General features: G+C 40.3%; 1 protein-coding gene across 1 annotated transcript; it reads right to left on the bottom strand.

Moving 5' to 3' along the window:
* Window positions 1-42,357: 42,357 nt before the first annotated feature.
* Window positions 42,358-71,619, bottom strand: SUCLG1 (succinate-CoA ligase GDP/ADP-forming subunit alpha; the record flags this gene model as incomplete). Its single annotated transcript, XM_084235458.1, has 9 exons — window positions 42,358-42,563; window positions 44,059-44,247; window positions 50,618-50,769; window positions 52,455-52,538; window positions 53,688-53,745; window positions 53,891-54,103; window positions 60,218-60,334; window positions 61,700-61,803; window positions 71,529-71,619. The coding sequence occupies 9 exons, from the start codon at window positions 71,617-71,619 to the stop codon at window positions 42,537-42,539; spliced, it is 1,035 nt and encodes a 344-aa protein (XP_084091584.1). The 3' UTR covers window positions 42,358-42,536.
* Window positions 71,620-72,089: the final 470 nt, after the last annotated feature.

Raw genomic sequence — 72,089 nt, 5'->3', positions numbered from 1 at the left:
CAGGAAATTGCAAGGCCTGTGGACCCTGAGGGGCACCACAAAAACTGTTCCTGGCCTGCTGAAAAGTCAATTCTTAAGTCATAGACAACTCAGGGGAGTCTTGCCTTAAATGTAAACATTCTTAGAGGTTCTTCATATGAGCTGGAGAAACAAGCAAGATGAAGACTTTTTTCAGGTTTCTAGGTAGGGAAAAGCTGACATAGCTCGTTAGTGTATTGGACAAGAACAGAGTTTCCAAGAAACATTATGTAATCTAAATCACTTTTTAAATTTTTGTATTTAGTTTTGGGAAATTCTGGTCAAGGTGAAATGGAAGCCTTGATAGGGAGTAAACACAAATAATCAAGACCTATCATGAAAAAGTAGAACCAAGAGGCTGCACTGAAATATCTGGACTGTGGGCTAGGTTATGACAGGAAAAGGCAAGCCTACATACCCAACATTTGAAGATCCTATAGCAAAGTTTGTCTTCGACAACTTGTCTTGGACATATTTAGGTTTCAACTGGCAGAATAGGGTAGGAAAAAGATGATTGACTACAGCTGCAAGCAGTTTGAGGCAATTAAGGAGGGGCTGGGTGGACTTCCATTGATTTTTTACTGATAGGCAAAATGAGTGAGTCTGACCTCATTTATGCTTTGAGACAAAAGGATGGGTGGGGAGATGCAGATGCAAATGTTCCCTAGTGAGTCAAAGGTATTAGAAAGGAGTGTCCCAATAGGGAAATTAAGCAAGCACATACAAAGAATTCTTGCCCAGGAAAAATGAGCATCACATTTCACAGATGATCTAAGAGATAAGAGAACAGACTTAAAAGAAAAATTGGTCAGAAATGGACTCAAGAGAGATGTTTACAATATGGGATGATGTGATGGGAGATACTCCATTAAATTTATCAGGACAAAGGCCCTAGGTGGTCCTCTTAGTCCCCATATTCAACAACATCTGATACAGCGTTGCACATACAAGTTGGCAGTATCAGAGCATATTCAAGTCTCTAATCCTTCTCAAAACTGCCAAGATTCTTTCTGGATGTGGATTAATACCACATTTCTGAGTAAATCTCTTAGGGGCTAAGGGGGTCTGCACAGATCCTGTTGAGATAGAAATAGTGGTCACTATATCCAAAGTGGAAGGAAGTGACTTGGCATAAATTGTTGGTGCTGCCTGAGTGTAGAGGCAGGACAGGGCACTGAGCAGGTTTTCTAGGATCCAGCAGATCGGGTAAAGGAGGAGGCAGAGTCCTCAGTGGCTTTTGCAGGTCTTTTATTGGGATTTACCCAGTACACGGGAGGCAGGGGTGCTGGGGGGCCGGGAGGCTGGCAGCCTCCCGGGCCCCCAGCAAATCCGCACTCTCTATCTGGGCTCTCCAGTGTTCTCTGCTTCTCTCTTGGCTTCTGTTCATTCTCGGCTTCTTGGCTTCTCCTCAGCTTCTACTGGCGTCCCCATGACGCCGCCCTTAAAAAAGCACAGTCTTAGCCCAGGTGAATCCCATCTACCTATGCCCTCACCCTATTCCAGGTGCCCGCCATCAGGCATGCACTCAGGACCTCAAGGATCCATCATCTATCCTGATGGCAGGAGGGCAGAAAAGCCTGACATTTTCTTTACCCTACACTGAGATATGGCTGTCTGTTCCCAAAATGAGAGTGGTGATGTTAAAGAGCAATAGGCTTGCTACCAGTAGGGTAAGGTAAAAAATCAGGCTTTTCTGCCCTCCCGCCATCAGGATAGATGAGGGAACCCTGTGATCCTGAATGCATGCCTGATGGCGGGCACCTGAAGTGGGTACACCTGCGCTAAGACTGTGCTTTTAAGGGCGGTGTCACAGGGACGCCAGTAGCAGCAGAAGCTGAAAGAGAAGCCGAGAAAGAAGTAGCAGAAGCCGAGAGAGAAGCAGAGAAGGCCGGAGAGCCCAGATAGAGTGAGGATTTGCTGGGGGCTGGGAGGACTGCCAGCCGCCCGGCCCCCCAGCACCCCTGCCTGCCATATGCCTGGCATAAAAACCTGCAAAACCCCTGATGGCTCCAGAACTCCTCCTTTACCCGGTCTGCATGGGATCAGAAAACCTGCCCTGTGTCCTGTCCTGCCTTTACACTACCCCATGTGCATAGACAGGATTATGACACCAGGCCTTTTGAGAAGAGAAAAAAGTTTTAGCATTAATTTTTGGCAGGGCAGTAGGAAATAAACACTCAAATCAATCTCCCAGATTAAGAAAGTATAAAAAGCTCTGGGGACCAGGGTATAGAAAATGGAGTTAAATATTGACTAAAAGGTAGGTTAGGAGCAGAGAAATGTGATCAAGTTTTATAAATTAGTGAAGTCTGGGGAAGCTTGGAATAAAATACTGAGATAGCAATAGAACCAACACAGAGATGACCAAATAAGGGCTTCTGACTCCCTGTGAGATATTCTAATTCTTGAGCAATTATCTTATTCATCTGTTTTATTATACAACAAAAGCTGCGGCTTAGTCTTTACCCTCAGACAGGAATTAGTGAGTCAGCCTCTGGGTTGCACATTGTAACTAGATAAGATGACCCAGGATGTAGCAGCTCGAGGGCCATAGAAATAATTACTTCTGGGCCTCCGTGGTGGCGCAAGGGGGTGAGCATAGCTCTGTGAAGCTGTCTGCAGCCTCAGAAGCACAAGTTTGATCCCTGGCTTGCCAGGGAACTACCGACATGGTGCAGCAGACCTCTCCTGTCTTGCCTGCTGCTCCCCTCAGCAGTGTATTTCAGTCATTATGCCTGTTCTGCTACCCACTGTCTCTGGTGAATCCTCTCACCCCCTGCACCTCTGGCCTGTACCCCAGTTCTTATATGCATAAATATTTTATAAAAAATTACTTCTACACCAGAAATTGCCCATAATAAATTTCTAATTCATCATCACAGATTCATCCTGAGAAGAAAAATATATGTCAAGACTTAAAGAATGTGGAAGCACTTATGTCTTGCTGTGTATACCCTAATGTGTATGTGTGTCTTTATGTCTATAGATATGCACACATTTACACATTAGGGATCATTTGCTAATATCAACACAGAGGAAATTTTTTAATTATTCTTTTAATAATCTTGACATTCCAATTAAATGTTTAGAGGAAAATGAATTTTATTTTTTATATTTTTTAATTATTGTTTAATTTTTTTACATCATTGTTCATTTTTAAACAATTTTTGCTTCCCCCCACCCCCTCAGGTATAGTCCCCACAGAATTTCCTTCACCAATGCACTGTGCACCATCACCTCAGTTCCCTGTGCTCCTTCCTCCTTCCCTCTGATCCCTCTACCTTCTCCTCCCCTGCAATATGTCTGATTTATAATTGTCTATTTTTGCTTTGTTGCATTTTGTACTGTTATTTTTTTATACTGATTGTCCCGATCCGCGGGATTCGTAGGCACGAAAAGAGAAGGGCTGAGGATGAAATGAGGGGCTTGAGACAACTTGACGCTAGCGCAAGCTTCTTTATTTTTCCTTCTCTTACTTTTCCATGTCTTTCTTTTCCCTGTCTTTCTTACTTCCCTGGCCTTCTCTCTGCTCCTCTCGCAGCACTCTCCTCTCTCGTGGTTCTCCTCTTAAATCTCTTTTCTTCTCTCTCTCTCTCTCCCCCCCCCCCCCCCCCCGCGTTCTCCTCTTATATCCTGGTAGCTCCTCCCCCCCCCCCCTACCTCCCAGTCTCATGTGATTTACAGGAAAAACCTGTGGTTCTCAGAAAGCGAAACGGTAAAGCGAAACTTAACTCACCGCACACATACGCAACACGGTGCATGCTCCGGACGGCTCCGGACAACTGGATGTCTTATTTGATTCACCTATATTCCTGCTATAAGTGAAACCATGCAATATTTTTCTCAGAAAATGAATTTTAAAACAATAAATTTTTATTTTTTTAATTAATAAATTTTATTTTTATATTCCTCATACAATTGCAATCCCCCCATTCTGACCCCCAATCCCTCCCCTCCCGCCCCCCCCACCCCCCAAAAAGTGTCTCTGGTTCATAGTTTTTGTTGATTTTGATTTTCACTTTCTTATAGTTATTCATTTTCCTGGTCCCTTATTTAAGTTTTCTAGATCCCTGCTATGAGTGAGACCATCCGGTATTTTTCTTTTTCTTTTTGGCTTATTTCACTGAGCATGATCCCTTCCAGCGTCATCCATGTTGCTGCAAATTGCATGTGTTTATCTTTTTTGAATGCTGAGTAATATTCCATGGTATATATGTACCACATCTTCTTGATCCAGTCATCTATTTTTGGGCATTTGGGCTGTTTCCAAAGCTTAGCTATTGTAAACAGTGCTGCTATAAACATAGGGGTGCAGGTGCTCTTTGGAATTGATGTTTCTGTGTTCTTTGGGTAAATACCTAGGAGTGGAATTGCTGGATCCTGTGGAAGCTCTATGTTTAGTAGGTCCAGAAATCTCCACACAGCTCTCCATAGTGGTTGGACCAGTTTGCACTCCCACCAACAGTGCAGAAGAGTTCCTTTTTCTCCACATCCTCGCCAACATTTGTTGTTGCTATTTTTTTTAATATGTGCCATTCTCACTGGTGTAAGATGGTATCTCATGGTAGTTTTGATTTGCATTTCCCTGATTGCAAGTGATGTTGAACATTTTTTCATATGCCTGTTGGCCATTCGCATTTCCTCTTCAGAGAAGTTTCTTTTTAGTTCCTCTGTCCATTTTTTGACTGGATTATTTTCTTTGTTGTTGTTGAGTCTCATCAGCTCTTTGCAGATTTTTGTGATCAGTCCTTTATCATTAGTGTTGGGTGCAAAAATTTTCTCCCAGTTGGTGGGGTTTCTCTTTGTTTTTGTTATTGTCTCTTTTGCTGTGCAGAAGCTCTTTAATTTGATGTAGTCCCAGCTGTTGACAATAAATTTTTATTCATTTGAATGTCCTTTGAGTTTTATAATGAACTTAGTGGTGTCTTAATTTTTCTTGGAGACTATGATAGATGGTGCAATGAATATAGTGATGATAATGTTTATGACATATTATCTGACAACACTGATCTTGTACAACACATATATGCATGATAAGTGCCTTGCCTAAGCATAATCCTAGTGACTAAATATATAGCTGAATGTTCAATTTGCTTTGAAACCTTATTCTGTCAAGTATGCTGTCCTAGCATTTCCATTACAAATGACTTTTAAAGCCAACTCAGTCTTTCCACTTGGTTTGGGCACTATTGTTTGATTTTGAGCTTGAGAGTTATGAACATTTTATTTAATATTGGCTCCTTGAATGATTTTATTGCCACCCTAAAATTCTGCTAATAGAAGTAAAAATGAACTTCATTTATCTTCAGTTACATTGACTGTCTAGTTCAATTTTGAAACTTAATAGTTTAAAAGGAGGACCAGGAAAATAAACATGATTGAATTATGGATTACAGAATAGAATTTTATAAAACAGATATATCTTCATGTTGTATGTTGTAAGTCAATGCATTATTATTATTTTCTATGAAAAGGAATTGTAATTCATGGGTCAGGCAGTCAGAAAGTATATGTGAACAAGAAATTATTTCCTAATATTTAAGATACATGGAACAAATTATTTAAATTCATAAATGGTTCAAATTATATAATAGAGATTTGCTTCATGTATTTCTATTGAACCCAAAAACATCATGAAATATCCACAAAATCTTGAACTTGTTGGTTCACCTATGTGTACTCTCATTTAACCCACAGTCTGACACAAGTGCCTAATGAAAGTTAGTCCATTTCAAAAATTAACCATTTTTGAATGCTGGTTTTATTTTTATAGCCATAAGTAAGTTGTTCTTTTTTTTTTTTTTTTTTTGGTTTTTTTAAAAGACCAGGGCCTCCCTGGTGACACAGGGGGTTAAGACACAACCTATGAAGCAAACCGCAGCCACATCAGCATGAGTTCAATCCCCAGCCAGGGAGCTATCCACATGGCGCAGCAGACCTCTCCTGACTCGCCCGCTGCTCCCCCTCATTCTTGTATTTCAGTCAGTCTGCCTGTTCTGTTCCCCACTCTGTCTCTGGTGAATCCTCTCACCCCCCCACAACACATCTGGCCTGTACCCCAGTTCTTGTAAAGACCAAAATAAATTTCATGCACATTCATGAACTTGAACTGAGTTCAAATACAATTAAAAACCAAGTTTTGAACTAATGCAACATGCCACCTGTCAGTTGCAGAATGACATTAATACAGACACTGCTGCATTCTGTAGCTTGAGTCCATAGACCTATAAAAATTTAACCTAAATTTTTCATTACTTTTAAGGACATAGTCTTAATTTGTTCATTTTTCCAGTAATTAATGATTCTTGATGTCTTCTCTCTACAAGTGGGATGCATCAGAAATATTACTTTTCTCCCAAAAGTAAAGCCCAGTTTTACATTGTAAATGAAATTTAAAATATATCAAAATTTATCAGATCATTATTTTACTAGAATCAGTGAAAATGTACCATTAAATATTTGAGAGTAAATCATATTGATTTATTACTTTTCTACCCTCAGCATGTAAAGTTGTTAATGAGAACTATTTTTTTCAGTTTGGCAAACAACATGAAATCATTTGCCATTTTTGACTGTGAAATTAGTACAGGAAAAATTCTATGCATGTGATGGATACTGGATAACCTCTCCAGACAACCCATGCCACCACTCAGTGCACCTGCTTTGCAGACCTTTTTAATACATCAGAAAATTCAAACCAAAAGAAAGCTTTTAAATCTAGAGAATGTAGGAACACTCCAACTACAAAGACAGTTCTTCCACATCCCAGAGCCTATGCGGAAGAGATTTCAAGCATCACCTAGAAAACCCAGCTTTGATTTATCCTCAAATATGTTCCCTCCAGTTTCCTAAAATATACTACCATTCGCCAAGTTGCTCAGTTCCCCAAACTAGGGTTAATCCTGAACTCCTCTCTTTCTCTTAACCTGCACATCCACTCCAGTCACAAATCTCTTTTACTCTCCCTCTAAGTAGGTCAAGAATCATCCACTTCCTACATTAGAGCCAAAGTCTATTCCTCTCTCACCTACTATGGCTGACCTGCCCTGTCACAGTCACCTCTTCGCTCCACTCCACATTGATAGTTAAGGATCTTTTGCCCAGCCTAGAACTTCTTCCTCTACAACTTTGGCCTGACTCAGTTTCAATAAAAAAGAACTTCATTATTAGAGGCTTCATTTGTTCCCACCTGCATGACCATTTCTGCTCCCATACACTCTATTTTCTCTGTCACTCCAGAACCACTAGTGGTAACAGAGAGGACAGGCAAAGAAACTTTTGGAAGACTCTTCAAAGACTGAGAAGATTTGATCTTAGGGATATTCAGTTTCCAGGTAGAAACATGGAAAACAGTTGGTTTGGTTTTCATACTATCCCAGCCATGGGCCTCTTACAGAAATAATGATAATAAAGATAGAGTACTTGAAGACAGACCCATGTCAGATAGAAAAGAGAACGACATAATATAGTTTTAAGGAGTGATTTTTTTTTTCTCAAAATAAAAAAAAATAAGATACAGAGTTATTTGGATAAAGAGGAAGACAATTACATCAATCCCCAAAAAGTACAAGTTAGAGAGAAAAAGTCCAGGATGATGTGATTTCAGTCAGGATTGAGGGGCGCTGTCAAAAATCTGATATAGAAGGAAAAAGGTAAGAGGTGACAATAAAACAGGTCACTAATCCTGTAGAGAAGGAAATTCAAGGAGGTTGTCAAGGAGATGTGCTTCTAGTATATATTTGGATAGGGGAGATTTGGATGACTTCAGTAGTTAAAAAGAAATATTAATAGTCTTGACTATAACCAAGATGAAAATGCATACATTGTGCAAAAATGAAAAATTATGTAAAAAATATATAAAATAAAATGAAAAAAAGTCTAGTTACAGACTATGCTTTTAGCGTGATTTGACAGAAAAAGGAAAGTACACAAATAAGAGGCAGTTAAAAAAAAGAGCAGATGCAACCATTCTCCTGTTTTTAATGGACTCCTATAAATTTCTGAATGAGTAAGAAACTATATCTATAAATAGAGGAATGTGGGGTAATATGGACTATAAGGGAATTCAGGACATTGGAGGATTTATGAGAAGGGGAGGAGTCCAGAGCCCTAGTGAAAATTTAACAATAAATGAAGAGAAAAATTGTTTTTTCTGACATCAGAGGAAGTATAAGAAATTATATTTGGGGAGAATGTTCTATGAAGTGAGAAAATGACTGATGGCTTGAACTTTTCATTGTAATTTTGATTTGTATTTCCCTAATAAATGATGAAGAGCAATTTTTCATATTCCTGTTGACCACTTGTATGACTTCTTTGGAGAAGCGTTTATTCAGATCTTGTGAAATCATTATTGATTTTTGTTGTTGAGTTGTAGGAGTTCTTTGTAGATCTTGGATATTGACCCCTGGTTGGATATATGAGATGCAAATATTTCCTCCCATCATTGCTGGACCTAGCTGGACTCTGTAGTCTGCACTGGAAGTCACTGTGGCTCATTGACTACTTACACTGCTGCCCTCCAACTGTGGGAGGCTTCATTTTCTGCATGGTCTATGACAACACAAGGGAGCCCATGGCCCCTGATGTTGTCCTGTCATACCCTATTGCCAATTCTTTGGGAACCAATTGCTTTACAGAGCTTTTACTAGAAAAGCACTTTCCTGGGCCTCCCAGTGGTGCAGCGGGTTGAGCGAAGTGCTGTGAAGCTGTCTGCAGTCTCTGCAGCACAGGTTCGATTCCCGGCCAGCCAGAGATACCCACATTGTGTGGCAGACCTCTCCTGTCTCGCCCTACCCTCAGCAGTGCTTTCAGTCTGTCTGCCTATTCTGCTCCCCTCTCTTTCTCTGGTGAATCCTCTCATCCAGCCATGCCTCTGACCTGTACCCCAACTCTTGTATAAATAAATCTTAAAAAAAGCACTTTCCTGTTTTGTTCACTGTCCTCTTTCTCCCTAAGACTGAGATTTGTAACCATGACAGTCAGTAGGGGACAGGGTGAAGTATAGCCCAAAGCAAAATTCCCAGCCTTTGTACTGAGGTGTACCTTTCTCCTTTCTTCCTCAGGGTTCCCTTCTAATAGGCCACTCACCCCAGCTCCAGGTAGACTTTGGCTGAAATGTCTGACTCTCCATGGCAGGCCATCTCCAATCTGTGGTTGACACAATGAGCACCAGTGATTCTCAAACTCTGCCCCTTTTTTCACACATTAGAATCACCCTGGCATCTCTGAAAATTCCCATGTCCAGGACATACAAAAATTACAAGAATTTGAATAGATCCCAGGCATCCATAGCAGTTTTAACAATCTCCAAGTCATTACAATGTACAGGCAAGTGTGAGAATCTCTGGTCAGTCAGAAGCTTAAGTCCAAGCTACAAATTCAACAGTTTGCGCATGTCCCAAGCAAATGGAATTGAGAGTTAACTTATTTTGTTTTGGATGACCTTCTCTTCACCCTCAATTTTGTGCCTTTTTAGTAAATTCATAATCTAGAAGGAAGCTGAGGCATATTTAATAGAATGAGAGAAGAAAATTAAAAAGTTAAAGCTAGGGACTGTGAGAAGTCTCAGTACAATCAGAAAAACACATTTTATGCTCAAGTAAAACACATGCCAAGAAGCACCTACTCCCACCTTTGCTTTCTGTTGTTTTGTGCTGAAATGATAAGTTTTATAAAGAAAGCATATTTCAGACTCAGCCTTCACAGGAAGCCTTCTAAATTTTCTGTTTAAATGATGACACTTGGGCCTCCCCAATGGCGCAGTGGTTGAGCGCTGGGTTGCAAAGCTGCCCGCAGCCTCTGCAACACTGGTTCGATCCCCGGCTGCTCCCCGGCCACCAGAGGAGGGTCCCACATGGCGCGCAGACCTCTCCTGCCGCCCGCTGCTCCCCTCAGCAGTGTACTTTGGTCCTTCTGCCTGCTCTGCTCCCCGCTCTGGCTCTGGTGAATTCTCTCACCCTCCCGCGCTTCTGACTGTACCCAGTGCTTGTATGTATGTATGTATGTATGTATGTATGTATAAATAAACAAACAAAAAAAAAGTAAATCTTAAAAAAAAAATAAATAAATGACGACACTTAGAATGATGTATGAATTTCAAAGAGGCAATGTCCAAGCTCACATAAGGTTTAGTTGAACATTATTATTCATGAAGCCCTTTTGGAACTCTAGTCCAGGATATCTATAAGCTGTTTACAAGACCAGGGACCCCTACTGTAATAACCAAGTCTTTTACACGAGGGAAATGAAAAACCTGTCATGTCTGCCAGATGAAGGCAGACGTGCCTGTGCAGAAAAGGACTGATGAAGCAAGATTAGAGAAAGGTGAAAGCTGGGTTAAAACATATCAAATTTTCCAAGTGATGGAGCATCAACCAGCAACCACCAGAATGTATGTTAGTGGAAGGATTTTTTTTTTTTAGAAAGTTCTTCAACCTACAATTGACCAAATTACGGCCCATGGATGTCAGACAACTGCCACACACTGGTAAAGGGTAACAGCATTCCTTATCCCCTTCTCCAGCAATCAGAACACAGGTATCAATCATGCTTAAATAAATGCAGATTCCCTGTAAGTTGCATAACCTGCAGCCAGATTCTCCCCTCAGCATTGGGCAAGGCTGCTCTGGTCTGATATACAGGCAGTGGTCACCAACAGGCAGCAGCAAAGACACTAAGGGTGTGACTTGCTCACCCACCTCTTCTGTGTCACTCTTATAGGGGACGACCATGCTGGATCACAAAATCTTTGATTTCAGATTCACTTATTTAATAATCTATTACTCACTCAGTGCCAGATATCATTCTAAACACTTATCAGTGTGAACTGATTTATTTCTTATAACAACCCTTCTTATAAGGAAGGCACTACTGTGTTCTCAATGTTACAGATAAAGAATCAGAGTCATATTAGTCAGCTTGGACAGCCCTAACTCAATTCCAGAAAGTGTGCAGCTTCAACAGAAAAGATTTTCTCACAGTTTTGGAAGCTGGCAGTTCAAGATCAAGGTGTGGGCAGGGTCCTTCTGAGACTTCTCTTTTCACTTGCAGGTGGTCTCCCCCTGTTACCTCTTCACAATACTCAGAGGCTGAGTATTCAAGGTCATACAAGGAGCAGAGAGAAGCAGAAGACACAAACCAGCTCAGCCGGCTCTTCTAATGACAGTTCAGTGCTGCCTTTCTGGCTACTGTGTGGCCTGATCATGTCTTGTCTAACACTGTTGCATGACTAAAAACAGGCCTGTGCTGTTTAAATGTCTTTAAAATAATAGTGAGAGAAAAAAAATAAAGGATGTTACTTATTCCTTTTTATCAAATTAGCCAAAGGTCTAAAAAACTGATTCTCAATCTTTAGCATATATCAGCATCCCATGGAAAGCAAGATTGCTGCACCCCTAGAGTGTCTCATCAGTAGGTCTGAGTGGGACCCAAGAATGTACCTTTCTAACAAGTTCAGGGAACACAGTGCTCTGGAGACAACATGCAGAGAAACTCTGGTCTAAAACTATTTTGAACTGTTGAGACATATTAGTAATAATTTAGTAATAATTAGTAATAATTTTTGACAACTAAAGGATTTCATCCGAAGTCTTATTTCATCATCTTTATATCGCTGCAACAAAGGGAAATCTCTGCTAAGAAAACCCAGAGTATTTAAAAGACTCTGTGTGGACTGAGAGTGAAGATACATAGTTTTCTTAGCTTCTGATTCTGAGAAGGAAAAAAAAAAGATTAAAATGAGGGAGTAAACCATAAAAAGTTGCAGGACCCCCGAGATTGGCAGGATAGCCCTTTCCAGGAATGTGGCTTATCGCAAAAGGACCAGGACTGGCCAGAGCACCTGGTGGCCATTTGACATTGGCTCCACTGAATAGGAGTGAACTTGCACCCTGGCTTTTGAACCTCCTTACTTCCCTGTCTGTCATCCAGTATATGATCATGATTGTCACACCCTTATTTTAACAAGAAAATACATGTTATAGGTAAAATATAAAATATGAGACTGCATGTTACATTTAGTTTCTCATCAATCAAGCTCTGTGTTATGGGATTTTGTTTTAAACTTTGCACTGCCGAGGAACAAAGTGTTACGAACCAAATATAAAACACGGCCTCTGCTACATAAAACTCACAAGGCAGCTGGGAAGGCAAGTCACTCTCACTGAAACAGAAAAAGCATAAAAATATTAGAAGTGAGAGTGATACTATTCATGATTTACAATAAATCAGTTTTTATTAAATTTAAAATAACATATTACGGTTTTATTTATTTATTCAACCAATATGAATTATTCTAAGTGGGAATAACCCTGGAAACAGAAATAAAGACCTGCTACTTTTGCCATCAAGAAGTTCAGTCTAACACAGACCAATGGAATCGAATAGAAAATCCAGAAATAAACCCACAGATTTATGGTCAACTAATCTTTGACAAAGGAGCAAAGACTGCATTGGAGCAAAGAAAGTTTGTTCAATAAATGGTGCTGGGAAAACTGGGTCGCTACATGCAAAGAATGAAGTTTGACCACTACCTCACACCATACACAAAACTCAACTCAAAATGGATTAAAGGACTAGACATAAGACCTGAAACCATAAAATACATAGAAGGAAATATAGGTGAAACACTACGTGATATTCACATCAAAGACATCTTTACAGACACATCACCCAAAGCAGTGATAGTGAAGGCAAAGATCAACAGCTGGGACTACATCAAATTAAAGAGCTTCTGCACAGCAAAAGAGACAATAACCAAAACAAAGAGAAAACCCACCAACTGGGAGAACATTTTTGCACACAACACTAATGATAAAGGATTGCTCACAAAAATCTGCAAAGAGCTGGTGAGACTCAACAACAACAAAGAAAATAATCCTGTCAAAAAATGGGCAGAAGAGCTAAAAAGAAACTTCTCTGAAGAGGAAATGCAAATGGCCAACAGGCATATGAAAAAATGTTCAACATCACTTTGTCATCAGGGAAATGCAAATCAAAACTACCATGAGATACCATCTTACACCAGTGAGAATGGCACATATTAAAAAATCTAGCAACATCAAATGTTGGCGAGGATGTGGAGAAAAAGGAACTCTTCTGCACTGTTGGTGGGAGTGCAAACTGGCACAACCACTATGGAGAGCTGTGTGGAGATTTCTGGACCTACTAAACATAGAGCTTCCACAGGATCCAGCAATTCCACTCCTAGGTATTTACCCAAAGGACACAGAAACATCAATTCCAAAGAGCACCTGCACCCCTATGTTTATAGCAGCACTATTTACAATAGCTAAGCTTTGGAAACAACCCAAATGCCCAAAAATAGATGACTGGATCAAGAAGATGTGGTACATATACACCATGGAATATTACTCAGCATTCAAAAAAAGATAAACACATACAATTTGCAGCAACATGGATGGCACTGGAAGGGATCATGCTCAGCGAAATAAGCCAGAAAGAAAAAGAAAAATACCGGAGGGTCTAACCCATAGCAGAAATCTAGAAAACTTAAGCAAGGGACCAGGAAAATGAATAACTATAAGAAAGTGAAAATCAAAATCAACAAAAAACTATGAACCAGAGATACTCTATGGGGGGTGGGGGGCGGGAAGGGGAGGGATTGGGGCCAAAATAAGGGGGTTGCAATTGTATGGGGAATATAAAAATAAAATTTATTTAAAAAAAATAAAATTAAATTAACTGGTATGTGGGAAGAAAAAAAGTTCAGTCTAGAAAAGACATTTGATGTGAATTTACCAAACACATGTGATTAGAACCATAATTAACAACAGAGAAAGGCATAGGATACTATTAAAATGGAGAGCAAGATGCATCTAACCTTTGTAGGCTCAGAGGGTCCTTCACAGTGGCACAGAGAAGGTGACCCTGACCTGAGGTGTGAAAGGAGTGGGAGACTGTCAAGTGTACAATCTGTACTAAGGAACTGTACTAAGCTAAGGAGGACTTGGCTTCCATGATGCATGGAGACTTCACCAGGAGGGAATATTCTAGGTCACCACCTATACAGTCAGAGGGAGTGGCCATGTGACAGCAGGAGAAATAGTCACCTGTGAGCATAGTGAGTCTTACAGAGTGGGACAGAGAGTAGACTTTTACTCAAAACGGAAGCCGGACCGTCCTGATAGCGAAAGTTAAGATGCAACCTATGAAGCCGTCCACAGCCTCTGCAGCACGAGTTCGATCCCCAGCCAGGGAGATACCCACATGGTGCAGGAGACCTCTCCTGACTCACCTGCTGCTCTCCTCGGCAGTGTATTTCAGTCAATCTGCCTGTTCTGTTCTCCACCCGGTCTCAGTGAATCCTCTCCCCCACATCTCTCCCCCACCTCTGGCTGTACCCCAGTTCTTGTATGCATAAATAAATAAATCTTTTTAAAAAATGAAATGGAAGCCATTGAAGAGTTGTGAGCAAATGTCATAGGGTAGCGAGCATTCAGGGACAGAATAGAAGGTGGAGTAAGGAGAGAAACTCTAACAGGTGAGGCATAAGATAATGGGGGCCTGAAATCAAAGAGCATGAGGGAAGGCAGATTATAGAGTTAAGACTACAGACTTGCTGGTCCTCAAGGCCTCTTTAAACATAGCTCTTAGGGCAGCGAGATAGAGGGTGTATAACACCACTGAGTGAAAACCATCCATAGAAGTAAAGGGGGAAAAGTCAATAAGGAAAATTTTGACAATCCAAAAGAAAGCAGGGGAAGAAAAATTTCACGAATAAAATACAAAATTTAAGATTAACAAAATGAATATAAATATATCAGTAATTATGATAAATGTAACTGAACTAAATCCTGAAGTTGAAAGACAAAAATTTTCAGAGCAGATTTTAAAATTCTAGCAAAGTGTCATTTATAAAGAAATGTCTGAAAGCAAGAAAATCAAAACCAAAGAAGACAAATATAGCAATGTTGACCTCAGACAAAATAAACATTAAGGCAAATAGCATTGTGAAAGATTGAGAAAGGGTTATTAAAGATTTAACTCACCAGAAAGACAAAATATTCTAAATTCATATGTCAGGTAACAGCTTCAAAAAAACGTAAGGAATATTTACATATAGGAAAGCCCAGCAAAACAGCTACTTAGGTATGAAAAATTAACATGGCTCTCTCAGTTACTTAAAAATAAAAAAAATCAGGAAGAATATAAAAAATGTTGCATTTCCCTAACTTAAAGGCAGCAAAATTAGAGATCTAAGTTAAAGGTAGTAATAGACACTACATCCAATAATTCCTGAAAAATTTTTCCAATAGAAAAATAGGCAAAAAAAAATAAAAATAAAGTACAGGCCAGTTACAGAAAAATAGAGAGCATATGTAGCTAATCAACTTAAGATGTTTAACCTCACTAAAAAGCAAGTGCAAATTAAAAACACACCTTGTCAAGCTTACTCCGGGGTTGGTGAAAATGTGAAGCAAGAAGAGGGCCAGTGGCAGGTGATTAATTCGCCTGAACCATTTTAAAGAGTGGTGTGGCATTATCCCATGAAGTTAAATCTGCAAACATCCCTCCAGTCTTTTCACTCCTAAGAGAGCATATTAGTCAGCTTGGGCGGCCCTAACTCAATTCCAGAGAGTGGGCAACTTCAACAGAAAACCTATTTTCTCACAGTTTTGGAAGCTAGCAGTCCGAGATCCAGGTGTGGGCAGGGTCCTTCTGAGACTTCTCTTTTTGCTTGCAGGTGGTCTCCCCCTGTTATCTCCTCACAAGGCTCCCCTCAGTGCCCAGGCACCCTGGTGTCTGCTTTCCTCATCTAATAAGGATGCCTGTCAGACTGGATTAGGGCTCCATCCTAACAGTCTTGTTTTAACTTAATTGCCTCCTGAAGGACCCTGTCTCTACATGTGGTCACATCCTGAGGTACTAGGCCTTAGGGTTTCAATATATGACTCTTGGATAGACACAGTCCAGTCCATAATAGTTCCTTGGAGAAACTCTTTCCTCTTGGCACAAAGAAATACACAAAAAAGCATCTTTCTTGCATTTGTTGCAAGTTTAAGTAAAAAAACAAAAATATTTAAAATAAACTAAATGCCCTTCAGCAGGAGAATAGCGAAGTATTTTGGAGTAACATAGCACTTAAAATGAACTATAGTTAGATTTGTCAATGGGGATAAAAATCATAAATTCACTTTTTGAATTAAAATATAACAATTCATGCAGATTGATACCATTTGTGTTAAATTTTTAACTATGCAGAACAATATGTATTATTCAAGGAAACTTAAATATTTAAATTAAAGCAAAAAGAAATAAATGGGAATAATAAAGAACAGATTCAGAATGTGAGGTGGGGGCGCAGGGAAGGGTAAACAGGGACTGAAATTGTGTTGACTATATTTTACTTCTTAAGAGTCTGAAATACTTAAATAAAACCTAAAATTAAAATATTTATAAGAATTATGGTTTTCTGTGTTTTCATTTTCTTGTACAAAGTTATTTATGCCTTTTTGAGCTTCCTTTTGCTTAATAAAGGGTATAAATTTTTTAAGAAATTTTTAAAGGGTGCTCAACTGTGTATATGAATCCCAAGGATTCAGAAGAAATATTAATATAGAAAAATATACTACTGCTCCAAAATGAAATGCTACATTACCAAGACAGAGAATGATGAGGAAAGAGAACAGTGGGAAATGAGAAAAGTAAAATGTTTAAGACTAATAAAATTGCAGATGTCAATAATTAGTACATATAAATCAACCTGGAAGAGCACAATTCAGGAAATATAACAGTGAACACAGCAATAAACTTGGATATTGTTCTCATCCTATTCATATCTCCAGCTTCCTTATGATGTAGAGCAAATGTGCCTTTTATATTCAAAAGAAAATCATTTATTTTTCATTTCACTTTTCCTATGATTATCAACAACTCATTGGCACAGCCTTTTAAAAAAGTCTGCTGATACTTGCCTAAAACTGAATTTAGATATAACCTTTCTTAATAACTTTCTTAAGAGTTTGAACATTGGGTTTATTAATTATATCAGAGAAGAGTGAGCTTATGTACACTCAAATATGAATAAATAAAATGCTCTAGCACATTATGAATGCCTTATTAAAGTCTTAGTAAAATGTTAGTATTAAGATCCACTATACTGGTGTACATGATAATGAATACAGCTCATTAAAATATAAACCATGTTTCTCCACAGATTTCTTTTCCAGTGAAATCAAAACAGAGTTACTGAACTCTGGCTAAAAATGTGTAACTGGCTCTGTCCCTCAGTCTTCTATGATGGAAACAGCAAGATCCTAGTTCACTACGATAATCTCCAACTATTGCAGGCAGTCCATCAAGGTGCCTTGCCTTGTGTGAGTAATACAGACCATCTGACACCATGTGGAATCGTTTTCACCAACACTGCCCTCACCTTCAGTCTGCTTCTTTGGGGTCTGAAACCAAGCAATGTGCATAATGCTTCCCCACATCCAGTTGACACCCACGAACACTGTGCTCACTGGCACCCAAATCGCCCTCTTTGTCAAGGTTCCCCAGTAAGGAAAGGCCAGTGACCTGTCTGCACTACATCAGAGCAACCCTGCAGGCCGGTGACTGGACCACATGCAGGTAGGTACCCAAGACAAACCTGTCAAATCAGAGCTTAGTGTTTTTCAAACTGAAGTTAAAAGAACTATAAGCTGTGAGGAATGGAAACTGGCAAGTCATGCCTGTCACTGATTTAGGACTTGGCATAGGGCAGGGCATACACTCTTATTGAATGAGGAAAAATTAATAAACTGAGACGTGGTCATTGGAACACCTTGTAGTGTAATTCGTCTGTTGAACAAACTTTCTAAGATTCTTTCTCTTGACAGGTAACGCTATTAATCAACCTCAACATTCTCACATAGTCAGAATCTAGGTAAGCATGACCACATTTAAATTGGAATTACCCAGTAAGTTATACCCCAAAAATATGTGAGAGATAGTATGTGAGATAGGGAGTTCCAACAATGCTCAGAATAATTGGGTAGATGTTAAGAGATGATGCTAGAAAGGGGGGATACAGTTTTTATTTCCAGAGAAGGAAGTTGGGCTGAATGACTACTAAGGACTTTAATGTTTTATGTTCCTAGTGATGGTAGAACAGTGAGTGTTGTTCCAGCACTTCAAGGCCCCCTCATTGCCGAAAATCGGGGCTTCCTGATGGTAACACCAATTTTAGGTATGATTGCTCTTAGTAAGCCAACCATTTTCATCAATTCTAAGACATAATTTTTGCAGATACTAGTATCTTTGAAATGATATGTGTCTTATAGTCGATATGTAACAGGGTGGTCCCCAGGAAAAGGGGAAGTTTCAGGTTCCCTGCCCCACCCAAAGGAGGATGGAGCTAAAGAGCAGAAGCTGCAGAGGAGACTGAGGAAGGAAGGAAGCAGGATGCAGAGGCATAAGGAGACCTGGAGGAGGCACGTGGAGCAGAAAGACACATGAAGAAACTGCACTTGCCTTTTGGTCCTGAAACAGATGTGGGTGAGAGACCCGTAGGGAGGATAACAATGGCAGCTTTTATCTTGATTTTGATTTTGCTCTTCTCCTCCCAAACTTGTCTGGTTGTTTCTGATCCTTTTCTGTGGGTCCCCAATGGAAGGTACTTTAGACTTGTGGCAGGCTTTCAGGCCTTGCTCTGGGCCAATCCTATTTGGGTGACTTTTACCCAAGAGAGGATGGGTAACTTGATTTGAAAACTATATTCTTTGTCTTTTCTGTATTATTTACTAATTGTATTAAAGTTCCTTCCCATCAAAGTCTTACAGGTTTTGTGTTGCTGCAGTGGATGGCAGAACCTATTTAGAGCAGGCAGGTTTGGGAGTTCTGGGGTGCCCCTCTCCCTGCCCTGTAACAAATGGTGTGTCCTTGTTAGATTGCCAGTCCTTGGCTCTTTATTTTTTAGTGGCACATAAAATAGGAGTGTGCCATACAATTGATGGCATCTTTGGTTCAATTAAGTATGTTAGGTCTTCTGAAAGCTCTGATGCAAGCATAATCAATCTGTTTTTTGTGATTTTCAAATACATAATCTACTGTCTTAGCCATATCGCACACAGGTTTTGCAGGCAAGCCCCTCTTCCATTTGACCACAGCATGGACTGACTACATGAAAAAGGGGCAACAGTAAGAAGATATTCCACATCATTTAGGGATGTCTTTTTGTAGAGTTGCATTAAGTCGCTTGTCTGACCAGTAAAGACTCAATGGTTACTAAGAGAAGCCACTCTGAGGGAAAAGTTCATTCCACAAATATACACCTCCTGTGAAACTTCTAGTAGACATCAGCCCATGCTGGGCACTCTAAATGCTCATCTTGGAATTTTGCCCCTTTTAGTAACAAAAACACATTTACCTCTTAAGTAGCAAGAGACCCACATGCAGTCTAAATCAATCTCACCCTCCAGCCTTCCCCCCTATTTATCACTTGGCCCTTTATATAAAATATTTGTTGACTCTACTCTTACATAATGCTCTGCCAGGCACCCCCAATCCCCTCAATTTCTCATCTGATAGTGTCAGGTAGGAGGAAGGTGGCACCACACCCACAGTACCTAATCCACAGGTTTAGGTAAGCTAATTAAATATTTCCTCTCTTTAGAATTATAACTAAGAGTTGAGGATTCTTATTAAATTATAAGTTCTTGAACTAAAAAGTACTTACTGAGTGAAGGTCAGGGTCAGCAGCATAACAAAACAAAAGCAAGCTGACTTTCCAGGGGAGCAGAAAGGCCAAGAGCAGACAGAAGAAGCAGGAGACAGAAGAGGACCCAAGAGATTCATGAGAAATGAAAGAAATAATTTTGGTTCTATGTTGTGTCAGGCAATTCCACACTGATAAAGAAACAGGAGTCATGGAGCAGGCTACAAAATGCAGGATGCTGCTGAAGAGCAAGATCCTGGCCTTTTTAGTAACAGAATAATCATATAGCATCAGTTGTAAGGGGAAGAAGTTAAAAAGGAAAAGGAAGAATGTAACTAGAAAATGTGCTGACTTCCATATTATCAGGGACTGTGAGTCTGCTCTCCAGGCACATCTCATCTGCTTGATGACTTAGTATTGTAATTGAGATCACGCCCTAATTCCCCATCCATGGTTTCAATCTTATCAACAAGGCATTCCAGTGATCAGCTTCTGGGGTTCCTTGTTATACATTTATCCTCGCCCCCCCACCCCTCCCCTCACTCCCGGTCATACCCCATGAAGTAGAAGTCAGGAATACGGTTTATGCACCGTTCATCTGCCCCCCCCCTGCATTCCCAGTCATACCTTGTGATGCATAGCCTTCCCAGCATGATCCTGCTTTGTGCTTTGAAAGGCACCTTGCAGGTTGGGGCACCTGTACCTAATTGACCAAGCTGTTCTGACCTTGCTTAGGATTTAGAACTGTAAGTAACAAAATGGTGGCCAAACAGGCTGCTTAGGAGTAGCAGACCCACAGTTCTAGACCTTGCAGACTGTATGTTAAGTGATGACTTAATGTCATTAGAATGTTATCAGAAACTGAGACTAAGTGAAACAAAACCAGCTTTACCATTGGTTAACTTATATAAGCAACAATTAAGTTCCTATGGTATATTTGCCACAAAAAATGTCACCAGACATCTAAAAACAAAGACCCAAACACTTCTTATATTAAACAATGACATTCATTCATTCATTTATTCTCTAGCCCTCTTGTAACTCAGCTCAGGGTCACGGATGACCTGAGCCTATTGGGAAACTCCAGGTATAAGGTGGGAACCAAGCCTGGACACAACACCCTTCCATCACAGGCACATCATACACATAGCCACCACTCACAGACACACCAGTGTCACTTAGACACACCAGTGAACCTAATGTGCACATTTTTGGCATGTGGGAGGGAAAGGAGCACCAGAAAAAGCCCACGTAGACACAGAGTCATGCAGCCTGCAGATTCCACACACAGTGGCCAAGACTGGGAGTTTTTTGTTTTTGTGGTTTTTTAAAATCAACATTATAACGAAGCAACATTGAAACTTTATTTGAGAATTTGCTATCTTTTAAAATTTCAAATCAAAAGGTGATTGCCTTCCTCCATTTAACTTTCTGTAACCCTTAGCTAACATTAAGTAATTTCTGTTCTTTATAACCACTGATCTCTGACCAGGACATTAAAGCTCATAATAAAGCAAATGGATAGCTGCTGGGGAAAAGACAAGGTTAGAAAAGAAAGATTTCATAGAATCAGGGGACATGAGTTCTCATCCTAGCTCAAGTTCTAGTTTCTTGTGCAACTAAGCAATTCACTTTACTTCATGGCCACATTTTATCTATTAAATGAAAACAAATCATCTGCCCCACTCAGTTTCCTAGAGGCAAGTATTTTTTTAAATCTACTAAAATAGTTATTAGCCAAAGTACACATTAATCACTCAAGAGTTGTCCCTGGGCTCGAATTAAATAACCAGAGAAAACTGGTCCAATGAAGTGTCTCTAGAGTTGGTGACCTTGAAGGGTGGAAGGGATGAAGAAAGGTGGGGTGAGCAGGGTAAATGGCTCTTCACTTGCCTTATCATCTTAGAAAACTATTTAAATGAACTTTGAGTTACCTGAAGGGGATCAGTTATTAGAAAGACAAAGAAACAATTCTAGGATAAAAAGCCAATGGTTTTCCAAATCTGATTCTCAGATCAGTAGCATCAACTTCATTTGAGAACTTATTAAAAAAAACAAAAAACCAGTTCTTGAACTTCACTTCAGATCTACAGCATTTATTATCCATTGCTGTGGAACAAGTTACCAAAATTAGTGGCTTAAAATGGCATTTACTATCTCATAGTTTCTGTGATAGGAATCTGGACATAGCTTAGCTCTGTGCTTCTCAAAATCTGTCCCAAGTGGCAATCAAGGTGTTTCTTGGCTCCCACATAGCCATCTCAAGGCTCCATTTGGGGAGGATCTGCTTCCAAGCTCATCCCCATCTTGGTGGCAGATCTCCCTCCCTGGAGGCTCCCAGTCAGACACATCAATTTCTTGCCCCAAGGGCCTCTCCACACAGTAGTTCATGACAGGCAGCCCAACATCCCCCAAAACCACCAACTCTTTTTAACTTACTCTCAGAAGAGATATCAGCCCACCATTGCTGGATTCTATTCCTAAGAAGTGAGTCCCTCAGCCCAGCCCACACGCCAGGGTAGACACAAATCCTGGCGGGTGGACTTGGGGGAGATCATCTCAGAAGCTGACTACTCGATCTGCCTATCAGAAATTCTGGGGTAGGGTGCAGACATCTGTTATAACAGGCCCTCGGTGATTCAGACTCACACTAACCACTGATTCTCTGCTCAGTAGAATTCTTCCTAAAAATGTTAGAGGACAGGGAGAGGGGCACCCCAGTCCCCGCAAACCTGCCTGCTCTAAATAGGTTCTGCCATCTGCCACATCAACACAAAACATATAAGACTTTAATAGAAAGGAACTTTAATACAATTAGCAAACAATACAGGAAAGGCAAAGAAAATAGTTTCTAAATCGAGCACCCTAAGTTACCCATCCTCTTGCGGGTAAAAGTCCACCCAAACAGGACTGGCCCAGAGCAAGGCCCGAAAGCCTGCCACAAGTCTAAAGCACCTTCCAGTGGGGACCTGTTAGGGGGAAAAGGATGTCCCAAAGCAAATTCCATATAGGCTTTGTGGACTCCACCCCCACCCCAGGTCAAAGCCAAGACACTGGGAACTCCAAATCCCATCACCACCAAAGGGAAGGTGGCTGGGACCTGAGGGTGGGGTTAAGCAGCCAGGTGGATACAAAAGGCAGACACGTGGGCTTTGGGCGCTCTCCATTTTTGGGCTCTCAGCCAGCTCGGAGCGACCGGTCAGCTCTGAGAGTGACTTTGGGTTTCCAGGTCGTCGGATCGGGTAGGACGCATTAAAGACTTTATTTCCATATTTTCTCCCTGAGTTGTACATTTTCCTTATTTCTTTTTCTCTTGTAAATAAACCTTTTATTAACCCTTTTGCGTGTGTCTGTAGTAGAGTATTCATAAGTCCCTTTAAAGCGCGCAGGTGAGGACCCACAGCCAGGAACCCGTTTAATATCGGGGTTGCTCTATAACAGACCCACAGAAAAGGATCAGAAGCAATCAGACAAGTTTGGGAGGAAAAGAGCAAAATCAAAATCAAGACAAAAACCGCCATTGTCACCTCCCCACGGGTCTCACCCACATCTGTGTCAACCAGTCCACGACCAAAAGGCAAGTGCAGTTTCTTCACGTGTCTCTCGGCTCCGTGTGCCTCCTCCAGGTCTCCTTCTGGATCTCCATCCTGCTTCCCCTTTCTCAGTCTCCTCTGCAGCTTCTCTGCTCAGCTCCACCCTCCTTTGGGTGGGGCAGGGAACCTGGAACCTCCCCCCTTCCTGGTGACCACCCTGCTAAAAAAGATTAACTTGCACTTCCTGCCCCAGCCTCAAGGTAAGAGCCATCACCAATTCCACACACAGTAGTAGGACCTAGATTGGGGCTGGAAAAGAAACACCAATAAATGCTTCCTGCTGTCAGGGACCCTGCAACCTAACCACAGAGCATTCAGGAACTTGCCTTTGCTCTTATCACCAACAGGCACCATTTGTTGAGTATTTTCTATACCCCTGATGCTCTGCTAAGTATTTTACAAACATCATCCATTTAATCCTCACAAGAACCTGGAGAGATATGTACCATTATCCCCACTTGGCAAATGAGGATTTTCAGGCTCAGGCAGTTAAGTGTTTTGTTCAGAACCCCACAGATGTTAAGTAGCCAAGTTGAGAATCAAATCCAAACTTTCCGATTACAAATCAAATGAGCACCAGTATCTAACATTCAAAGGCTTTAGATACATTCACCTCTGTTTCTCCTGATACTTCTCTCTTGATACCCTAATACCCCCAAACAATCAAGTTTAAAAGCACCTCATCTCCAGATCCCATAAATCCTGCCCGCCCCACTGACAAGAGGAAGAATGTAAGTAATCAGATGTGAAACTCCAGGTCCCAGCGCCTTATTTTTCTTCTGAAATTTTCCAGATCACAGGCACTCTAGAGTTTTTCCTTCCATGCTTATGCAAAGAAAACAAAATGCATCATAGCCTGAAAACAAAGTTTCTCTACTTGTTTGTGAGGAAAGCACACTGGCTCCCAGTGTCCTCATGCTACGGCAAGACACTGTGAAACCGCCTCAGGAAAGTCACAGCTGTGTTTGTTCTCCCAGAGCAGCGCTTTCAATCCTGGAGGCACATTAGAATCACCTGGGAGCGCTTATTTTGCTTTTCCTCAACTTCATTGAGGCATAATTGACAAGTTTGTATATAAAGCATGCAACGTGATGGTTTGATATACATGCCCCTTGCAAAATATTTACCACAATCAAGTTAATTCACACACATCGGACATTACATCCCCCGAACTTAATCTCAGAACTACAAGTTTGTACCCTGGACCAACGTCGCCCTATTTTCTCCACCTCTCACTTCCCGGCAACCTCCATTCCACGCTAGGACTTCTAGGAGTTCAACTTTGAGTTCACACATGGAAGTGATTCGGTGCAGTATTCCTCGTCCTCACTCTACCTGGGAGCTTTGAGAACACCTTGGTGGCGGAGCCGTCCCCGCCGGCCCCCCCGAGATCTTGCCGTGATGGTTCCTGTGGGGAGCAGGCCTTGGTGCGCCTCCCAAGCGTCCCCAGCTAGCCTCCTGGCCCAATTTAAGGGCCCTGCTCCAAACACTCTTTAGAACTGCCAACCAAGGAAGCCGAATTCCTCGCGTTCTCCTTCTAAAAGCACATAGCCAACAAGAACGACGCGGAAAGCAGGAGCTGCTTGGGTTCAGGATCCTCTCCATGCTCAGCTGCTCCAGAGGAAAGCAAACTGAGCACCAATGAAAACTCCAAATGCCTGAGCCCAAGAAGTCAGGAAAATCACTGCACAGGGATACGCGAGCAGCGGGGAGAACATAAGAGGACTTTTTTAAATTTTTGAAATATTTTTTAAGCACTTACTATATGACTGTTTTGCAACCATCCCAGGCTGAGTAGGTTCACCATCGTCGGTTCTAGTGATTTGAAAGAGAATTTTGAAGGCTTTGGCATCATTTTCACAGGTTTTAGTGTTAAGCAGCGGGAAACAAGCCAGCAGGGAGACAGCGACTCGAGCACCCTTCCCCACTGCGACGCCGCCCTTTTATCCCCGCCCTCCTAGGCACAGGTGTGCACACTTGCACATGCGCACTCACCCATGCTCAGGTGTCCATAATCAGGGATGCGTGTCCCACACCCACGCACCTTCTATGTTAACAAGATCAAGGCCGCAGGTGGTAGCCACAGAGGCCAGTGGTGTAAAAGCCTTTATTTTCCCTTCGCTGACACAAGTGATAAAAATGTATGCTTCCTGTGCTCTAAGAGTAGGAATGCACAATGAAGAAATAATCATGTAAAAACAAACTAAACAAGCCATGGCTAAGCCATAAAGCGATGTGACTTTCATTCAGTGCCATGGGAGCACCTGTTCTTTTATTCATTAAATATTCAATATGCACACACCTTGGAACAGGCACTATGTCTAAAATGGCACGTGTGGGTGAATACCACAGGCCTACTCTCCTCAGCCTACAGGAGAGATGGAGACTGCACAGATCAGCATACCCATAACTCTAAGCCAAATATGTGTAATGATCCTGAAACAGAACTGAGAAGGCTGCTACTCTGAAAGAGAAATAGTAAGGGAGGGAGAGGCTCGAAATACAGAATGAGAGATGGAAAAAATCGATCTAAAGAAGGGCTGTAAGGACCCTGTTGGGCTAATAGTGCATACAAGGGCAGGAGGGGGAGACAGCAAAAGGCAGGAGGTGTCCAGAGGTAGGAAGAAGGTTGGCATAAACAAAAGCCAAAGGAAGGTGAGTGGAACTGCTCTGGATAGAGTGGGGGTGCAGGAGGGAGAATAAGGAGGAATCTGGGAAATCATCATTCAAGTGGGGTCTTTTGAGCAGAGGTTTGAAATACAGGTTGACCAAAACAGATCTCATGGAAATCAAAGAGGAATTCTAGTAAGGACCTCCCAGGGCAGTTCTGAGTTCTGCAAGGCCTGAAGCTCATGAAACCATAAGGAAATGCATGCAAGATGGGAAAACTGCCAGGGTCCCTGGCAGAGGCATGGAAAGGCAGGGGCGAAGAAGGGGCCCCACGAGACTTAAGTGCATGGTGTTGAGGTAATTCTGCCAGCAACCTCCACTCCAACCCTGCTCCTCTTATTGCCTGGAGCTGGGAAGGGTCTCCATGGAGCTCACTAATTAAGTTTATACCCCCTTGCAACCACACTCATTCCCATTCATGCCAGCCTCTCAAAGAAAGAATATTGTGGGCACTCAGGATTCATTTGATCATTTCACAAATATACATGTGTTTATTAGGTGAAATCTAAACTGTAACATTTTTCAATAATAATTATAGAGTATTTAGTAGTCTCTGAGCCTGACCCAAGATGACACATGTATTTCACATCTTATCATGGACCAAATACTGTTCTAGACTCTGGGAATACAGTTACAACCTACATCGATACATTTGGTCTCCTACATTTGTTTAGCAATTTCCAGTAAGAGAAAATGTCCTTTTCCTCTCTAAGTCTAGGCTAACGACCTGGTCACCGCAATTAGTGACCTCCCAGACACTATGGAGTCCTATTAAAGGGAGACAATCTCTAAGATTCTCGAGGAAGACTGTCTTGTGAGGGAAATAGGTGAGAGTTTTCTCCTGCATTCCACAGCTTGCTGTATCTCTGCAGCTGATACACTCACTTCTAGTGAGTTTGGTTTCGGAGGCAAAAATAGAGCCCGGAGAAGAAAAAAGGGGTATAATTTCTGCAGGTGGATTTCTAGAGTGGGGTTTTTCTTGATTCCACTATGGTAGTAAATGCAGAATTGAAGTAAAGGGAATGACTTTGAGATGAGGGGAAATGTTGAGGCAACCCTCAGATTTTGTTTTATTTTTTTTTTTTATTATAGTCACGTTGGTTTACATCATAGTTTGTATTTTAGAGATACAGGATCTCCCTCTTCAGATGTTGTTCCCATACCACACCCATCTCCAAAACACCCATAGGCCACCACCATAGTCCATTGCGTCCCACCCCAACTTTCTTATTCCTCCCGCTCCAGCACCCCCATTGTCTGCCTCAGTTCTATAGTCAGCTTTCAAGGGTGAGTATTTTAGCCTTCAGTTTTTTTTTTTTTTATAGAGGCATTTTTATTTATTTATTTATTTGTTTGTTTGTTTGTTTTGTTTTGTTTTGTTTTGTTTATACATGCACTGGGCACAGTCAGAAGCGCGGGAGGGTGAGAGAATTCACCAGAGCCAGAGCAGGGAGCAGAGCAGGCAGAAGGACCGAAGTACACTGCTGAGGGGAGCAGCGGGCAGCAGGAGGGGTCTGCGCACCATGTGGGACCCTCCTCCAGTGGCCAGGGAGCAGCCGGGGAACAAACCGGTGCTGCAGAGGCTGCGGGCAGCCTCGCAACCCAGCGCTCAACCGCTGCGCCACCGGGGAGGCCCAGCCTTCAGTTTTTAAAAACAATTTTAGAGGGAGATACATCCTCAATAGTTAATTTTTATATGGAGTTTATTATAATTATCTACTGTGCAAAAAGTAGTATGTAGGCTAATTCGAGTTCAGGCTGAAGGTTCAACAGATTGACTTCAAGTGGCCCCCTGCAATAGAGGTGGGAAGGAGAGTTTATAGTTTTAAAATACCTGAGGCACAGAATTCAGGATATTCAAAATCTGCTGTTTTCTCCCTTTCTTTGTTTCCCCGAGTACAGCAATATGTCAAATAACATCTGTTCAATGACCTCCAAATAACACCTGATCAGAACGATATATTGAAGTGTCGCTCAGGGTCGTCCTAATTATCATTGTCCCAATTGGTTGAATTACATTCAGTACACCCCAAATTCATTTTGCCTCTTTCCAGTGTGCGTTAACTTTATGGTTCATAATTATCTAGCACAGGTAAAACCCTTAATAAAATCTCCTGGTGTGGTCTGTTTGTGAGATGGCTCCAACAGGTTTTGGTATATGACTCTAGGTGACCGGAGGCCCTGTACCCTTCCATGTCACCTCCTATCTATTAGCTACAACAGAAATTGAAGGTAATTTAGAATATATTAGGGGCATAAAGATTCTAGAAAACCATACCTTAGAGACATCATCAAAATGAAGAATGCAAAGGGAAGCAATTTTGCTCGGGTTTGGCTTTTCATTTCTGAACTTTGTGCATAAAATAAGTCCTTTGAGCCCTGCAGAGTAGGGTCTAAAAAGTACCATTTTTTCTTGAATATTTATTGAACACCAAGTAGGTGTAGGGCATGAATCCAGGAGACACACAGAGACTTAAAATGCAAGCTCTGCCCTTCAAAAAGATACAGTTTGCTTGGGAGGCACAAGAAAGACATAGAAAAGATAAATAACAGGCCTCGCTGAACATCATGAGGAGTGCAGACAATTGGGCTCTGGGAGGTCAAATGCCAGGCATAACCCCTAAGAGCTTTGGGGCAGCTGGGGGATTGAAGAATATTGATGGAACAGGAGAAGAAGCACTTAGGTTAAAGTGTAGGACATATTTAATGTGTAAGAAGATGGATGTTAGGCAGGCAAGGGCTCAGAGTGAAAGAAAGAACAGACACGATTTCTCTCTGCCTTCAGCCAAGTAGGCTGACAGGTCAAATCCAGCTTGCCAGGTTTTTGTAAGGCCTGCAAGCTAAGAATGGTTTCTACATTTTTTTTTTAATGGTTAAAAAGCAAGCCAAGAAATGTATTGTGACACCTGAAAATTATATGAAATTCGTATTTCAGGTCTGACAAGATTCCATGAGAACACAGACCTACTCACCCAGGTGGTGGTGTTCACCGCTGCTCTTACAGCAGAGTCAAGTAGTCACCATAGAGGCCTAAAATCTGGATCTTTACAGAAAAAAAATTGCCACCGACTACTTTACCTGAGGTGAAATCGCTGGAATAGGTCAAGAAGCATATCTGTCAGGGCCCAGGTCACAACAGGTCTTGGTAAACTCTGCAGTTTCAGCCTTACTGCTTTAACAATAGGGATTCACTGAAGGTTTTCGAGCAAGAACAGAGAATTAGGAGAGGCATGAAGATAAAGACAGGAGCGATCTGAGGCAGGAAAATGATTATGAGTACTTAGTTGAAGTGTGAGGTGATGAAGACCTGAAATGGTTCCCTTTTCTCTTCGCCTAAAGCCTCTTTTACTTGCTCTCTTTTCTCTTCAAACCTCCTAACACTGTCCCCTCTTTCACTTTCAGTCGATGGCTTCATTTCCATGAGCAATTTTTAAAAAGAAGAAAGAAGCAGCAACTCCTTCATCGTCCCACCTGGAACCCATAAACCCACAATTTTGTCTGTTTCCTTCTTGCCACACTTAAAAGAATATGCCTTGATCTGATCCCCTCAGGGCCTCCCTGGAGCTTTCAGAAGAAAAGTGCAAATGCAGCCAGCAGTATCAGGCTCTGCCTTCCCTGTCCCTTCCCAAATCTCATGTTATTGAGCAAGTTTAACTCCTGTGCTGCAATCACAAACCCACTGTGAGTGGTGCTGGGCAACCCAAAGAAATGCTCTGTCCTAATTCCAGGAAGCTGCGACTGCTTCCTTATTTAGGAATGAAAGGTCTTTGCTGATATAATTAATTAAGTCTCTCAAAGTGGAGATTATCCTGAGTTATCACATAATCAATGATAAAGTCGATGATAAGTATCTTTAAAAGAGAGAGACAGGGAAGATGATATAGAGAGGGACGGGGGCCACGCTAAGACAGCCAGAGATCAGAGTGATGCAGCTATAATGCAAGGATGCCCAGGAGTACTGAATTGAGCTTGGGAGTCTGCAAACCCCTAGAGGATCTTGGTTCTTATCTTGGTGAGGAAAGAAATCAACATTGAGACCAGAGTTATGTACAAAAGCAAACAATTTATTGACAGATAAAAAGGACAGGAAATGAACACAGAAGGATCCAGACGGGTTGCCCTACGGGGGCAGGAAGCAAGTGTTTATATGGGTATAGTGGGCAAGGAGTTTGGTCATTGGGTGTCCTTGAGTTGTCTCTGCTGATTGGTTGAGGCCTGTGGGGTCTCCTAGGTTACTGAGTCTCCCAGGTTACCTGGCCTGCTTTCCTGAAACAAGTTTCAGGCCGTGCTTTATCATTGTGTTATTGTGTTGGTGTTCAAAACATTGGATTTTTACTAGATTGGGGTACCGTGACCCCCACCATTATTCCTCATCAATTTGATAAATGGACCTAGGACACCTGGGTTTGGGGGCACTCCCTAGCTCCAACAGATTGTCCCTTATTCAGTTTGATGGAAGGGCTTAGACACCAGGGCTTGAGCCCCCCACCCCCTGATTCTAGCTAACTACCTATAGCCATTTTCTAACTTCCTCATTCAGTACCAAGAGCCCCCAGAAGCTGGTAGTGACTTCCCCAGAGCCTCTGGGAGAGAGGCAAACCAACCCACACTGTGTTTTAAGACTTCAGCCTCCATGGGCCTCCCCTGGTGGCGCAGCGGTTGAGCGCTGGGCTGCGAAGCTGCCCACAGCGTCTACAGCACCGGTTCAATCCCCGGCTGCTGGCGAGGGTCCCACATGGCGCGCAGACCTCTCCTGCCGCCCGCTGCTCCCCTCAGCAGTGTACTTCGGTCCTTCTGCCTGCTCTGCTCCCCGCTCTGGCTCTGGTGAATTCTCTCACCCTCCCACGCTTCTGACTGTAACCAGTGCTTGCATAAATAAATAAATAAATCTTAAAAAAAAAAAAAAAAAAGACTCCAGCCTCCAGAACTAAAAGGGAGAATAAATTTGCTGTTTTATTAGCCAGTTTGTGGTCATTTGTTATAGGAGCCCAAGGAAACTAACAGGGGTTATTTTTTTCCTGCCCTTCATGACTCTTTTGTTCCTACTTAAAAGACTCAAACCCTAGTACTAATTTAAGGGATAAAATTGCTTCAGACTTTAGTGTTTCCAATTCCAAGTCATCACCAGTAATGTCCATTAGGAAGAAAGGCTTGTCACCACTTTCACCTTCACATCCTTACTCTGCCCCTTCGCGTTGCCCTCCTCTGCCAGGACACAAGGACCAGCTGCAGGCATGAAGTTTTGCAGGGGGTGGGGAGCAGGGACGGGGGAGGAGGGTCCCCTTCTCTCCTCCCACTCACCATTTACTCACTAGCCAGCTGCTGTTTCTCACCCTTGACCCACACAGTCATAAACTGTGCACTATCCAGTCTTGGATGCTGTGTGGGAATGGCTCTTTCTCCCCTGGGGTACTTTCCTGTGTTCAACATTTCCTCATCCCCACCCCATCACTGGAAACCTGTCACCTGCAGGTGCCTCATTGAAGGTGACATACTCCTCGCTCTGGATCATGGCTCATTGCTTCTCTGGCTGCTGGAACCAACAATGACCAACCCGATCACAATGCAGAGGCCTCTCTGCCCCCAGTGTCAAAATTAAAGTTCTCACATATTGAAAAGTCATTAATTCAGCAGCAGAGAAGATGCTTTCCTTTCCATACCAGAATACTAATGAACTAAAAAGTTATTAAAAGATAGAACTCCTTTATTTGAATAAAAGCCATGAGTGCTGACCTTCACACTGTCAGCTCAGTTTTCCCTTGGATTGTAGCACACCTAACCAGTCTTTTGATCCTGAACAATTTCAAATCTCCATTCGGATCTGACAGAGCTGACACCAGCCGCCCAGCCCTGTAGCGCTTCGATGGAATTCTTGATAAAGTGAAATTGATGAAGAACCAAAGTTCCTTTTTTGATGGCCTTTCCTGAAACTACGAAGAACACCTTGAATGCCATCCCCATTGTCTGTGGTCCGCTCATTAGCGGGAAGAGTCAAGCTCTGTGCCAGAGGCCAAAAGCAAGGCCCTGACTCCTGACCCCTCCCAGATTTATTGCACCTTATTGTCACGGAGCATATCCAGCACATGCCCCCTTCCAGGGCAAGGCTATCCCAATCATAGAGCACATACAAGTCAAGGACGTTAAGTCAAAGACATAATTCACCCTGTTTGAACACCGTTTTATCTCTGAAAATGCCGTCTGTTGTAAGTGCCTCCATCCTGCATGGTAGCTGTGCTCCTTACACACATCCTTGGGAGACAGGAGAGTCAATCCAGGCTCCAATTTCAGTTTTGTCACCAACTTGGCTACGATTTTAGGCTTTCCGTGCACAAATCTTAGCTCTCCCACCTGAAAAGTAACGCTAGAGCTTCTCTGTTACAGCACTTTTGTGTCATCCAGAAAAACAAGAGACAATGACAAACAGTCCAGAAAACACATTACAGAGTCATTTCCCCAGCTACCGCCCAGGAGCCTCAGGTCCAAGGCTTGTCCTGCAGCTGTGCTCTCTGCAAACTGCGCCATGTTAGGTGATTTTGGGAGAACCACTTTGAAAAGCCAGGCTGAGAGAACCACTTTGAAAAGTGAAAATCACATTTCAAACCACTTTGAAAAGTAGCTCCATCAGGACTCTGGGAAGCTGCGGAACATGTGTCCTGGACTCTCTGAAAACAGTGTGTTTGTCCAGCCTCATGACCTCCCCCTACCAGGCCTCAGCCCCTTTGCCCTTGGGTCCCAGGGTCCAGCTGCCACGCTTGGAGATATCTTCACTTCTCTCACAGGACACTCTAGAAACCTAATACCATGGTATACACACCTACAAATACCCTTTAACCTTTCAACACCTCAGAGAGCACACCAACAATAACTATTTTTTCCAGAGGAAAGTCACAGAATGTACAATGTAACACAAACCTTCACGAATAATCTCCCCGGGGGCATTAGGTATTAGACCAAATGTACTCCAAGTTCTCCCTCAAAGCACCCTGCTCTGCCCTGACCAAGATATTGCCCAGTTGAGAGTAGAGAGAGTAAAATTACAATTCTCCATGCTCTGCTCCAGAGCCATTCTCTAGCCTTCCCAGTTCCGTTCTGCCCTGCGCCGTGCCACTGGGTAGGCTATTTATGCATCTTCCGGATTTATCCACCGTCTTCCTCCCAGTTGGGTTCAGCCTGTCCTCCTACCAGCCGATCAGAGGATAGGAGTAAGAGTGGTCAGGGCACTTGATACCCTCACTTCCTCCTTGGCAGGTCCTGACTTGGACACTGGCTGTGCCACAGCCCCCACCAGAGACTTCTCACCCACCACGTGGCTCATCAGCTGCAGGAACAACTCCTTCCCATTGCCAGCTCAGGCCTAAGGATGGCTTCTCACTGACCCTGACCCCAGTTGACTTCACCTTTGGGTGACCATCTGTCAGACACCTATGAGGGACAACCTAGGGTGCTGAAAGTCAAAGGCTGCTAAGGAGAAGCGAAGTTCAAATACATGAGAGAACAAGTCGTAATGCCCAGATCAGGAGTCAAGCCAGGAATTAAGATGGGAGATACAGAGCCAGAAGCTCAGAACCTGGAGAAGACAGGACCAAATGAACTAGTCCGGGGTGAAAGAAGCAAAGGGGTTTGTCAATGGGGAATCACATTCCCCTTTCTCGCCAGAAGGTATAGACTGGCTTCAAGGATGAGGGACACAATGAATCTTGTCATTCCCATGTAAGATTTTGTCTTCCTTTCTCCAAAAATTCAATGCCTTAGGGAAGAGTTTATGTTTTTTTGTTTTGTTTTGTTTTGTTTTGTTTTTTAGTCAAGGGCTCTAACCCTGGTTTCCAAGGGTCTGTGAGTATATGTATGTGTGAGCAGAGTCCATAGCGATCATCAGACTCGAAAAGGAACCTGGGATCATCAGTGGATATCATTTCTAGTTAACCATTTCACACTCTCTTTTGTTGGAAAAAAAAAAATCCCAATTCCTTTCTGTTATATCAATACTGACTTATCATCTCCTTCCTAATTCCTCACAAGACTCTCCTCCCAGACTCACCCTCCATCCAGGAGTTTGCATTTCAAATGTGTAACATTTAAGATCGATGGCACTTGACTCCTGGTAAATCCTCACAGCTCTACGTTGTCATGTAAAAACGTTCTTGTTCTTCTCTGGTGTAGCTGGATGATAAAGCCCTCCTTGGTGACTCCCTATATATCATCTTTGGCATTTGCCATCCATGGGTTGCAAAGGAAACTTGGCACCAATTTCTCCTAAAGAATGTGCAGTCGGGCCTCCCCAGTGGCGCAGCGGTTGAGCGCTGGGTTGCGAAGATGCCCGGGGCCTCTGCGGCGCCGGTTCGATCCCCGGCTGCTCCGCGGCCACCAGAGGAGGGTCCCACATGGCGCGCAGACCTCTCCTGCCGCCCGCTGCTCCCCTCAGCAGTGTACTTCGGTCCTTCTGCCTGCTCTGCTCCCCACTCTGGCTCTGGTGAATTCTCTCACCCTCCCGCGCTTCTGACTGTACCCAGTGCGTGTATAAACAAAACAAACAAATGAATAAATAAGTAAATAAACATGCCTCTATAAAAAAAAAAAAAAAAAAGAATGTGCAGTCACCGGATGATCGCTGAGATCTTGCAGTGGCATTCCACGAGTCAAAATCCAAGTCTAAAGCAATAACTTTTTTAAATGCTCTGACATTTGCTTCTCCCACCAGTCATGGGAATCTGATCTCTGCACGTGGTGATTTAAAATCAAAAGGAACATTGTGCGTAGAGTCAAGGTCTCTACAGAGTATGTTGTGCAGTTCAGCTCTCCTGACCTGTGGGTGACAGCAATGCTCAGTGATGGGGTGGGCACAAGACCCAATTTCTCCTGATTTCTCTCAGATGATCCTGATCATTCCTATAGCTTCTATTACTTCCTGCCCAATCACAAATCAGAGTACATCTGGTTCACATTTGCCATGGCTTGCTTGACACTGCCACCTGGAGGAAACCTCAAATTTAACATGTCATCTTAACTCCCTCCTTTTTGTATTCAGTCAGTTAGAAATCAACTGTCTCACTTGTCTAAACCAAATAATTTACTAGGTTCTGCTGGTTTATTCCTTACAGATCTCTCTAATCTAAATGCCCACTGTCTGTTCTCTCTCCTGCCACCATTTTGGCCCAGTAAACCATCACCTCTCAGCTGCTTTAATGCCATCAACTTCTGGCCAGTCTCCAATTCCACACAGGAGTCAGAAAGCTCTCTCAAAAATGCACATGCTGCTGCTTAAAAGTCTTCAATATATTTCACTGCTCTTGGACTAAGAAACAAAATTCTTAACTGACCTTTAAGACCTCTTCTCATTTTAATTCTCCAAATTCATCTAAAGACACATTTCTTCTTCATTCTGGTCCAGCCATCCTCGACTTCTTCTTCCTTCTCAAATATGTCAGGGTTTCTATGTGTTCATACATGCGGGGTCCTTTGCATAGAGTTTGCATTAAACCTTGCACTTAGCAAGTATCCCAGCCCCATATTCAGCAAATGCAACTCTAAGCTTAAACATCATGTCATATCCTCATGCTACCCTCACTCCCTAAACTTGTTAGAGCCTCCTGACTGACACTTCCACAAGCTTCTCACTTTCCTAACACTGCCTGTCCTACCTTGAAAAAGGAACTCAATCTTTCTGTTCCTTAGCTTCCTCATTTATAAATTAGGGATAATAGTTTTACCCTCCTTGTGGGGGCCTCAAGATTAATGGGTTAGTATATGTAAAGCACTTAGAACCAGGCCTGGCAGGAGGTGGGCACTGCTTAAGGGATAGGGATCATGGTCACCACCTTCTCCATCACTGTCATCTCCTTTGTTGTCTTCATCTTCATCCTCATCATCCCCATCACATTCATGACTACCATCTTTTTTTGTTTGTTTGTTTTTTAATTTTGTATATTTTTATATCATTTTTCATTTTTGTGTAATGTATGTATTTTCATCTTGGTTATGATCCCTGTACAATTCCCACCACCTTTGTTTTGACTCTACTCCCTTCTACCTCCCCCCTCCATAGTGTGTCTCTGGTTTATAGTTGCTTATTGATTTTGATTTTTACTTTATTATAATTAGTCTTTTTCCTGATCCCGTATTTAGGTTTTCTAAACTCCTGCTATGAGTGAGATCATTCGGTATTTTCCTTTCCTTTTTCTTTTTTGCTTATTTCACTGAGCATGATCTCTTCCAGCTCTATCCATGTTGCTGCAAATTACATGAGTTATCTTTTTTGATTGCTAAGTAATATTCCATTGTGTATATGTACCACATCTTCTTGATCCAGTCATCTATTTTTGGGCATTTGGGTTGTTTCCATAGCTTACCTATTGTAAATAGTGCTGCTATAAACATAGGGGTACAGATGCCCTTTTGAATTGATGTTTCTGTGTCCTTTAGGTAAATACCTAGGAGTGAAATTGCTGGATCCTATGGAAGCTCCATCTTTAGCAGGTTGAGGAATCTCCACACAGCTTTCCATAGTGGTTGGACGATTTTGCACTCCCACCAGCAGTGCAGTAGAGTTCCTTTTTCTCCGCATCCTCGCCAATGTTTGTTATTGCTAGTTTTTTTAAAAATATGTGCCATTCTCACTGGTGTAAGATGGTATCTCCTTGTCATCATCACATTCATGAGCACATAGTCAGGGTATGTCTTCTTCACCTATTGATAAACACATTGTGTTTGTCTTATTCTCCCCTTGAACCCAGACATCTATCAGAGTACTTGACACATAGCAGATATTCAATAAATATTCATTGTATAGAGAATCATGTGGGTTGTATTTCCACAGACAGGGTACAGTTTCCCCAAGTCAAGGATTGTACTTAATTTATGTAAGTTAAGAGCCCTAAGCTGATAAAGACTGAAAACATAAAGATTAGGTTACTACCTTATTCTGCAACTTTGCCAAAGGTTTCTTATTTCAATTAAAACAATATTTATTGAGTACTTACTATGTGCCAGACATTGTTCTAGGTGACAGGTATATACAATGAATAAAACAAGTTCCTTTCCTTGGGGAGCTAATTATAAATCCTCTACCAAGAAGAGGCTAAGTCCAGTTTCATTCCATGAATTTCCTTCCTTAGGGAGACCCTGTATTAAGATAAAGACAGAAAGGCCACCAGTAGATAAGTTCTTTCAGGCATTGAGATGCTGAAGAAGCAACTTGGCAAAATAGAAGAGGCAAGCACTTTGGATTGCAGTAAGAATTAGAAATATACAAACAAGATGTTCAGTAGTGCCTGCCTGCACATGGTAAGCACTCACTAAATGATTACAGAATTTGTAATCTAGAGAAGCTTTTCTAGAGAAGCTTTGCTCTTTTCTGAAATAGGTTCCAAAGTCCAGGAAGAATGTATTCAGATATTAAGCTATGATTAAAAGCTAATTAAACCCAGGAGGCTGTAAAAGAGCAATCTACCAAGACGGAATATGGTGCAGTCATATGACCAGGAAGATTAGGGCTTTTTAGAGAACTACAGGGTTTCTGGTAGCTGGCTTGAAGTTATTGGGGCATGAGATCCAACACGATGCTGGAAAGGAGGCTGAGGTAGACTATGTGTGTCAGGCTGAGGGTTCAAAACTCTTCTGAAGGCAATGGGATCCCTAGGAGAATTTTAATGGGAAATGTAATGGGAAAATGTGTGATGGGAAAGGTCACTCTGTCCCTGGATAGCTTTGTGTGATTTAATAAAGAATAATCTGATCTTCATTTCCTGTTCCTGACACAAGGCTTCAAAAACCCTTGGAGAAAAGAAGCGCCTTGGAATATCCTGATAAGTTTGTCTTTTGTTGTTTATAATGAGCCCCTTTAGACCTCACTGACTTCATGCTGAAGTGAGGACTCAGGGTGAGCTCTTAGACAGTTTGTTGGGAGGAGTTGGCCAGGGTAGACAGGGAAACCAACCAGCGATTACAGAGTGGGAACTTTCACCCCCACCTCCTAACTTCCACAAAGGGAAGTGAGACTGGAGATTGGTAATTGACTTAATCAATCAGGTGATAAATGACTTAATCATACCAATGTAATGAAATTTCAATAAAACTCTAGACGATATTCAGAGAGCTTCCAAGTTGGGAAACATGTCAATGGATGCCAGCTCCATGGTGCTAGAGCTCCTGTGCCCTCCTGCCTAGATCTTGCCCTGATCTTCTCTACCATTTGACAGTAACTGAGTTCCATTCTTTATTATAAAAATATAGTTGTATGTACAGTCTTTAGAGAGTTCTGTAATTCATCCTAACAATTACTGAACCTGAGGGGTTTGTGGGAAGCCCCAAATTTGTGGCAAGTAAGACAAAAGTAAGTTATCTGGAGAAACATCAGCACTTGCAATTGATATCTTAAGTTGAACAAAGTTGCCAAACTAAGCCCCTTAACCTAAGAGGTCTGTTACCTGGTGGCTACTATCTGACTTCAACTAAATTGTAGGGCACCTAGTTGGTGTCAGAGAATAGGTTTTGGTATATAACTTGGGACTGGAGTCAGATAAGAAGCTGAGAGTATGGGGGAGCAGGCCAAAAAGAATCCCATTTTGTACTGACCCCAGAATTACTCCCGGGGGGACAGTTGTGACTGAGAAGACCAGGACTTACCTAAAGAGCTGAGATATGCTAGAACTAAGGCACAGCAAGTGTTAAAAGTTCTGCAGAAGAAATAAGAGCAGTTTTCAAAGACAGCAACAGCTAGAAATGGAGCAATTGGAAGATGCAGAACCACCACAGGGGCCTGGGGGTGGGGAGGAGGAACTTTATCACATCGGACTTGGGAGAAGGATTAGAGTAAGAACTGAAGGAGAAAAGTTGTGGTGATTATTTCTCTGTGGTTTTGGTGGGACTCCAGGAAAGTGTGACAAATACTTACTTCTGGGTTGAGAGCACCTTACAGCTTTTCTCAGCAATAGTCTACCACATAAAAATGTTACTCCAAAATTAAAATTAATTTTTAATACCGTCTCCCATAATCACTGCCTCCTAAAGAGACTGTGAAGAATCTAAGAAGGGGCTATGCTCTGCATTTGGGGAGTATGGAGACAGGAAATAGGTGAGATATTCAAAGCAATAAAACACCAGACCAAACTCATTTGAAGTCTCCTCAAATCTGGGCCTGAACGTCCCCCCAGGATGTCAGTATAACTCAAAGCCATTATACATGTGACTCACAGGACAGAATGAGACCCATAAACTCAGGGTGAAATAACTTGACAAATCTGATGACATCTGAGAATGATATGCCTTGTCTTGCTCAAAGCTGCTTGTTCTAGGGCAGAAGAGGGAATGCTGAAAGGGGCCCTTTCATTTCTGTAAAATGTTGCAGTAGAGGTTTTCCAGCATCTAGTAATGATGGAATAGCTTGATCAGATGGATCTTCCCACAATAAATTTGGACAAACAATTTATAAGAAAACAATTATCTATAAGCACTGAAGGGTGACAAAAATCAGACAGATGATGCAGGGATTACCTGTGAAACATCTGAATTTGTAGCTTTTTGCTTGAGGGCCCTCCCCAATGTATAATAAATACTAGAATTAACCCAAAAAAATAGTACAAGGCCAAACAGAAAATCTGAAAAGCCTTCATCTATCAAAGAAATGGAATTTATAATCAAAACCTGTCACAAAGTAAATTTCAAGCTCTGGTGGTTTTACTGGTGAATTCTATTACATTTAAGAAAAAAACAATACCAATCTTGTGCCAACTCTTTCAGAAAATAGAGGATAAAAGAGTACTTCTCAAATTATTGTATAAAGCCAATATTACCCCAATGATAAGCCTGGCAAAGACACCATAAGAAAATAAAATTTTGAAAAGCATCCCTTGAAAAACATCCCTTTTAACAAAATATTAGCAAATTGACCCAGCAACATATGACAGAGTAATGTGTCCAAGTGGCATTCATGAATGGGAATATATGTCATTATTTAAAAACTAAACATTTAAATTGAGCAAATAAAGGTGCTCATTTCATAGATTCAAAAAAAAAAAAAGGTACTTATTTCATAGATTCAAAAAAAATCAACAGACAAAATTCATCAACCATTCAGGGTTAAAAATACAAGAAAGCAAACAAAACACCAGAAACATTCAGGTAACTTGGAACGGAGGGGACTTGCCCCCATATGATGAAGGACAGATCCTCGGCATCATCTTTAATGGAAAACCGTGGAAAAATCTCCAGATTGGAAACTAGGCAAGGATATCTGTTCTTCTGCCTATTCAGCATTGCAGTAGAGCAAGTACAATAGGGCAAGGAAAAGAAAATGGCACAAAGTTTACAAAGAAAGAAGTAAAACTCTATTCATAGGAAACATAAATTCCTATACTAAATTCCCCCCAAAATCTATTTTTTAAAACCACTAAATTTAATAAATTTATTTTGCCACGTCAATGTACAAAAATCAATTTATGTTTGTATATTTTTGTGGCAAAAAAATTGAAATACAGAAGACTCAGTACTGTCAACTGGCCAGTTCCTTTCAAAATAGTCAATAGAATTTAACTAAACCCCAATCATAATCCTATAGAAATCAACCACCTCATCCTAAATTAAATAACCATAGCAACAACGATGGGGATGAATTGGAGGTACACATTACACAAAAATAGCAGGATCTTGATAATTTTCAAAGTTGGGTGATGGGTACTTGGGAGTTTATTAGCAATTATTTAGCAAATGTTTGAAAGTTGCTTTAATGAAAGTTAAAAATGCACCGGGCTCATGAGTTGGACTTTCACTTTTGGGTTGTACAAATGAAATCAGAAAAACCAGAACTAAATATCCTGCTCAGATATGTCTAGAGTTGCTCAGACCAGAGGTGGTGGTGGTTGCAGGAGGGAAAGAGGTGAAAGCCATAGTCAGGAAGGCAGGAGGGAGTAGCTTCACACAAGATTTTAGGTGGGGTGAAGGGAAAAGGGAATGGGAGAGGGAAGATGGAATGGGAGAATAGGGTCAAGCGGGCACTGAGCTGCTTTAGAAACAGAAGTATGAGGAGCGGGGATGTGTAGAGATGGATGCTCAGGGGACAGAAAAGGGAGACAAGCTAGGCCTGAAACAGCCTGGAACCAGGGCTGTGTGCTCACAAGACCCTCTTCTGTTAGTCACCTGTCCCTATGAATTACATCCCTGTCACAAATACTGTTAGACAAGAATAGGCTTGCCCTATAGGGACCTTTGGTTGGAAGCACCCACCCAGAAAGACTGAACATGTTTTCCTCCCTGGCCACGGGCATCAGCCTGTGATCCCAGGGGTACATTCAGGAGTTATGGAGCAATGCCAAGTCCAACCTGTAATGAGCACCCTTACACACCCATATGTTCTGCCCAGCTATTCTGTGAGATAGGGGTCATCATCCCCGCTTTCAACATGAGGAAGCAGCTGAGCAGGAATTAAAGTCTCCTTGATGCAAAGGTGATGACATGTCCCTGGGCCCGGGTGGAATGCTTGGACTGTGAATCCCTCTCCTGACACCTTTTCTTTAAACCTGCAGCAGCCTGGACATGGTTCCCCAGCCTCCCAAAACCGCCGTTAGCCCCTCCCAGGGCTCATTGGTCTAAAGCACTGTGCTCTTCACCTCCTCCAAATTTGCACTCATCTCGTCCCTGGAGACTTATCCCTCTTTTGTGCATGACTGGTACCTCTAGCCTTCAGGGCCCAGCTAACATCCCCTCCCCAGGGACACCTCCCCAAACTTTTTTTCAGGGGCTTCTCCTTCAGGTTGTATTTTGAAGCTCTTATTTGGCCAGTTAGACAATTTGAGAATATTTTGTCTCTCTCCAGAAGGTAAACTCCTGAAGACAGATGGCATCTGTCTTTTGTGACAATTATCCATTGGGATTGCTGCTTGTTAACAAGTCTCTTTTAAACAAAAGTGGAGCAGTGACCACTTTCCTGCAGTGACTGTGGTAGACCTCAGGCAAAGAAATGGGGTTCTAGATGGGGAAGAGGAGAGCCATCTGCACAACCACAGAAAAATGCACCATTATTGAAGGCCCTCCATATCCCAATTAGGAAAAAACAGAAACATAGATGTGTTTCTGCCTGCAATCTTGATGATGATGATGATGACGACAGTGATAATGGTGGTGGCACTGACAATTAAATTGCCTTAAGTGTCAGAGATACTTAATATTTACCCCTAATTTTCAACACTCACCTGCAAGATGATAAATATTATATATACATATGAGAAAACTATGATTCAAGAGACTTAGAGTCGCTCTCTGTCTGAGACAATGGCACATTGAATTTTTTTATAGCCTCATTCTCTCAAGTCAGAGTGTTCTCTACTGAGCTCATTCAAACACACGTGTGCACACATGTACTCTCCATTTTTCCCATTCCCCCCATTTTCTATAATGGAATAATAAAGTCTCCAAACTGTGTTCAAGCCAAATGATAGATTTATTGGCTATCTCCGTATACAAGGAGGTGAAAACGGTTCTCAATGTCCTAAAATCCGAAAGTCAGGTGCACAGGCTGACAACAGAGGACATCAGATGCAAACTGCTGCTGGTTCCCATTCCACGATACATCATTCCATACATTTAGGGAACTTGCAGTTTTTCTTTCACAGCAGCTTCCTCTTTTCAAACTCCTTTGGAAATAGAAGTGAGGGAGAGGAGATAAAAGACAAAAGATCCAAATTATATTCATAGGCAAAGTGATTGTTACCTCTTATCCTTAGGATCCTCTGAACAACCAAAAATTACAGAAGTAAAATGTACCAGAATGAAAGTGCTTGAACACAAAATAACAGCTTTCAAATCAATCTCTGGCCATTTGAATTTCACTTAAGTTAAATGCAGAGCTGTAACTTTATGTCTCCTAAATGCAAAAGCTCTGAGGCTTTGAATTATATTTTTTGTATACTGAAGTATTAACAATAGGAGTTTGACAAACCTGATTGTGATAGCCAATGCTTTAATGCTGTACATGAACACCAGCCTTTTTAATAAGGCAATGGAAGATTTGCTTAGTTTCTAAGAGAATAAAACTAAATACAGATTCACTTAAGATCTGAAAAAAATGTCAAGAACCTTAGAAATATATGAAAAGGAAACAATATGGAATTAACATTTCTCTACCTGTAACAATTAGAATACAACATGTGTAGATGCCTGCTGCCACTTACTGGACAAAAATGGTAACACATATCTCCAATGTGATTAAGAATTTGCTTCTGCCCTTCCCCTCTTTTAAATAAATTCACCTTTCCACACTCACTAACCACCCAGGCTTCTTTCAAACACTATGGCCAACTTTCATATTCCAAAAACAGGATCAAAGAATCGATAAAACAAGGATCCATTTTATTTTTCTTAAGTCAAGGGCAAGAAAATAGAGTCAAAACACCATTCCCTCCTGGAAATGCAATGTGTGCCTCTTTTCAGCATTCTTAAAAAAGTTCCTTTGCTTCTTGTTTGCTTTTTTGTGAAGGCTATCACCATGATAAAAAATAAAGAGAGTGCTAAATGATTACAAAATGATCACAGAAAATACTATGTCATTTTGAAAATTTTAAACATGGTGTACCACTGAAGAGAAAAGATGGTTAAAAAGTTGATCTTCCAACCTACAAATAACAATGTTCGCAAGACAGGCAGAGCCAGAAACCAAAGGCTGAACCTACCCTGCCTGCTTCCTTAAATATCTCTTCACCCCAACTACCTCTTCATCTAGTTTCCATTTCCTGGTACTCAGCTGTCAATCCCTCTACCTGGAAACAGAAACCTACTGGATCAGGATAGCTACATCCCAAAAACCCTCCACAGAAAAAACAAAAGCTAATGAATGGAATTCATGGCATTTATGAATTCCAAAACACTTTCTTTATATCACATCTTGCCACTCACAAAAGAGCAAATACCAATATTTATAAAAACAAAGTTTTTAATCAGAACGTTAATCCTGGTCATGTCCAAATAGACATTAGAGTGATAGTCAAGTTGCTACAGATTGTTAAGCTGCACACAAAAAAAGAAAAGAAGAGATAAGACCCAGAAGACAAGGTCACGATTTCTAGGTACCCAGTGTGGTCCACAGTTTAAGGCCTGTAACTTCAGGGCATTCAGGCCACTGGCATAGCTCACCTTGTAGAGGGTGGTTCCCAGTTGCGCAGGAGACATGCTGACTATAACTCCTGCATTCTGAAGGGCAGATATCTTCTCTTTAGCACCACCTTTTCCTCCAGCAATAATTGCCCCTGCATGTCCCATTCTCCTACCAGGAGGAGCCGTTAAACCAGCAATGAAGGACACCACAGGTTTCGCTTTGGGACCCTGCAAAGTGATATTTTAAATGTATTAATGAAAAAATTGATCAAAACTGGACTTCAGATTTATGACTCTGTCAGTAAACAGCAAAATGGATTTGTCAGGACCTATCATTCATCCTCACTAAGAAAACCAACACGAATATTAAACTACTGAAACCAATGCATTCTCCTTTAAGATCACTCACATTATTATATAAACACATGTAAATCATTCTGAGTAAATTTTTTCTAATCTGTTTAGATATTAAACTTTAACTTCACTGGCACAAGCTGTTTTATAAATACATACGTAACTCAGTTTGAAAAAAAAAGACACTTGAACATTTCACGTGACTTACAATAATAATGAATCAAGACACAAAAACAGCTTTTATTATTTCAATCTGATTTTATGTCTTAATTGACTATTATGTCATTTAAGTAAATTTACTAAAAGATAAGGTGGAAAGGTATACTGGAAAGGAGTCACCAGACTTGACTTCCTACTGACAAAAGCTGCATTACTTTGGACAAGGCATGTCACCTTTCTAGACATCTGTCTGCATCCTCCTCTATGAAATAAAATGGCTAAATCAGTTTGATGGCCACGGATCCTTTCTCTTCTGAAATTCTATAAAATCTAAGAAAGAAGATCAGGCCTGGTTTTATTCAACAACAGTGCATTCTAATGTGCAACCTCTAAGTTCACAGCAGCACTGTGCTAGATTCTGAGGTTGACATAAAACCCATACACAGGAAATAAGAAGCCTATAATTTAGAATTACAGTTGAAAAAATAACCAATATATTTTAAATATATTTTTATGAATATATAATATAAAAATGTCAATCAGTTAAAAGAGGCCATAAAGGAATAAATGAATATATGCTAAATTTCACAAACACCACATTCATAACAGGAGTCAAGAGGCAACAGAGGATCCAGGTAAAAGAAAAAGAGAGAGGCCTGCACAGGGCAGCACCAGAGCACAGGTGGAATCTGTGGGCCTTCATCCAGGTATTATCAATATCTAGTCCTCTCAAGCAGTTGTTCACAAATCATTTGGAACCCCTTCCTTATACTTAAAAATTGTCAAGGATCCCAAAGAACTTTTGTTTTTAATAATTTTATCTGCTATTTACTCTATAAAAAAAGCAACGAAATTTTATAAATATTTACTAATTTATTCAAAACAATATTCTAGTGAGACATTATTTTATAGTTTTGCAACTAGACTAAATGAAAAGTAAATGAATTCTAACTGCTTTTACATTCAATCTATTGCAACATGTTATTCTGGCTGAAGTACAAGAAGAAAATTTAGCCTCACACACATATATAGTTGGAAAAGTATTTTAGTAGCCTGTCAGATAATTGTGGCTATTCTTCTTTGATACAACACAAACCTCCTCAAGCACTAACTTCTTAAAGTTTAAATGCAATGCTAGAATGTGAAACCACAACAAAGAACCTCTTGTCCTTTGTTAGTTTAAAATCCATTGATCTATTTTTTACTTTGAAAGGATCTTTTAAGTGATGATTTTATAACACGCATGGTCAGAGAGAAAATATAGGTTCTCTGAGTTATATTGCTCTTCCAAATGCTGACACATGGCAACATTCAGTTTCAACAAGTCACATTCATCAGTATCACCACCATTCTCATTAGGAGGTCTAGGGTGGGAAGTTGGTAAGTAAACAACAGATAGAAGCTCAATTGTATCACTGGCAACAAATACCATGAGTTGTTTCTCCTTAATATGGTAGGCGCACTCAATGCATTTTTTTAAAAAGGACTGTCAAATACCAAAGTCTGAAAGACCAGTTTGTCGGTTATTCTTTCAAGCAAAACTGGTGTTCCATGAAAAAAGCTGCTAACTCAGCTAATTGGAAAAGTGCTTTACTTCCCATTTCAAGACAAAATACTAACTCAAGGTCAAATTAATAATTTTCACTGTTTCATCAAGGACATTCTTAAATGAATTTGACTTTATTTTTTTTAACTGCAAGTGCATGGCAGTGAATAATTACTAGCACAGTTTGCCTCCAATGCCCCTACCCACGCTAGGGTAGCCGCAGGTCAGGTTCTGCATAGTCTGACACTGCTTGCCCCAGCCTCACCTCCCATTATTCTTTCCTGCTCTTTATCTTCCAGTAATTCCAGGCTGCTCTGCCTCTATTCCTCTGCTGAGAAGTTCTCCACTCTCCTCAAATATCTGGCAAATTCCTACTTAACTTTCAAGTGTTCTCTTCTCTCAAGCATTTCTGACTCATCCTCTCAATCTCCGCAAATGCCCAAATAGCTGATCATCTTCTGTTCAGCAGTCTCTGTGTTTTTAACACATTTCTACTATTACACTCAGTATAGTAACTGTAACTTATTTCCTACTAGTTCTCCCTCATAAACGATTAATCCCCTAAACACAGGGACTATGGTCTCACTTACTTCTCTATGCCCAGAAGCTACTATAGCAGAAAATGAAAGACTCCACAAGTCATTTATTCATTCATTGTGGGCTCTGTGGAGGATATTAGCATCTCATATTTGAGTGACACAAATTTCCACTTGATCCCTCTGTCCCCATATTCAAACACTGGGAATACTGCACTAGAAAGAGACAAGAGTAGGATGTAGCTATTAACAAAGAAAAGTCACTTGAAATTTTTAAGTAGAGAAAAACACAATTGAAAGATTATAGGGAAGACCATTCAATCTTAAAAACTGGATATATAAATGATGAGAAATATGAAAGCCTAAAAACAGAAAGATCAGTTAGGATGACATCGAACACATGCCCAAGACTACCGACTCTTGTCCTTAGTTCACACAATAGGGAAGTCGGGTATACCAAGTTATGAATCCCATCCCTGGTTCACGTGCTATATACATAAGATTGTCAGGTTATTAACCTCTCTGTTCCACTTTCCTCATTCACAAAAGAAGAACACAGGGCTTCCCCAGTGGCGCAGCGGTTGAATGCTGGGTTGCGAAGCTGCCCGCAGCCTCTGCAGCGCTGGTTCGATCCCCGGCTGCTCCCCGGCCACCAGAGGAGGGTCCCACATGGTGCGCAGACCTCTCCTGCCGCCCGCTGCTCCCCTCAGCAGTGTACTTCGGTCCTTCTGCCTGCACTGCTCCCTGCTCTGACTCTGGTGAATTCTCTCACCCTCCCGCACTTCTGACTATACCCAGTGCTTGTATGTATAAATAAATAAATAAATCTTAAAAAAAAAAAAAAGAACATAAACATCTTACTCAAAAGTCAAGATAAAGATTAAACAACACTACTTTTGCAAATAATTATGGCCATTGTAATGATCATATTAATAGTTATAGCAACAAATAACATTACTAAGCATTCACTCTATATTGTTGTATATAATATATATGTCAAACTAAACTGTTCTATACAGAATCTCCTAACACAGTAGGTCCTCAATAAGAATTAGTGCATAAGAACTAACCAGGAATAGGAAAGCATGTACCAAGTGAAGCAATATGTCCACTTAGCTTTCTAAGCTATTCAAAATATAGGTCCAGAAGTCAGATTTTACATAAATTTAAAACATTACAACTCTTGTGAAATTTTTTCAAGAGACTCTAATAACATTTTACTCCAATCTACTTATTTTTTCATTATCCAACATTTACTGGTAACTACTGTACCAGGATACTTAGCATTAAGGCTACAATTCCCAGTTGTCCATAATATAGTCTAGAATGAGGCAAGATTATTAAACATGGCTTGCAGAAGGAACAAGCAAAAGAAAATAATAAAAACTTCATTCAGAAGGGTCATGAATCTGAAAAGGAACATCAGAATAGCATGTGAAAGAATGGAATACTATGCCAAATCTGGCCTTTAGTCTGGAATAAGAGACTAATGAAATAATGGAAAACTGTGATGGTTCAAAACTAGGGGACATAAGGCTCCACTGTCTGTGTTTCAGGAGGACAGATAATTTGGGCAGCTATATGCAGGATGACTGAGAGAGACCGGGAGTGGGTGGAGGGAAAGGAGTAGAGCTATCCAGATGAAATTACTGACATGGTCCAGGTGAGATAATTGAGGCCCTGAACTAGGGACACCAAAGACAATGTTCTGAATCTCAACACACTATTGAGATCTCAGAAACAGAAATACACCACTGAGATCTCACAAACAGAGCTGGTAACTGAGTGAAAACAAGGGGTGAAAGAGAAATAAAAGATGGCCCTGAGATTTCTGCCTTAGAAATTGCATGAGTGTGACATTGTTTATATATAATAATCATTCACACTTGGGGAAAAGGCTCAGAAAGTAAATCCATGGAAGGAGAAGGAGAAAAACCAAGAGAATGGAGAGGATAAAGAATAAATCAAGGTCAGCAATGATCTCTGTAAAAGCAAAGTCAGGAGAGTAAGATTCAACAGCAGCAGCAGTTGAACAGCTCAGTAAGAGAACATATTATGTGCCTGGTGTTGGATGTTACTAAGTAACTTAAACTTCATAGATCTTACAGTGCTAAGAGGTAGACACTATTTTGCTAATGTATAAACTGAGGCATGATGAAGTTAAGTAACATGCCCAGGGTTATACAACTTCTAAGTGGCAGACAGAAGCCAGACTGCTGAAAATGAGAGCATGAATAAAAAGCAAGGAAAACTATCCAGAGAGCAAGGGGAACACGGAGTTACATCTTGCATGGCAATCAGAGTTTAAGATCACCACAGAAGAAAATCAAGTACAGCTAACCCTTGCACAAAGTAGGGGTTAAGTGTGCAAGCTCCTACCAGAGTTGAAAATCCACTGCACAATTGAAAGTCCAAATATAACTTCTGACTCCCCCAAAACTTTACTAATAACCTGCAGTCAACCAGAAGTAATGTCAATACATAACTAATACAAATTTTGTATATTATATATTGTATTCTTACAAGACAAGCTAGGGGAAAAAATCAAGAGAACCACAAAGGAGAAAATATATATTTACAGTATTAAACTGTATTTATCGACACTATAAGTTTACACTGTTTATAAAAAAAGTCCACTAAAAGTGCACCCATGCAGTTCAAACCCATGGTGCTCTAGAGTCCACTACATATTCAAAATAGCACTTGAAAATTCCTTAAATCACATATAAATATGCACTATTTGTGTGTATCACCCTATAGGTGATATCACTGGTTTCCTTAACTCTCAATATTCATTATTTTTCCTTTAATCTCAATACTCATTATTTTTCTGTAGAATTTAATTCTTTCACTCTCAATTTCACAATTACAGAAAGAAAGTTATCTCCATTCTCTTGCCTGGTCTTCTGAAAGTGCTTCATTTCTTCACTCATTTGTCTGTATCAGGGAAATCACAGAAATCATCTACATGTTCTCCCCCAAGTCTTGCCACACATTTTCTCAGTGGGGGCTATGAGCACCAAGATGCTTCAGTTATTACTATACTCTCTCTCCATCACCCCAGGAACAAAGCTCAATTCCCCTAAGCTAAATGCCACCATTCCACACTACTCTTTACATTTAATTCTAAAGGAGAAGCAACAGGGAAAGCCTTCATAGGATTTGGGTAATAATAAAGCTTTTCTAATTGACTTTTTTTTTTTTTATAGAGGCATGTTTTTTATTTATTTATTTTATTTGTTTGTTTGTTTTGTTTATACATGCACTGGGTACAGAAGCGCGGGAGGGTGAGAGAATTCACCAGAGCCAGAGTGGGGAGCAGAGCAGGCAGAAGGACTGAAGTACACTGCTGAGGGGAACAGCGGGCGGCAGGAGAGGTCTGCGCGCCATGTGGGATCCTCCTCCGGTGGCTGGGGAGCAGCCAGGGATCGAACCGGCACCGCAGAGGCCGCGGGCAGCTTCGCAACCCAGTGCTCAACCGCTACGCCACCGGGGAGGCCCTCTAATTGACTTTTGAAGGGAAGTGCTACTCTATACAGAAAGACTGCAGCTAGAGGGCGGTGAGATTCTGAAAAAGAGTATAAAAAGGATAGGATCTTTTGTTGGTCAACCTTAAAAAGAGCAAGAACACTTATTTCCCCTCAGATCAGGAAGAACAGACAAGTGAACATGTAAATGCAGGTCAAGTGAGGGCTTTTCAAGCTGATGGCACAAATGTTATCTGTTCACTAGGAGGCAACTTACCTCCCACAAACCTGTGGGGTGATGTCATTAAGAAGGATCTAAGCAGAGAACAGACTGTGATAAAGGGGCAAGAGAAGCAATCCAGAAAGAGTATCAAGTTTTCTGAATGGCCAGTATAGAAGGCCTAAAATTAAAGAAGTTTAATTTTATCTTTATGTTTTCTTGAAAAATTAATCCTTGAAAAAATAAATTACCACTAAAACAAGCCCGTGCTATTATTTAAGAGCAAAGTGCTATATTTTTCTAAACCCAAACTTACTGAATTATGTTGCTTCAAAAACTCTGCCGCGTTTTCTTCTGCATTACCACCAATTTCACCAATCAGTACGATGCCTTCAGTGGCTGGATCATTCAGGAAGATTTCAAGACAGTCAATAAAATCTGTTCCATTGAAAGGATCACCTCCAATGCCTGAAAAAAAGTCAAAAACTATGAACACAGCAGGTAATTTGAAGATGGACCACAAAAGTTAAGTCAAGAAATATTTCAAATTGGTTTCTTATTTTACCTACCCCTTCTCACCAGTATATTTAAATATATCCAAACTCATGCATTTAACATCTATCACAAATGCTACTTTACTTCTGCTTACATTTCATGAATGATAAATGGGGGCTGGCTTGATATTGACAAAGACAACCTGCTTTGTATTTTAGCTCCTTTATCAATTCTCATCCTCCAACAAATAAGTGCCAGATAACTTGTCTTTAAAATAAGCATTTTTTAAAAATGTGTATGGCTATTACATGGGAGAATGTCTTCTCTGATTAAACATTTAACAAATTTCTTTGCACAAAGTTACTATTTAATGAGGCATGATGCAGAGAAACCACTCACAAATTTTAAAACACTAATCCAGGAATTCCAAGGGACATCACCCAGTGAGGGTGTTTTGACACTTCTTCCTTTAGATCCAGAGGGGGTAGATCTTTAGACAGTGACTATACATAGAGGCCTCTACTACAAGTTATTATGATGTTTAAGAACAAGTACTTGGACAGGATAAAGTATTTGTTGCCTACCAACTGCTGCCACTCTTTTTCAATTTTTAAATTGTAAACATACTGAAGGCAGAGTTGATTTTCAATGCAATTCTGAAGAATGAAGCAGAAGAAAGGAAGTGGCATTTCCCAAATGTGAGATGTATCAAGTTTTAGGCTTCATACAGAAGACTTGCCATTTTCTAATTTTTCCAACCTACTTGCTTTAAATTATTTTAAACTAACAAAAAACAGAACTGGAGAATATGGAATTATTACAACTCTACTTTAAAACACATTCTTATTCTTTATCACACTAAGTTACTTTGTATTTAAGGCTGAACTGTGCACATAATAAAGTTTCATTAATGTTTCCAATACTGACTGTTTGGATTTAAGGATTTTGGATTTTTCAGGGCTATATTTTGTAATTTTTAATTATAAAAAATTATTTTTAAAAGAGCTTTTAAAAGGTATTCCCCAAATCTGAAGGAGTATTTATAAAAATGAGAAATCCACCTACCCTTTGGCAACAAATACCAAACTTAGTTTACAGTGTAAAAACACATTTTAAATTTTAAAAGTGGGAGGCAGTATAATTTGGCAAAATAAAAATAGGTTCTGGGAAGCTCAACCTCCTAACCTAGGTTGTGATCACCAATAAAGCGATAATTGTAAAACTTTTTATCCCAGAAGCACCTTAGAAAGTTGCCTTAAGAATAACAAATACAAAGAATTCAGTAACTGTGAAACACTGAATGGTAGCTTTTAATGATTTATAAAAAAAAGCAATTATAGTAATAAAAGCCTTAATATAAATTTCTTCGGTGCAAGCAAAATAAGTGGTATTTTCAGGCATCATGAGTCTCTGGACCCACATATCTGAGGATGTTTGTTCCTTCCTCAACATGAAAGTCAAACCTTGGAGCATGAACCTTGAAAATATATAGAAATTCACACTTAAGCAAATTAAATTTCAGGTCATAATATCTTTTAAATAAAATGACATCAAAACCCCTTGTAAATAAAAAAAAAAACTACAAACAATAACTATTATACTCATTCAATGAAGATACTGCATTCTAACAAACAGACTTTTTAGCAAAAATCCCTCACCAACACACAAAGTCTGCCCCAATCCAACTTGTGTCGTTTGGTGGACTGCTTCATAAGTCAGGGTGCCAGATCTGGACACAATACCTTAAAAGAAGACAAATTTAAAAATTTAGCTTGTGTTCATATGATAGATCATCATATGGTAAACTAAATTAGAAAAACAAATATACGTAAAATCTATCCCACAATTTGTCATCCAAATAAGTTTCAAACAATAAAATAAGAAAAAAGGTTTTAAATCAGAGCAGGGAGGTTTTAAAAGTTAGACATAGGAGAGAGCATATTATTAATGAGGGTTTTTCCATATACATAAAAGGAGTGCGACAAAGACCTAAGTTACCTCTTCTAAGACCCTGTTTAGGGTGGCGGAACATAATGGATTAGACTTACAGATACCCAGCTATTAGACCACTAAAACCTTTAGTCTACAATACCAGCATTAGTTACATTAGCTACCTTCCTTCCTCACAACTGTTTTTCTAATAATTTTCAAACAATATGTAGACTTCAAAGCCAATATAAAGAAAACTGGGGAGTAAGGCCAAACTTCCTCTGGGTTTAAATATGGAGGTTTCTCAAAATATATTACCATATATCTACCATAATCCAGCAATTCCACTACTAGGTATCTGCTCAAAGAATACAAAGCACTAACTTGAAAGGATTCATGCACTCTTACGTTCTGCAGCATTATTTACAATAGCCAAATTACGGCTGCCCATTAGCAGAGCAGTAGATTAAGAAGATATGATATATATTTGCAGTGGAATACTATGGAGCTATAAAAAAGATGAACCATTGCCATTTGCAACAACATGGATGAAACTGAAGGGTATGATACTAAGCAAAATAAGTCAGAAGGAAAAAGACAAATACCAGATGGTTTCACTTTTACACAGAATATACAGAAACAGGGTCAGAGAAAACCAAAAAACAACCAACCCTACAAATTTGACTGTAGAATTGAGCAGTAGTAGAGGGGAAGACTGGTAAGCAAAGTATGGAGGTTGCCCAATGGACACTGGAGGAGGACTACAGGTGCCTTAGCAGTGGGTGTGGTATAGTAACATACATCTAAAAAGGTAAGGTCCTTTGTATCACAGACAGTGCTGTAAACCAATGTTACAATTAAAAACAAGTTAATTATTAAATTTGATTTACACAATCACAAATTCTCTAAGTTTTGAACTTAAGGGGAATGAAATTTTTTTAATCTACAAGAAACATACTCACCAATTCTACCTTTCTTGTGAATATGGCCAGGCATGATGCCAATTTTGCATTCTCCAGGCTGAAAAGGAAAGTAAATCACAGTTTCAGAAAAGTACCTATGAGTATAACTCATAGGTCATATACACAAGTATATTTGGACTGATCCAAAGCTAGTTAGTCTATGAGAGGCTTAACCTTGTCTCACTTTTATTATTTACACTCACATTGATGATTCCAGGGCAGTTTGGCCCAATCAGTCTTGTCTTTCCCTGGCGCAGCAGTTTGTGCTTAACTCGTACCATGTCCTGCTGAGGGATACCTTCAGTAATGCACACAACCAAGGGCATTTCTGCCTCAATGGCTTCATCAATGGCAGCAGCAGCAAAAGGAGGAGGAACATAAATGACAGTAGCTGTTGCTCCTGTCTGTTCTTTGGCCTGAAACATTAACCAGGAAGCACATTATTATTAGTTAAGTTATATACATTTTCAATACCATGATTTTAATGTCTTGGGTCAGGAAAGGACACTACCTGTAGGTATTAGATGCCTTCATTCTTCCCATTAAAAAGTTCACTATGCTATCAGAAAACAACAGAATATACCATGGTCTTCTCTGTCCCCTTAGTATGCTCCTCTGAATTGAATTTCTGTGACACCACTTTCCCTCAGTTAGTGGCATGTCAGTAAACCTCAAAGCACTGCTGATTTTGTGTTTGTGTACCGTAATTCCCATGGCCATGTTACATTTATTTTGTTCTATAAGACACTGTCTTATCTATTCAGTACCAAAGACCCTATACTCCCCAGGAGAAAAAGAACTTGGATCTCAAACACCTGTTTAAAAATATATCATACTTGATAAATATTATCTAAAGACAAGAAAAACAAAGTTTTTTTAAACTGACAATTTTCACTTTAAATGCTCATTTATTGGAAATAAACTAAAAAACACAGGCAGAAATAGCCACAGAAAAGAAAATAAGTTAAACATTTTTCTCTATATTCTACATGGCTTCTCACAATGCAAAGCACTTAAACATTGTCAGTTTGAACATTTTTCTGTCTGTGGCTCAAGCCTGCATTTGGTCTTTAACTATAAAGATGTATCTTTCTTCCCACTTTTGCATGTGACCATGTCTCTTCTACTGTAAAGAAGAGGAGATTAAAGACATAGATTGTCCGTGATATCTAATTCTCAAAGAGTAGCAGCAACTATTCTGTGAGAGGGTTCAGTTAAGGCTTCACCATGACAGTTCATGCTTAGTTTTAGTAGCCCCATGTATAAATCAACATGTTGAGGCCAAGAATTATTAAATAACTTTTAGGAGATTACATAGCTAGAAGGTGGTAGAATCAAGATTCAAACCTAAGGATATCTTATTACAAAGTGTCTATCTGTTTTAGTTACAGCAGACTGGTTCCCTGTAAATGTTAAAAGGTAACTTAATCAAGATACAAAGCAAAACCTTTTTGGAAGGCTGTGCCACAGGATTTTACACTGGATAAAAATACTAAGCTATAGAACATACAAATACAATCAGAAGAGGCAGAAGTAAAAGACAGTGTCTTTGGAACTCATTCCTGAATGATCCCCACATCTCCAGAGACTGAGACGTTTTCTCACTGCATCCCTGTTTCTGACAGTGACAAAAGAATGCTAAGGGATATGCTTGCAGATCACCCACAAATGATGCCAACAGTAAAAAATAATTTTTAAAAAACTATGTTCAAGATAACAACAGAGAAAACAAAAGGAATAAAAACTATGTTAGAAACAAAAGATAGGCATGTAGGCATTTGATGGAAAAAACATCCCACATTTCTCTACCTCTTATGTTAAAAATACTGTTAGAAACTGGACTAACAGTGTCTGTACTGGCAAACTAATACTGGATGGGAGGTATCCATCCTACTCACTTGAAAAGTTCTCTGTAAGAGCTATACCAGTGAGAGAGAAATAGCAGCTATCTATTTGCATCGTGGTGAATAAGAAATGCATTGCTTAGCAGCAAAAACTTTCTTTACAAAAAAAGCGAGAAAAGCTAATTACAAAAATCAAATCTGCCTAAAATTATGAAAACAGCTCCTCTCCAAACTTTGAGGTCATGAAGTCGGTCATAACAGAATTTAAGGGGAGAGAGGACAAAAAATTTAAAGCAAAATGAATTTAAATGATCCTTCTACAGAGTATATGATTTGTAACTTATATTTCTTACTCTTTAAAATAAGATAAATTTAAAACACACATACATATATATAGTACACATACTCTATTTTCAAGTTTAAAGTAAAAAGAAAAATCCAAATTTGGATTATCTGATTTTTCCCTACACCTGAGTATTAAGAGTATACATTAACTTCAATTTGAAGTTAGTGTTTTGATTAAGTCTATAAATTTATACTTTAAAAAAAGCTACATTTTAAAATATACTTTAAAAGTATCCTTCAAGTGTGTGTGTGGGGGAGGGAAGAAGGTAAAAAGTGTAAGTATATATTTTTTTATCATCAATCCCAAATACTAAATTTTCTTATTTTCTTATATTAATAGTCAAGAATTTGTGTTTCTTTTAAAATACTATTATTTTTGTATATATTCATATAAGTGTAGAGAGACAGTAAGAGAATACACACTGAAATTAGCTCTCTGAAAGGCCAAAATTGAGATGTAGAAAATACTGCAAAACTAAACCTGAAATACCTTTGTATCCATCAGCAGAATTTTTATAATAAGCACTTCTAGTTTTTAACAAAGAATTACAGTTTAATTTAAAAGTCATGTTTAAAGCATTAAGAATTCAACAGGGAAGAAAAAAAGAAATCAAACAGTCTTCATGGAGGAACACAAAGGTATTTACTCTGAGCCATGCAAAGTCTGCCACTTACCATTTGAGTGACTATAGATAGGACCCTTAACCTTTCTGTACCAGTGATAGCCTTTAAAATGGGAATGTCCCCTGCTCATGGATTGGAAGAATAAACATTATTAAAATGGCCATCCTACCAAAAGCAATATACAGATTCAATGCTATTCCAATCAAAATTTCAATGTCATTCTTCAAATAAATAGTTGATGAAATTCATATGGAATCACCAAAAACCCTGAATAGCCAAAGCTCTCCTGAAAAAAAAAAAGAAGAGAATGGAGGCATCACACTCCCAGACTTCAAACTATACTACAAAGCCATAATCATCAAAACTGCATGGTATTGGAACACGAACAGACACACAGACCAATGGAATCGAATAGAAAATCCAGAAATACTGGACCTACTAAACATAGACCTTCCATATGATCCAGCAATCCCACTCCTAGGTATTTACCCAAAGAACACAGAAACATCAATTCCAAAGAGCACCTGCACCCCTATGTTTATAGCAGCACTGTTTACAATAGCTAAGCTTTGGAAAAAACCCAAATGCCCAAAAATAGATGACTGGATCAAGAAGATGTGGTACGTAGACACCATGGAATATTACTCAGCATTCAAAAAAGATAAACACATGCAATTTGCAGCAACATGGATGGCGCTGGAAGGGATCATGCTCAGCGAAATAAGCCAGAAAGAAAAAGAAAAATACCGGATGGTCTCACTCATAGCAGGAATCTAGAAAACTTAAATAAGGGACCAGGAAAATGAATATAAGAAAGTGAAAATCAAAATCAACAAAAAACTATGAACCAGAGACACTTTTAGGGGGGCGGGGGCGGGAGGGGAGGGATTGGGGTCAGAATGGGGGGCTGCAATTGTATGGGGAATATAACAATAAAATTTATTAAAAAAAAAAAAAAACAACTAATGTAATTCAGAAAGATTTCCATTAAAAAAATGGCTGAAATAAGTTTCAGTAATTTGAAAAAAAAAATAAAAAAAAATAAAGTGTGCAATGCAATGATTTGCTAACAAAAAAAAAAAAAGACTTGAAATAAAGGCATGGGGTGAGGAAATTTTAGTTGAAGTTAGCTTTTGATTTTGAAGACAAAATAAATATGTAGAAAAATACCAAAATTTTATATATATTTTTTTCTTGAAGTGGGAGATTACATTGTTTTGGAAAGTTGCCTGCACACAAAGTCTTATTTGTTGCTTTTATTTCCAATGTATTTTCAATTTATATCAAGGATATTTACCGTCTAGTCATATTAATTTTAATCATAACTGATAAGGAATAAGATAATCAATTCCTTTATGATTATAGCAGATCATTCTGCTAGGTAGCTCTTTTCCCCTAAAACTTTATTGTATCATCTGCTTCAATCATTTGTCTTCTAGGGCCTCCCCAGTGGTGCAGCGGTTGAGCGCGGGGTTGTGAGGCTGCCCGCAGCCTCTGCAGCACCTGTTCAATCCCTGGCCTCCGGGTGAGGGTCCACATGGCGCGCAGACCTCTCCTGCCGCCCGCTGCTCCCCTCAGCAGTGTACTTCGGTCCTTCTGCCTGTTCTGCTCTGGCTCTGGTGAATTTGCTCACCCTCCTGTGCTTCTGACTGTACCCAGTGCTTGTAAAAATAAATAAATAAATCTTAAAAAAAAATTTGTCTTCTAATGTAGCTTCAGATTTGTGGGTCAAGAAAGGAAGCATGTTTGCATGTACATTTTTCATAATAAGTATAATGACATTTTGTAAGACTCTTATGGAAATTCAAAGGTCATTTATTTGCTATTGGAAGCAAATAATTTATGTGATTATAGAATTAAAGATTTGTAAAAAAAAAAAAATGTGACATATCTGTATAATGGAAAAAAAAATAAAGTTCTTTTCAATTAAAAAAAAAAAAAAAGAAAATCCAGAAATAAACCCACAGATTTATGGTCAACTAATCTTTGACAAAGGAGCAAAGACTATGCATTGGAGCAAAGAAAGTTTGTTCAATAAATGGTGCTGGGAAAACTAGGTCGCTACATGCAAAAGAATGAAGCTTGACCACTACCTCACACCATACACAAAAATCAACTCAAAATGGATTAAAGAACTAGACATAAGACCTGAAACTATAAAATACATAGAAGGAAATATAGGCGAAACACTACGGGATTTGCACATCAAAGACATCTTTACAGACACATCACCCAAAGCAGTGATAGTGAAAGCAAAGATAAACAGCTGGGACTATATCAAATTAAAGAGCTTCTGCACAGCAAAAGAGACAATAACAAAAACAAAGAGAAACCCCACCGACTGGGAGAACATTTTTGCACACAACACTAATGATAAAGGACTGATCACAAAAATCTGCAAAGAGCTGGTGAGACTCAACAACAACAAAGAAAATAATCCTGTCAAAAAATGGGCAGAAGAGCTAAAAAGAAACTTCTCTGAAGAGGAAATGCAAATGGCCAACAGGCATATGAAAAAATGTTCAACATCACTTGTAATCAGGGAAATGCAAATTAAAACTACCATGAGATACCATCTTACACCAGTGAGAATGGCACATATTAAAAAAACTAGCAACAACAAATGTTAGCGAGGATGTGGAGAATAAGGAACTCTCCCGCACTGTTGGTGGGAGTGCAAACTGGTCCAACCACTATGGAGAGCTGTGTGGAGATCTCTGGACCTACTAAACATAGGGCTTACATATGATCCAGCAATTCCACTCCTAGGTATTTACCCAAAGGACACTGAAACATCAATTCCAAAGAGCACCTGCACCCCTATGTTTATAGCAGCACTGTTTACAATAGCTAAGCTTTGGAAAAAACCCAAATGCCCAAAAATAGATGACTAGATCAAGAAGATGTGGTACGTAGACACCATGGAATATTACTCAGCATTCAAAAAAGATAAACACATGCAATTTGCAGCAACATGGATGGCGCTGGAAGGGCTCATGCTCAGCGAAATAAGCCAGAAAGAAAAAGAAAAATACCAGATGGTCTCACTCATAGCAGGAATCTAGAAAACTTAAATAAGGGACCAAGAAAATGAATAACTATAAAAAAGTGAAAATCAAAATCAACAAAAAACTATGAACCAGAGACACTCTATTGTGGGTGGGGAGGGGAGGGATTGGGGTCAAAATAAGGGGGTTGCAATTGTATGGGGAATATAAAAATAAAATTTTTAAAAATTTTTAAAAATTAAAAAAATAAATAAATAAATAAATAAATAAAATGGGGATGTCAACAGCACTTCAGAGGGTTGTGCTAAGCCTGAATAATGTATGTGTGGAACCCAACACAATGCCTGGCAAACAGCTCATTCTCAGTATGTATTAGGGGGTAAATGCTGACCTGCATACTATTAACCTGGAAGAAGAAAGGGTTAAAAAAGAATAATAAACCAAACAGAAGCCAAGTCATAGCACTTCTTCCCTAAGGAGCTAATGTCTGTTTACAAGCAAAAATCACACAGGTTATGGAGAAAACATCCTGAGTCTATGTGGCTAAGGTAAACCCACAGGTTTTTACTGTGACTGAAATTTCTCTAAGTCACTGGATTTTAAAATATCAAATGACCCTTCCTAAAGGGACACAATTAAGATGCCTACCCAAAGTTTGCTTGCTCTTCCCCTTCTTTTTCTTGCTGCCGAACTCAGTACTATTACTTACCTCCTTCACAGAATTAAACACTGGTAAGCCCAGATGTGTCTTGCCTCCTTTTCCTGGACTGATTCCTCCAACTATTTGGGTACCATAATCCAATGCCTGCTGGCTATGAAAGGTGCCCTGAGGGACAAATCACAAGACTTGTAAGAAGAGAGAGGCTGCAAAGCATAAAAGGCAATCTTCAGCTACACACAAACACACACATACATACAACATTTAATCCAAATTTGGATTATCTCATTTTTCCCTACACCTGAGTATTAAGAGTATACATTAACTTCAATTTGAAGTTAGTGTTTTGATTAAGTCTATAAATTTATACTTTAAAAACATACTTTAAAAGTATCCTTCGTGTGTGTGTGTGGAAGGGGAGAGGGTAAAAAGTGAGAATGTTAAAAAAAAGTGCCTCTACTGTAGTAAAACTATAAATCTGTACAAAAGCTTTAAAAGGCAACTTAACAGTAGTTAAGTAGTATGCAGAGTGTCTCTGAATAGAAACATAAGACTAAAATTTGTTGTTGTTTTTTCCTCATTAAAATATCTTCTTAGTGCTTTGTGAAGTGCAAGAAATTTAAATGAACAGAACCTTTGACACCCAATTCTACATTTAGGAATCTATTCTATAGACACAAAGCATACATGATATATATTATATGGCATTATATATATATAAATATATATATTTCTGTATACTAAACACTATTATGCACTTTACAGAAATATAAACAAGTTTGTTTAAGAAAAATTCCTAGAGTAAGAAAAACATGTAGAAGGAAACAAGTCAACTTGCTAACAGAAAAATCCCAGGGAAGTAGAACAGTAGGAAAAGAAAGAAAATTATGTTGCATTTTATTGTGGATTACATCACAGATATATTTAAATGATGCAAAAATCTATGACACAGGTATAGGGTAGGGAGAGAGAATGAATGTAAATGAATGAGAACAAATTTAATATTTCAGGCAACTGTGCCTGCTGTCCCCTCAAAGACCATCTGCCCAGAAAGGGTGGAAGGGGAGCAAAGCCAGGGTGCGAAGCACTTCCCCTGCCTGTCTCGGCTCTCATGAGACTCTCCAGTCCAGAGCATGTCCCCACACTGAATCTACATTCCTGTTTATAGTGAATTTTTTTGTACAAGATCTAAATATAAGCCATCTACTTTACTGATTGCCTAACTAAAGAAAGAGTGATCAGCTCCAATACTGGAGGAAAACCAGTGGTGTTACACTTGCTGAAAGAGAATAGGTTGATTTCCAACACAACAGACTCCCAGGGAGAGATTTTTCAGGTAAGTTTAAGCATAATTTTCATCTTACAGGTTGATTAGCACTTAACCTGCTCTGAAAATACAACTCCCTTACAATACCATATACTTTGCTGCAAAAAAAATGTATTAAAACTTTTGTGACACAGAAAATAGTTCTATTTTTTATATGTCTAACATACCTGGAACATACATCTTTCAAAAAAATCTTGACAACCTACCTGCTTACCAGTAAAACCCTGGCAAATAACCTTCGTGTTCTTATTAATATAGAGATGTTTCCGAGATGCTGTATAGGAACAATGCCGAATTCCATTCTGTTGCACTGAAAAGTAAAAAAAATAACACATTATAATTTTTCCAAACTTTTGGACGATAATTGAACTTGGCAACAACAAAAATATCCTTTAGAGCAGGAATTATCTTGTGATCATGGCAACTTTAAAGGTTACTTTTTAAATGAGACACACTGACTATAAAAATAGATTTAAGAAAGAAACAAACAAAAGACAATGTTCTATCTCCAGGATCCCCTCTTTACCCAGAACTATCATCTTGTATGTTTTTCTGAATTGAGAGAGAAAACCTGAAGCTTATAATTTTCATTCCTCAGGGGAAAAAGTGGGGCTCAAAAACTCATGCTTCAAATATAATCGCGGGTCTGAAAAGTAGGTATCACCCCTACTAAGAGTGTTAGTCACATACTTGCCCCATTTGACCCAACCTCTTTAAACCCAACATATAATCAAAACTTTATCAAGAAAACTACTAAGAACACTCTACAACTCATTCCCTATATTAACTTTTTTTTTTTAAAGATTTATTTATTTATACAAGCACTGGGTACAGTCAGAAGCATGGGACGGTGAGAGAATTCACCAGAGCCAGAGCAGGGAACAGAACGAACGAAATACACTGCTGAGGGGAGCAGCGGGCGGGACAAGAGAGGTTTGTCACGCCATGTGGGACCCTCACCAGTGCCCGGGGATCGAACCGGCACTGCAAAGGCTGCGGGCAGCTTCGCAGCCCAGCGCTCAATCGCTGCGCCACCAGGGGAGGCCCCCTATATTAACTTTAAATGCTAACATTTAATGTGTTCACAGAATAAAGCCTGTCTAAAATATAAGCCAAAATTACTTAATTTGATATCTTTCGATGTAAGACTCAAGACCCTCACATATAAAAATCGTAACGAAAATAAAATAAGCAGGTAAAGTATATGAGGGACAAACAACAAAAAAAATCTAAGTTATTTTCAGCAACCTACCTCAATAAAACTGAGAAATCTAAGTCGTTTCTAAAGCCAGCTGTGTGTATTTCAAAAGTCAGTAAAAGTAGAGCACAGATGAATTAAAATTGTGGGCTATTTTCTGGCAACCTACTAAACCCCCATGAAAGCCCAAACTGCTGTCTCTATGATCCTTCCCTGACCCCTTCAAAGTACCAGGCCTTCCTCTACCACTGAGATGGTAGCCCATGAAAGCTAGCCCCAGGGAAGGACAAAACAAAAAACAAAACAAAACAAAAAACCCTTGTTATATATATTTGTCCAGGATCTACTCCATGCTTTCTGTCTTGAATCATCACCTGATGCCCTCCTAAATGCAGACCTCAGGTTTTGTATCTGATCCGCTTCCATCCCTTAAGCACCTCTTGAGTTGTCTCAGATAGTTGCCTGAGCTTCTAAGGACTTTTAATTTGGGGATCCCTTGTATCTCCAGGGAAGAGACAGACACAGATTTCACCCTTATCAACTGGAGAAGATTGTTCTGTGTGCATATAGTTTTGCTGAGTAACAGACAGATGCATTCTTGGACTAGAATATGCTGAACAAGAGATGAGGGAGCCTTTAGGATCGAGTCCTGGCACACCTATGCTAAGCACCTGAACCTGGACCAGCAGACACAACAACTGGACTGGTATTTGTGGCCTGAAAGCCCATTCTAATCAGTGCTATCACTCAAGGACCATACTTGCCTTGCTCCCAATTCTCCCAGCTGGAAACTCACAACCACAATACTTGTGGAAGAGCTACACATCCTTTCCTCCCCTGCTGCTATTCCCAACAGAATCCGCTCCATCAGTCCCTCCCACTCCTAGAATCTCCAGTAAATGGTCTGTCATCAGGAATTTTTCAGACAGGAAAGGAGACTTGATTATAAAATCAGATAATAAGATATGATATCTAGAATCCATACTCACTATAAGAAATACTTGTTTTTTTGAAGGAAGAGTATGGTCTCACCACAATTATTCTTATACTCACTAAGTAAAGGAAGGAGGTATCAGATAGTTCACTTCTTCTTCCACAGGGACACCTCTGAGGAAAAAAATGATTCTACCTACCTAGGTTCAGAAAGCATGGCCTACCAGAGATTGCTAGCTGGTCAACTACGATTGCCAGCTATTCCTATACCAGATCTCCTAGAATAACTGTATGAAGATTTCAAAACTCCATATTTTTGATGTTCATAGAAACTACATCAGAATATATGATGAGCACCAGCTCACCTTCTAGCCCTTTGATACAACTGAGCTTCTACAATACTCCTGATCTTCTGCAGCATCTGCTGAAAAAGATCTTGAGAGACATATATCATGCATAGGTATGGGCATGTGTGCATCGCTCTCCCATCTAGTCAGCAGGCCTGGGCCTTTACATATTAGTTTCGGTAAGCTAGAACTAACAGACTACCATGACCTTTGAGTCAACCCCAAAAATAAATGTTAAGCTAAGAAATTAAATTCCTGATCTTTTCCTGTCTTGACAAGAATCCAGCATGATGCCAGACAGAGTATCATTGATACTGAAATGAGAGGATGCCAGAACAAGCACATATCCTAGTTCCTGGGGTTGTCATGATTATGCATTTGTTTAACATTTGGGGAGTATCTACACTAAATCACAATGCTAAGTGCATATGTAAATAGTGTTGAATAAGAGAGTATCAGTCCTCAAAGAATTTATAATCTATCTGGACACATAAAGCCAGCTGTAACTGCACAGCATGCAAAATACTGTGGTAGGAATAAGACTTAGACATTGGTGTAAACTCTCCAATCCCAATGTAAGATGGGGGTGGGCAAGGTCAAGGGCTGGCAGAAGCAGGAAGAAGAGGTAGGATTATAGAATGGATTTTACACTGGCACTAAGTCTACATTAAGTCCTGGGCTATCAAGAGCGCACTCCTATAATCCCCAATACCTGACCTACAACTTCCTAAACGAAGGAGAGGTTTGTGTTTCTTGTTCATAGTTGTAATTTCTATGCAGCTAAAAGCTCTCTTTATCTCTGCCTTAGTTCACACTACCAACTTGGTTGGCCCCATGTCATCCAAACTGAAACCTACACCTGCACTTAGGGATCAACCAGTCATGGGAGGTTTTGTAAGAGAAACCCCCACAGCTCCTGGTTCGGAGAGTCAATATAATCTGATTAGAATCAATACAATCAACTTATTGAGAATTTTACTTGCATTAGTTCATATAAGTTCACATTCCAATAAAACATTGTAAAGTGAGGAATCCTTAAATCTCCCCATGATATTCATGTCTTGTAAATAAAAGGGTGGAAGTAGGGGATCTGAGATTAAGTAGAACTTACAAACACCTTCACATATGGTATATAACAAACACCACACACTGTATGAGGCCAGGCACACACATTTTATTATACTCTTTACTGCTTTATATCTAAGTAAAATCACTTAAGGTTAAATTTATCTTAAAATTATTTCAGGGGTCATCTAAATATTTCTAGAACTTATAACTGTACATACCATGAGCATAAGGACTCTATCTTAGACCTGATTTCTCCCACAGTGTGTGGCACAGTGCCTTACAGAGTAAATATATAGGAAATGTTTTACTGAATTTCAAGACAAGATCAGAGTCTATAGAAGAAATACTCATGTTAAGCTAAATGTCATCAGTGCCAACTTTTTGTGCAAATTGAAAAATATCAATCTTCCACTTGTAGAGAAAGATGGGGGAAAAGCCTAGATCTATTTTTGTACACACAAAAATTATAGGTTTCCCTAAAATTCACAGAGAGAATGCACAGAAGTCCAGTCCTAAAGGCTACTACTGGTCCTCAGAGTTCTATCAATCTAGCACAAATTCCACACTAACTTTTTTTTAACAAATGAAAGAATAAGTATAATACAAATGGACTATTTTATTTTACTACATGAGAAAAGAAATAACTTAGAACAAAGCACACCATAAGCAGTTAACGTATAAGGAGAGTGTTTTCATAGCATGTAACAGATGGGGAATTAACCTAAACAACATGAAAAGACATTAAGGAACTGACTAAAAGTGTAACAGAAAAAAATGCATAAACAAGAAATACAACAAGGTCAATCAACATATGATATTTAACTTCACTAATATTTTTAAATGAATATTTTAAATTAAACTTTAGGACAGCAAGAAGTCCTGAAGGCAGCCACCATGGAGAAATTCCCAATGATGAAGGCTGCCACACCTTGGGCTATTTTCAGGGAACACGGTAGGGTCACCTTCTCTTTAGGTTATTAATTGGCCACTGCACAGAAGTCCAGTTGTGGACTTCTAGACTTCTGTGCATTCTCTCTTGGCACTGCATCCCAGGAACAGCTGAGAACACAGTCCCAGGAATCAGAGAGACCTGAGTTTAAGTTTACACTTAGCTGTTTACCAGTCATGTGACTTGGGCAGGTCTTTTGGTCTCCCTTAGACTCAAGTCTTCTCATGTGTAAATAGAATAACAGCCCCAGGAGAGAGTTGTGATGTTATGAAAGGATGCCTATAAAATGGGTAGCAAAGTGCCTGGTACACTCCCAAAACCGGGTTTACAACCTACATGAGCAAAAAGGGTAAATCATTTCCCAAAAAGAGAACATACAATTCAGATTTTAAAATCAATGAAGTCCAACTACAAATGTTCTATGTATGTTTTCATACACAGCCTCCATAAGTTTATTTGTAAAATACAGTGTCATGTCTATATATAATGTATAGCATGCACGCAAATACTTGTAAATGTTTAAATCTGAAAATTTTTTAAGGGTGCAGATTCACTTTAAAAATGGTAATAAAATAATACTATGTACCTCATAGGCAATGTGAGAATTAAATTAATTAATAGTATGTAGGCCACAGAAGATGGTTAGTGCTATTTAACTATTAGCTATTAATTATCATTACTATTACTGATATAAAATGAGAAGACCAAAATACTCTGAGAGGGGTCACCATGCCAGGCTATCTGTGAGGGAACAGGGAATCAGGAGTGAACAACATGGACTCAGGCCCTTCTCACCTGCAGCTTCCTGCCCTGTTAGATAGCTAAGTGTTAAACACAGAAAGACAAAACTACAAAAGTACAAAGTGTAACAGAAGCTATGAAGGAAAGGAATTGAGTAATCTCAGAGAGATGCGCTTTCAACAGGGAACATAAATATGTATCTATCAGCCACATGCTGGGTTTTCTTCCCCCTAGAGCATGACCACATCATTTATAAGACAGCTATGAGATTAATGATGTAAACTCAGACCACAGAGTACCTGCCCAGATTGGACTCATTCCATGGCCTTAGAACAAATAACCTGAGAATCTGTTCATGAAAATACTCCTTCAATTCACTTCTCAAACTATTACTATATCTTTGCTTTTCATTCATTCCTGTTGTTCTCATGAATTTAACAAATGTATACTGATTAAACATATATATTAGGTAAATGCAACAGATTTTGTGGTTCCTACCTATAGGTAGCTCAGCAGCTGCTTACTCCCAAATATCAACAACCCACTATTCATTACCAAAATTATACATTCAATATTTACTTAGTTATAAGTACCATACTCCATCGAATTTAATATTTTTGATTTTAAGAAGTACTAGCGGGCCTCCCCTGGTAGCGCAGGCAGTTGAACACTGCGCTGTGAAGCTGTCCGCAGCCTCTGCAGTCCGCAGCCTCTGCAGCACCGGTTTGATCCCGGCCCCCGGCCGGCTGGCAAGGGTCCCACATGGAGCAGCAGACCTCTCCTGTTGCGCCCGCTGCTCCCCTCAGCAGTGTGTTTCATCAGTCTGCCTGTTCTGTTCCCTGCTCTGTCTCTGGTGAATCCTCTCACCCTCCCACAAATCTGGCCTGTACCCCAGGTCTTGTATAAATAAATAAATAAATCTTTTTTAAAAAGGTTTTAAAAAAAGGAGAAAATTAAAAAAAAAGTATTAGCAAGTACTAGTAAGAAAGAAAAAGTACTGCCAATTTATTGTATTATACCATCAATTTATAAGACACATCCTAATTTTAGAAATGTTCTGTTAAATAAAAAGGCAGGCCTATAGCAACAAAGTACCTGTCCTTTGATGAAATAAAATTATTTACCTATAGAGAAATTATTTTGAATATCCCCAATTATGTTTCCATGGAAGAACAAAGTCTGAGGTCAGAAAGATATTTCTCATGGCTACATTGATATATTTAGAAGAAAGCTATTTGGCTTTTCTGAATAAAAATTTGATTCTTAGATAAAATGTCAGCAGATACTAGCATCAAAAACAGATCACTGTTAAGGGTTCTATTTCTAAACCACATTTCTAAATATTTCCCCAATTCCAAAAACAGGCCTACACAACTTGGCAAAGACAGGGGAAAAGGCAAGTGGCCCCTTTGAATAGGGAAATCACCTTCTCAACAAACCAGTGAGAAGGGAAAAAAAAAATTAGAGCTTCATAAGAGAAGGCTCAAAGTATCACACAGCATGTATTAACGGAAAGGCCACTGTACAATAGAAGACCTGAGTTGCAGTCCTCATTCTGATAGTGGCTAAGAAACTTTCTGGGTTTATTTCCTCATATTCCAAACAAAGGTATGGGACCTGCTGGATTTTAGGGTTCACTTTCTGACATTAAAAATACCATAATTCTGAGATTCAAATACACTGGCTCTTTTTCCCTATTTATTTTAAAAGACTCAGCTTCTTGAAAAACTTGACCACTTAGACTTCAAAGGTGCTTATAAAATCCTTAAACTTTCTCAAAAAAGTCTTTTTGAGTTTTCATTTTTCTCTCCCAATTTCAACTGGATTCTTACCGCCCTTTTTAATAAGCTGTAAAACTGTTTTTACTGGAGTGTGTTTTTGTTTTGTTAGTTCTGTAATTTCTAAACATTCTAGGCTGCCCTCAGCAGTGCCAACAGAGCTCTGGAAGGCATTTACAAGTGTCCGTAATTTTTTTTTTTTTTAACTAACTCAAATCAATATTGTCAACACTTGTGCCCTTCAACACAAAATATACTAGCAACTGAAACAAGAAAATAGAAGAACAAAATTTCTAGCATTTCTAGTTCTAAACTAACCTCAGAGACAAAAGAATTTGTGACCCCCTTAAAAAAAAGTTTGCAAGGTGATATTGTTACAGCTGTTCTTTTCCAGTGGGAGTGCAAGTGAACTTAGAAATGTGTCATGGAAAGGAGAAGATCTGGGGGCCGGGGGATGAAAAAGTTTGGCTTTTTTAACATATTAAAACACTGTAATCTGTAACCACTCTAATACATGATATACCTTGGTTTAGATCTCAGATCTCTCAGACCCTTATAAAAGTAATCACATGACTATAATAATTAAAGACTGGTTCAGCAATAGAAAGCTAAAATAGGTGATTTTTTAAGGCCTTGTGATACTGGGAATCTAGGAAATAAGAACTTCCAGTTCTGTGAAAAGAGTATTGTTAAATATTGCAAAGGGTGGATTAAGGATTCTAATCTTTTAAACCTTCCTTTCTTTGCTAGACTCTCTCTCCCCTTAGACAGCAGACCTATCTATCCAGGCTAGGACTTCTCAGAAACTCAGAATAGCAAGACCCCAGGTGAGAAAGATATGGGTATAAGTAGTCTTTTCTTTCCTTTGGCTCATAATTTTCTCAATTGTCTTTTTTTTTTTTTTTTAAATAGAGGCATGTTTTATTTATTTATTTATTTGTTTTGTTTATACATGCACTGGGTACAGTCAGAAGCGCGGGAGGGTGAGAGAATTCACCACAGCCAGAGCGGGGAGCAGAACAGGCAGAAGGACCGAAGTACACTGCTGAGGGGAGCAGCGGGCGGCAGGAGAGGTCTGCGCGCCATGCGGGACCCTCCTCCGGTGGCCGGGGAGCAGCCGGGGATCGAACCGGCGCCGCAGAGGCCGCGAGCAGCTTCTCAACCCAGCGCTCAACCGCTGAGCCACCGGGGAGGCCCTGAATTGTCTTTTAAATTATACAGTAAGAAAGGCCTCCCCGGTGGCGCAAGGGCTTAAGCACCGCACTATGAAGCAATCCACAGCCTCTGCAGCATGAGTTGGATCCCCCCGGCCGGCCAAGGAGCAACCCACATGGCGCAGCAGACCTCTCCTGACTCACCCGCTGCTCCCCTCAGCAGTGTATTTCAGTCAGTCTGCCTGTTCTGTTCCCCACGCTGTCTCTGGTGAATCCTCTCACCCCCACCTCCGCATCATCTGGGGCCTATACCCCAGCTCTTGTATGCAAAAATAAATCTTTTAAAAAAATTATACAATAAGAGTCCCCCCCCAAAATTTACCAAATAAACCACTTCCCACTTGCCAAAGCCAGATGTTTATCTGCATGTGATCTGGTATCTAACTGTAACAACTACTGAGTGCCCACTCATTGCACATTTTCAGGTCTTAATATTCTCAGGAAATGAATTAAATCTCATCCTATATTCAGGACAAGCGGTAGAATGGAAAACAAAGCTGCGTGTCTATTACATCCCAGGTACTTTATATGATTTGCTTCACTAATTCTGCACAGGGAACTCAACCCAGATCATCCTGTACTACATTTAGGATGCATTTTTGTATTTCCACCTTTTAAGAGCTCTTGAATAAGGGTGCTTAGAGCAACCACTGGTGTATCACAATTTTAATTAGCAATCACTTTCACTGTTTATGATAAAAGAAATAAAGGTGCATCTTACAAGTGATGGTGTCTCAGTTTCATTACAATATTGTATTATTTTCACGACATTTAAAACAGAAACAGAAATAGATTTTAAAAAGTGGGGCCTCCCAGGTGGCGCAGCGGTTGAGCACTGGGTTGCGAAGCTGCCCGCGGCCTCTGCGGCGCCGGTTCGATCCCCGGCTGCTCCCCGGCCACCGGAGGAGGGTCCCACATGGTGCGCAGACCTCTCCTGCCGCCCGCTGCTCCCCTCAGCAGTGTGCTACGGTCCTTCTGCCTGCTCTGCTTCCCGCTCTGGCTCTGGTGAATTCTCTCACCCTCCCAGCTTCTGACTGTACCCAGTGCATGTATAAACCAAAACAAACAAACAAACAAATAGATAAATAAATAAATAAGACATGCCTCTAGAAAAATTAAAAAAAAAAAAAAAGTGGCCAAGGTTATCACACAGAACTGCACGTATTGAGCCAGACTTCAAACCCTGATGCAGCTGATTCCAAAGTCTCTTCCTACATCACCTACCTAACAAACACAAAGACTTTGAACGTAGTGAGAATTTTCAAGTCAGCGTTATTCAAAGACAGGCAACCTTGGGTACTCAGTTTTAGAAGAACTAAGGGGCTCCCACCGCCTGGTGGAGACACTGCAAGTAACTTGGTTAAAGTCCCAGTCACCCTTAGGCTCCTAGGAATTTTCTGGGTTGTGCTGATTCTCAGTACACAGCCCACCTTTCTGCCGACCCTACAATCAACAAGAAAGCACAACTGCAAGTGGAAGGCCCTTCTGTATAAAGCACAGCCTTAACCCCAATCTCCCACTGGTATATCCTGACCCTGCCTCTCAACCAACACACCCACCCTCCCAGCTGAGTTCACCCTGGACCTCTCACTCCCAAATAGGAACAGCCTGAACGCTGCCCGCCCCGCACAGCCAGCAAAGCTCCCAGCAACCCAGAGCCCCCCGCTGAAAACCAGATTCTCGACGCTCCCGGGCCCCCGCCTAAGTTCGCCCCGGACGGCCCAGCCCTGGCTTGGGCCCGAACTGCCGGTCAAGCGGGCCCAGGAACTCGCGGAGGCCTGGAGGAGACAGTCCCGGCTGGACTCACGGAGGAAGGAGCGTGACAGGAGGCGGGCGGCTGCGATGCCGCTGCTGCTTGAGGCCATGGTCGCAACGGCTAACGCAGGAGCTGCGGTCATCCACCAATGACACTCCCAGGCCCCCCGGGGACCTGGCAGGGCCCGACGCGCGAGGGGGAAGCGGGTGGCCAGAGCAGTCGCCTGAATGAATTGCCTTAGTTAGAGGCCTCTCACCAAACACTGGGGAGACCAGGTGGGGGAGAAAGGGTATATTACCAAAAAAATGGAAAATAACTCAGCCTTCCCCCTAAAATGTGGATTTGACTCGACATTTTTTACAGCGGCAGCGTAGGGAAACCCAAGGCACGGCAAGCCGACGCGTGGCATTTTGGGAAATGTAGTTTCATGGCCAAGACCTGCTCGTAGCTTCAGCGGACTGGAACCTGAAAGGGAAGCCTAAACGGAAAAGGGAAGTCGAACCAGGTGATGAGGTGGTCAAAGGAGTGAGGAAACCGTGAGGCGAGGCACGAAGAGCACTGCAGATCTTTCCGTATCCCTAGGCCAGTCTGTACCTTTATTTTCCTCGCCTG

Source organism: Talpa europaea (assembly GCF_964194135.1).
Source record: "Talpa europaea genome assembly, chromosome: 6".
Lineage (NCBI taxonomy): Eukaryota > Metazoa > Chordata > Mammalia > Eulipotyphla > Talpidae > Talpa > Talpa europaea.
Note: the sequence above shows the minus strand (reverse complement) of the source record. Positions and strands in the feature narration are given on the sequence as shown.